Source organism: Phyllobates terribilis, unplaced genomic scaffold (genome assembly GCF_046119375.1).
Source record: "Phyllobates terribilis strain yellow unplaced genomic scaffold, ASM4611937v1 Scaffold_4__5_contigs__length_816908805, whole genome shotgun sequence".
NCBI lineage: Eukaryota > Metazoa > Chordata > Amphibia > Anura > Dendrobatidae > Phyllobates > Phyllobates terribilis.
In genome coordinates this window covers 681,295,996-681,367,539 of record NW_027362764.1, presented here as the reverse complement: position 1 = coordinate 681,367,539, position 71,544 = coordinate 681,295,996, and the positions used below count along the sequence as shown (strand labels likewise).

The following is a 71,544-nucleotide window of genomic DNA, read 5'->3' as shown; positions in this document are numbered from 1 at the left end:
ACTATCATCTAGTCAACTCTGTTTATCTTCTTCCTGCTTTTGTTGTTTCTTTGGTTTCTTGCAATACCTGGCAATGTGATCCTTCCCATTGCAATTGAAACACCTAAAATCCTTCCCTTTTGAGTTGTCATCCTTGTTAGCAGTGCCTGTGGTTTTCAGAGTTCTCTCTGTATCAGATATTTGTAACTGCATTAATCTTTCTTCCTTTTTCTTTTGTGCCCCCTCTAGATTTTTCTCGTGATGATATAAATCAGCTAACACACTATCCATAGTTAAAGTTTTCCAATGAGGCATCTGAGTGGTTAATCTGCTTTTTAACACCTTAGTTAACCCATCAACAAATGTTTGGATAAGAATTATAGCTACTTCAGGAACTTCAAATAGACTTTTTTCACCACTCTGATCTTTCACCAACTGACTGAATCTGTGATAATACTCTCTTACTGATTCAGTTGACCCTTGTTGTATATTGCTTATAGTATTCCAATCAGGGGTTTGCTTAAACATTTCCTTATAATTGTGACAAATTTTATCCCACTGATTTTGTACGTCATCAATTTTGAACTCTGGATTAGGTCCAGTATATTGAGTATTCTTAAGTAATTCTACAACCTCTGCAGGTGTAAATACAGTATGCAAGATTTGTAGAATATCTTGACCATATAGTTGATGTGTATGAAAGATCTTATCTAACATTTCCCAAGATCTTCTGGGATTTTTCCTATATTCACCCACTTGCTTATTTATCTCAAACAAATCAGTGCAAGTGTAAGGTTTTCTCATCTTCCATGACTGGTTACCTGGGCCTGTGATTTCTTGCATGGGGTACATTTGAGCAGGGGGATTGTTTTGTAGGCGCCTTCTACCTTCAGTTATAATGTTATCTGTGCTTACATTGGTATAATTTTTATCTATTATTGGTGTTTTGTCAGAATATTCTTCCAATTCCCTATTTGGGTATAATTCTTCTCTTACTACAGTGGTCCTAGCAAGTGTTCCTTCATGCACCTTCTCATCTATACTAGCACCAGATGATGATGGGCTTGTTTTTATAAAACCAGTATCTGTGATCATGGATAAAGGTGCATCGGGACCTATTGGGGCAGAAGCTTGCAATGGGGAAGGTGTGGTTACGGATGCATAAGGCTGAGCTGCTTGTGCAACTCTGGCAGCCCGGGCTTGGTCTACCAGGCTCTGGGCCATGCAGGCTATCATTTGTTCATCATCACAATCCATCATATTTAATAATTTTGGTTTACTAGAATAATATGATGGTGGGGCACGAGGCATAAGAGGAGTCACGGATACTGGATTAGTGGTAGATACAGCTACGTCTAACCAAGAACAGTACATTTTCTGTTCTTCCTCACTGATACAGCAAGGTGATATAGTCTTTAATAGAGTAATATCTAATGTGCCTTCGATTGGTAGATCAGGCAAAACAGATCTCCATCTAGTCCATATATTGAATGCTGGTTGCCCATATGTATCAATCATATAAATCATCGGACTCCCTTCTGAGTATTGAACACATTTAATTTCCTTCTGTGGGGTTTTGCCGGATTTAGCACAATTGCTATGGACATTCCCCATTTCCTCTTTGGAGTTATTTTATTACAGGAAATAAATGTGGGTCTCGTCAGACCAACTTATGAGTTAACAATATTCAGTGTAAATATATATATATATATGAATGATACTAAGTTTCTTATCACTTTTCAAACTTATTTTTCTAAACTAAGTTATTAGTTCAAACAATTAATGATAATAACCGTATGTCTATTTGTAATTTTTATCTGGTTATTCCAATATGTTTGCTCAGAGTGCTGTGCAATATTAATACCACTGTCCCATCTCATTAGCTTGTGCTTGTGAAACGTTCACTGAACAGAAGAAACTGGCAGTGAGTGTGAGTGATATATTGATTAGGTAAACAATAGTAACAATAGTATATTACACAGCTCTCTCAGGAAACAGACCAGAAATATCAGCAATATTTACATGACAGTAAAACTTTATAACATTGAAATAAACTCTAATACCTTACGTACATTTACTATATACCCTTTGGGAGAGTGGATAAAATAAAGGCTAAAATAAATACCTCAGACGCTACTGGACAGGAACAAGAAGTTACTGACAGGCCAAAGTGGATGACCACCCAAACAACAGGGAATTCTCACCTGCAGCGCGCTTTTGTAGTAGTGATCCACCTGTCCAGCCAGCATACAGCTTGCAATTCTCCCGTCCAAAGTAGCGGCGTGAGGTCCCGGGTTTCGGCACCAACTGATATGGAATAACGTCTCAGTCTCCCAAAGGATGAGTGCACACACTATCTCTGCAGATTAAAGAAAGTTTTATTGTAGCCACAAGAGCTCTGATCAATATTAGAACAGAACTGCCTCCATTGTATTGGGGCACAATTCTTATAGTATAAATTGTGGGTTGTACATAGTAGGTGGGACATAGGAAGATTATAACATAACCAATCATCTTACAATATAAACAACTAGCATCCAATCATTAGTAATCAGGCGATTACATAAAATACTTACCTATGTACTTATATAATTACTTGATGCAATGTACCTGTTTTGTTGGTCAATGTGCTTTCCCTAGATCAACCTGACCTCAAAAGGGCATTTTGACTAAGATAAGCAACCCCTGCAAATTCCACAGTGGCTTGGGTAAACTTTACATCTTTGCTTAGAGATTATTGATTAATCTTATTATAATTTAGTTGTTTAAGCAGCATATTTTACTACATTGGTTTATAGGAGTGTTAAAGGGTTATATTAAAAGGGATTAATTGATATGGTATACTAATTTTCCTATCAGTAGTGAACCAAAAATACACACACAACTAGCGCATGTCAACTAGACACGATGGCTGAGGCATAGAACTCAGAAAAATGATTATCGATTAACATGCCAAATGAATTTCCATAATTAACCATTTAACATTTCCCCCTTTTTTGAGAATAAAAGGACTTTAACTGAAAAATCTCAAAAGAAGATACATTCATCAATCATTTTTTCTTTCCTTCTTCCTTGGCAATATCATTAAATTTCCATAATAATAATAATAGTAATAATAGTATCAATATCGGATTATTGTTATATAATGATGTGAATTCATGTTATGGTAAGCCGCGACTAATATTCATTTAATATGTATAATTATACTTCCCTATATCTAAATTGAAGCAATCGCGGGTTCAATCGTCATCATCTGATGTCATCGGGTCGTCGTCTCGTCTTCTTCTTGGTTCTTTTATAACACAGTCTTTAGAGGAAAACTCCTTTGAAATAAATTACAGCATGTAGATATTGTACAGTCCATAATTGTGTTCATTATTGTTCAGTCCATAAACTGTACTCTTTATTAGAAAGATCATGTGTGTCAGTTGATAAGAAAACAAAGTCCATGGATGAAATGTAGCTTTAATATCTGTGCAGTGTCACCTGGACTTACGTTGGATCGTCTTTGGAATCTTCCGTGTGTCCGCACTGGTCTCGTGTCACTTTTGGAACAGATGTGAAGTCTTTGGTCAGTAAAGCAAGGGTTAACTTGACACTTTCCTGCTTTATATAGCACCATAACCAGTACTCAGTCCTTTATATACAGGACACATATGCCAGGTATTACCTGTTCACCAGCTTTCATTGAAGCGTTGCAGGTGATAAGAAACCAGTGGAACGTGATGAAACTTGAACACAACACAGTACATATAGGATCATCGTCCTCTGCCGTCCTGGTGATCAGTGGTGTGAATTGTATTGTATGTAATGGACACAATCTATTACAACACTCAGCATTCACACCTGTTACCTTCTGAGACGTCCGGATATCAGTTGCTTCTTCTTGTAACTTTTGAGAATCTCTTTGATTTATAAAAATTAAAAGTCTTTATTAAGATAGAATTCATAATTGCGATGTCTTGATTGAAGTCTTCATTCCCTAATCTGATACCAAATCTGGCAGTTTTTCCTAACCTATAATATCACAGCGTACCATAGCAATCAGTAATATCCATCTAATTATTATCAAAATATTAAAATAAATTATGTTTGGAATAATAAACAATAATAGATAATAATTCATTATCAATCAAGTTCTCCATATGATAGAACATTTTTATGTCATAGGTGTAATTACCTTTTCCAACCCATAGGTGTCAGTGTATTTTGAAAAAACAAGTTTTTATATCTTTATTAAACCAATAATATCAAAGAATGTATACTCCTAAACCAAAATGAATAAATATATGAATGTATGAATGAATGAATGAATGAATAAATGAATGAATGAATTGTTGTGTTTACTCAGAAAATGTAAACATTTTTTTCCTTAGCAATATATATTTAATGAAGCAATACTCTTGTATTAGACATTACTTTATTAAATATTAATGTGTTTTCTCAATTGAGATATTGAACTCAAATAAAATCAAATGAGAATTAAAAAATGAAAAAATAGAAAAATAAGAAGTATAAAGTAAGAATAAAATTTTAAAAATGAAAAATAAAATTAAGAGTAAAAATAAGAATAAAAATAAAAATAAGGCCTTTAAATTTTAATGACAAATGCAGAGTAATTATATTCTCCATAAAAAATACCCTTATATCTCCATTATCTGGATGATTTCATATTTGTCATAACCTTGTACCACCAAAAAATATTAAATTATGCAACTTTGCATGTAATACCCTTCTTAATTATACCATAGTACCTTATTATTATTTCTTCTTTATTAAAATGTGTGGAAAATAAGTATTGATCAAAAGTGATTATGTAATCAGGATCAAAAACACATTTTCCCCCTTAATACCAAAAATATTATTTTATAAAATTTATGTATATATCAGAACCAAATTAAAAATAATTATTCTTCTAGAAATATTGTGCATAAATTTCATATCGATGAGTAGCATAGATTTGACTAAAGAGAGGTGTGTACCTATTTAGGTAACCATTAAAAATAATATTATAGTTATTCAAGAATATTATCATGTGGAAAATTATTCTAAATATAAGTTTGCTTTGTAAACCATTTTGATGTGTGGTTGCCCTTATCCACTATTAGTTAAATCAAGAAATAATAATTATTAAAGAAATATAGAAATATACATATGTAGATAATACCTAATTATGTATTATAATTTCCTCAGAATTAAATATATTTTTGTACCTTCACATAAAGAAACATTTTTTTTTTCAAACATACAAACATACGAGGCCTCTGTCACATCAATCACACTTAGCAGCTGCTGATTTACTCATCTGTCACCTTCACTCTGACATTCACAGATCTGTTCAACTCAAACATTCCACATATGAAGTTTTAGATATATATATATATATATATATATTTTACCCAAAATTGTTGTATCCCAATTTATTAATGCGCATTGCCATATCAATTGAATATCTTTATATTTCTTTGAATATTCCCCAAGTACATATTATATAATATGAGAGTAAGTCACTGGAATTTCAGACACTTGAAAAAACTCTTGTCTTAGATTCTTTTTTCACTGGCTGCCCGGTCTTAAGTTACATCAGTTGAAAATAGAATGAATGGGATCCTATACTATTAGCTCAAAGTTCAAAGGCCGCAGCTGTCACACGTCATGCTGTAAAGCTACTTTAATTTGCACGAACACTTCATGCACAGAAAATATTAGCAACACAAAAGAATTAATAAGTATTACATATATATTATAGTTCAACTAGATATATTGTTATTATTTTAAAATGTTATACACATAAAATCATGCAATTTTTTCACTTCCTGTGTGAATAAAGAAATAAATCAATTTTAGAGTTCTTTGATCAAATCCTGCTTTGGAATGAAAACTCTAAGGAAATATAAGAAAATAAAATTAAATATCAAATTCATACAGAAACAGAATTATTTAAATATCTTATACATATATTGGTTGGTTCTAATGTAATTCAAAATATTGCTACTTAAATTTATATATATGAAGTTCTAATTTATTAATTGATATATATATATATATTTTATAAACGTATATATAAATACAATTATACGCAATCTCTACTTAGACAAGTGTATATATATATATATATATATATATGAACTATTAGAAACTATGTAACTACAATTTTACTGTATGAGATTATAAATAAATATTGAGACATTGTATTACATTTTGATACAACATTATAATTACAGTTTTTCCTTAGCCACTCCCTAAACCAAATCTTCTGTCTCTCTCAAATATCTCCAGGAACGCCCTATTTAGGAAAGACATTTTTCTATCCTTCAAAACCTCAGAGAACTGCCTGTTCTTCTGTCCACATTACATTACGTCACAGTGAGTTGGTCGTCTCACCTGTCTCTGTCCATCAGTTTCAGCCATTTTCCTTTCTAGAGAATCACAGTTCTGACTGAGAATTAACTCATTCTGTGGAGAGATGGATCTTTGCACTGGCTGATATGGCTTATAACATATATGAAATCTTCTGCGTATTTGATAGAGTTCACTATAGGGATGACTCAGTCTAGGAGAGTTTGATATTGGCTTTTGGTAAGATTTTACCTTTCCTGGTTTTATAAATTTAGCTTGATTTATTTTCTTTTCACGATTCTCATGTTTTCTAACAGAATCCAGCATCTGCGCACATTCAAATAATGAATTTTTTTGTGATGCCATAACTTGGGAAACTGAATTTAGGAATTTGAATTTTTGTACAAAAGTTGTTATCATATGTTGTACTTTTCCATTTTTGATGAGAGCTTTGTACAACCGTTCAAATATGGACATGCATGTATATGTACATTCCTTCCTACCAATCCTTAGTTTCTGCAGATCTTCTATGTTGGGAAAATCCTTTGTGACACAATAAATCAAATATCTTAATCTGTCCGAATCATTTTCCCATCCATTAGGAGAGTCATTTTCACAGGGCATTAAATGTAAACGTCTGGACAATGTCACAGGAATCCATATTTTAAATAATTGATTCCTCTCCTCATTGGATAAATCAAACTTATCAGAGAAGCTCTCAAATGTCTCTGAACTTCTACAGGCATGGATTTTGACATCATATTTTGGCATGATTTTGTATAATTTCAGCAAATTTTTCCTCATTTTAATTTGGAGTTGAGCCTGGGTAATTCCAGAATTCTCTGATATTTTTAGTGGCTCTTGTACGTCCGTTCCTCCTACGTCACTCACGTCTCCTCCCACATCACCTAGTATGTCGGTTTCTCGTATGTCAGTCATGTCTCCTCCCATGTCAGGTTTCTGTATGTCCGTCTCTTGGTCAGACCCAAGGTCACCTTCAGTTACAGACACGTGTCTTACTTCTTGTTCATTTTCCACATTACAGTCAGAATCAGTATCACCGTCTGACACTTCTACACTATTTTCCTGCTTAGAAATCTCTAACACAAGACTATGAAAAAAATCTACCAAATGTAGAATATTTCTCAATTTCTGTTTGTCTCTATTTACCAATTTAGAAGTTAACTGTAAATTCTGCAATTCACATTCTTTGTATAAACTGAGCCACAAAACTTCTATGTCATCTCCTACATTACCTTTGAAATTAATATTACTTTGTTTAGCAAAAGAAGAAATTATATCCATATTTTGCCTACCTTAAGATTCCTTGGCTTCTCTTTATCAGCACGTCCTGTCTTCAGTTCGTCTGATTCTTTTCCTGTGTGATTCTGTTCCTTGTTAGTACCTCTGCTTCCTGTCTTTCCTCAGTCTGTAGGTCCTTTCTGCTTCTCGTGACAAACTATTGAATTTACTGACACGTGAACAACAGCTGTTCAGCTCGTCAGGACTCCCCACTTGTTCACGGAAGAAATTCACTTACTTAATTTAAAAAACAAAAAAACAGGACTGGCTGGCTCACCATTGTAAAATAATACTCTTCCTGTATTATTTTTTTCTACTGAGGACTTCTCAAAGTATCAATATCACGATATTCTTATAAAAAATGTATGTATTTATTCTTGGATTGTCCATTAAAAAGAATCAGATTGCAGCAGGTACATACAATAATTAGTTATAAAGTAATTGTCCATTTGTCCATAATTAGCTTAATTGTTGAGATTCACCCATCTTTCCTTGGATCCTGGCTAGTAAATCATGTCTTTGTCCAGCATGTGTCCAGGCCTACATGTCATCTGCTTCTCAGCATGAAGATTCTGTGTCTTGTGGGGTGGGCAGAGCAAGAGAGCCCCCCCTTTCTGTACCATGGGCTTTTATAGCCAGTCGTATGGACACCTGTTCTACATATGGTAGTGAACCAAAAATACACACACAAATAGCGCATGTCAACTAGACACGATGGCTGAGGCATAGAACTCAGAAAAATGATTATCGATTAACATTCCAAATGAATTTCCATAATTAACCATTTAACAGAGACCGCCTGGGAATGCCAGGTGCTGTAGGCTTTTGCTTTTTCCTTCCTTCCACCAGCAGGGGGCACTCTCTTCTATGCCTTTTTTCCATTCCCTTTCACAAGTGCACACATTCATTCTCTTTTCTTTTTTTCATTTGCTTTCTCTCTTGCGCTATTTCATCTCTGCAAAATACCAGCATCCTTCTGATCACCGTGGGCCTCCAGCATTGTTGCTTCTTTACTTTTAATACTAGGCTCCTTTTGACCAGGACCGGCGTCTCCCGCGTGGCTGGAGGCAACCACCGGTAACCCCAAGCAGAAGACGTTTGCAGGCAACACGACCCTCCCCCCTGAAGAGCAGCTCAAAGTCACTGGCAACCATCTCACCCTCTTCCTTCATTCACCCTGGACGTCTCGCTCCGCCCCCAAGTTACGGGTCCAGCTTGCTCTTTCTGTCACATTACCGCGATTAAGGGTTTAGCCTGCAGGAGACCCTGCGCCGATCCATTTTTGAAGACACCTGATGTGGCGGGTGAATCACTGCTAAACAAACCACACCTGTAGGGACGGCACAGCCTTTGCATGGACCCTTCGGAGCCCGCCCCGTCACGGCCAGATTGCTCGCCACCAAGCGATCCTGAGAAAGGCTGGCCGGGCGATGGATCAAGCAGCGTCTACTGGCCATACCACCTTGGATACGCCTGATCTCGTCTGATCTCGGAAGCAAAGCAGGGCTGGGCTCGGACAGTACTTGGATGGGATACCTCCTGGGAACACCGGGTGCTGTAGACCATTTTGATGACGTTTTGCCCTACTGCCCAGCTCGGCAAGCATGGAACGGCGCCTTGCCGGACACCGACCTTAAGTAACTTAGATGATGGAAGCCCCAAGGCCTCTGAGACAGTTGGCAGCTAAGTACGCTACCCCGCCGCTCTTCACGCAGGCCTGACACCGAGCTCCTTGCCACGGCTAGGAGTGCTTATTGAGTCCGCAGCTCGCCGTGTGGAAATGATGGCGTTAAAAGCACCCGGGGCCGTGAAGGGGCCAGGCTTTCAGCAGGTGCCCAGGGAAGGTTTTGGATGCCGGCCGTCTAGCGAGGGCCAGCAGAAGTAACATGTTTCTCTGCAAAGAAGCTTGTGTAACCAAGCCAGACGGCTGACAAAGAGCTAACCTCAGTGCAAGGAAGGCAAGGAAGGAATTGGGGGGGGGGGGTGATTCCTGCTAGGGCCCTGAAATCATAAAACAGGCAGGAGAGTCTGACGCATGGTGACGGAGAGGTTGTAGGGGCAGATAGGGGGTGTTGTCACGTGCGAGCATATGTGCATGCTGGCTTGTGTGTGAGAGTGCGCTTCCTAGGTGTGGCGCTCTGCAGACAGTCAAAGGGATTGTTCCATTTCATTAAAAGTTAATCCCCGGCTGCAGGCGATTAGAAAGCAACTAACCGCGCTCTACTCACCCTACCCGGGTCTACCGGTGAGTATCGCCTCTGCTTCCGGCCTGTGGCATTGGCCGTGAAGCTGATGTTCCGTCGACAGCGCTGCAGCCGATCAGTGAGCTCAGCGGCTCTGAGTGGGGCGTTGTGTCTACAAGACCTTTTAAGGAAGCCAGCAAAAAAATTGAAGAGAAGGGAAAGCACAAAAGGACCTGGTCTTGCTGAACACTGGAAAGGGCATCCGGCAGCCAGACTTCAAAGTAGAAAAGAAGCAAATGAGAGGCTTGTCTCTGCCTACGGCCACACCACCCTGAACACGCCTGATCTCGGAAGCTAAGCAGGGTCGGGCCTGGTTAGTATTTGGATAGGAGACCGCCTGGGAATACCTGGTGCTTTAGGCTTTTGCTTTTTCCTTCCTTCCACCAGCAGGGGGCACTCTCTTCTATGCCTTTTTTCCATTCCCTTTCACAAGTGCACACATTCATTCTCTTTTCTTTTTTTCATTTGCTTTCTCTCTTGCGCTATTTCATCTCTGCAAAATACCAGCATCCTTCTGATCACCGTGGGCCTCCAGCATTGTTGCTTCTTTACTTTTAATACTAGGCTCCTTTTCACCAGGGCCAGCGTCTCCCGCGTGGCTGGAGGCAACCACAGGTAACCCCAAGCAGAAGACCTTTGCAGGCAATACGACCCTCCCCCCTGAAGAGCAGCTCAAAGTCACTGGCAACCATCTCACCCTCTTCCTTCATTCACCCCTGGACGTCTCGCTCCGCCCCCAAGTTACGGGTCCAGCTTGCTCTTTCTGTCACATTACCGCGATGAAGGGTTTAGCCTGCAGGAGACCCTGCGCCGAGATATTTTTGAAGACACCTGATGCGGCGGGTGAATCACTGCTAAACAAACCACACCTGTAGGGACGGCACAGCCTTTGCATGGACCCTTCGGAGCCCGCCCCGTCACGGCCAGATTGCTCGCCACCAAGCGATCCTGAGAAAGGCTGGCCGGGCGATAGATCGAGCAGTGTCTACTGGCCATACCACCTTGGATACGTCTGATCTCGGAAGCAAAGCAGAGCTGGGCTCAGACAGTACTTGGATGGGAGACCTCCTGGCAACACCGGGTGGTGTAGACCATTTTGATGACGTTTTCCCCTACTGCCCAGCTCGTCTAGCATGGAACGGCGCATTGCCGGACACCGACCTTAAGTAACTTAGATGATGGAAGCCCCAAGGCCTCTGAGCCAGGTGGCAGCTAAGTACGCTACCCCGCCGCCTTCACGCAGGCCTGACACCGAGCTCCTTGCCACGGCTAGGAGTGCTTATTGACTCCGCAGCTCGCCGTGTGGAAATGATGGCATTAAAAGCACCCGGGGCCGTGAAGGGGCCAGGCTTACAGCAGGTGCCCAGGGAAGCTTTTGGATGCCGGCCGCCTAGCGAGGGCCAGCAGAAGAAACATGTTTCTCTGCAAAGAAGCTTGTGTAACCAAGCCAGACGGCTAACAAAGAGCTAACCTCAGTGCAAGGAAGGCAAGGAAGGCAAGGAAGGCAAGGAAGGCAAGGAAGGCAAGGAAGGAATTGGGGAGGGGGGGGTGATTCCTGCTAGGGGCCTGAAATCATAAAACAGGCAGGAGAGTCTGACGCATGGTGACGGAGAGGTTGTAGGGGCAGATAGGGGGTGTTGTCACGTGCGAGCACGTGTACATGCTGGCTTGTGTGTGAGAGTGCGCTTCCTAGGTGTGGCGCGCTGCAGACAGTCAAAGGGATTGTTCACTTTCATTAAAAGTTAATCCCCGGCTGCAGGGTATTAGAAAGCAACTAACCGCGCTGTACTCACCCTACCCGGGTCTACCGGTGAGTCTATCCTCTGCTCCCGGCCTGTGTTATTGGCCGCGAAGCTGACGTTCCGTCGACAGCTCTGCAGCCGATCAGTGAGCTCAGCGGCTCTGAGTGGGGCCTTCTGTCTACAAGACCTTTTAAGGAAGCCAGCAAGAAAATTGAAGAGAAGGGAAAGCACAAAAGGACCTGGTCTTGCTGAGCACTGGAAAGGGCAGCCGGCAGCCAGACGTCAAAGTAGAAAAGCAGCAAGTGAGAGGTTTGTCTCTGCCTACGGCCACACCACCCTGAACACGCTTGCTCTCATCTGATTTTGGAAGATAAGCAGGGTCAGGCCTGGTTAGTACATGGATGGGAGACCGCTTGGGAATACCAGGTGCTGTAGGCTTTTGCTTTTTCCTTCCTTCCACCAGCAGCGGGCACTCTCTTCTATGCCTTTTTTCCATTCCCTTTCACAAGTCCACACATTCATTCTCTTTTCTTTTTTTCATTTGCTTTCTCTCTTGCACTATTTCATCTCTGCAAAATACCAGCATCCTTCTGATCACCGTGGGCCTCCAGCATTGTTACTTCTTTACTTTTAATACTAGGCTCCTTTTCACCAGGACCAGCGTCTCCCGCGTGGCTGGAGGCAACCACCGGTAACCCCAAGCAGAAGACCTTTGCAGGCAACATGACCCTCCCCCCTGAAGAGCAGCTCAAAGTCACTGGCAACCATTTCACCCTCTTCCTTCATTGACCCATGGACGTCTCGCTCCGCCCCCAAGTTACGGGTCCAGCTTGCTCTTTCTGTCACATTACCGCGATTAAGGGTTTAGCCTGCAGGAGACCCTGCGCCGATCCATTTTTGAAGACACCTGATGTGGCGGGTGAATCACTGCTAAACAAACCACACCTGTAGGGACGGCACAGCCTTTGCATGGACCCTTCGGAGCCCGCCCCGTCACGGCCAGATTGCTCGCTTTTATTCACACGCCCGGACTGACTGGCGTGTGCGGGAGTAGTGGTTCCACTGGACCATGAACCGGAGAGTGCCTGGAGGGGCGTGACTAAGTATCTGGCCGATCCGACCAAGGTGGCACGACGGCATACGACGCCAGTGCACCAAGGAGAAACCGGGCAGAGGGACCAGGTGCTACTCCAGGTCAAACTCCGGACACGGGGGTTGACCCACACAGGGATTACTGGAACAGGCAGGTTAGGCTGGCACAGACTGGTGGATATAAGCGAACACGGCAGGTATGCAGACGGGTGGATACAGGCGAGTATGCAGGCGGGGAGGTACTGGCCGAAAGGACAAGCTGGAGCACAGAGAGGACAAGACCCAGTACAGACTGGGTCACAGAAACAGAACCGCAGATGCGGTAGCCAAACACAGCAGAGAGGGAATGCCCGAAGCGGTGGGCAAGAGCAGAGCAGGACGGGACTGCCGGAGCAGCGAGCGCAAGCAGAGCAGGACAGGACTGCCGGAGCAGCGAGCAGATGCAGAGCAGGACGGGACTGCCGGAGCAGCGAGCAGAAGCAGAGCAGGACAGGACTGCCGGAGCAGCGAGCAGATGCAGAGCAGAAACCGCAGGAGTGGCAAGTAGAGATGAGCGTTGTTCTACTCGAACTGTTCGCCAATCTCAAATTCGAGCTGTTTTGGGCGGTGTTCGAGCCAATCGGCGAACACGAACAATTTGAGAAAAATTCGGCTGTTCGAGGTTATGTTCGATAACTGTTCGTGTACCAAAATCATAACTGGATTTTTTCTCAGTAATGATGAAAATTAATGTTAATACGCAGTTTGAGTGTACAGCGGGGCGGGGGGAGGGGCAGGGGATGGATCTCTGCAGGAACAATGAAGATATCCATTTTTTTTTCTCTTTCCCGCATTTGCAGTGGGGAGGTGCAATCTGTCAGCCTATCAGCAGCGCACACACGGAGCGAAGTGCTTTTTTTCACACAAGCAAGGGCATGTGTGATTGGCAGTGTATGTCACATGTCCTTGCCCTATAAGACCAAGCCATTTTCCCCGTCGCCACCATTTTCTCACTGCTGCAGCTGCGTGTTAGACGGCACCGCTGTTGCTGTGTGCGCTATACCTTGTTAATTTCAAGCCAATTTTCGCACAAATATACAGATAGCTTGGGAGTAGGGAATAGTTGTGATTGCAGTCCTTTTAAGGACTAGGTTACAGCATTTCCTACGACTTTTATCAAGCAGGTCTGTGCTCTTAAATAGATAGATTGTGGTGGTAAAGACTAATTGTAATTGGAGTCCTTTTCAGGACTAGGTTACATCAGTTCCTATCAGTTTTTGCCAGGCAGGTCTGTGCCAGTGCTGTGCAAGTTTTTTTCACAGCATTTGGCTGAATCTAGCAAAGCTAATCCTTTTTGGCCTATTGAGAGTGTGTTAGTCAGTGGAGTAGCCTATCTGTGTTGCAAGATATACCACCTGTGTATAGAATACCAATTTTTTTACTGCACCTAGTGAAGTAAAATCTTTTGGGCATAGCATCATTCTATTAGTCCATCTATACTGACCTCCATCAGGTTGCAAACTGAATATAATTTTTTCTGCATCTAGCTCTGAAAAAATATTTGGGCTTCTAGCAGTGTGTGGGACTTGGTCTATTAGTCCATCTATACTGACCTCCATCAGGTTGCAAATTAAAAATAATTTTTTTCTTCATTTAGCTCTGAAAAAATATTTGGGCTTCTAGCAGTGTGTGGGACTTGTTCTATTAGTCCTTCTATACTGACCTCCAGCAGGTTGCAAATTGAATTTAATTTTTTTCTGCATCTAGCTCTGAAAAAATATTTGGGCTTCTAGCGGTGTGTGGGACTTGGTCTATTAGTCCATCTATACTGACCTCCATCAGGTTGCAAATTAAAAATAATTTTTTTCTGCATCTAGCTCTGAAAAAATATTTGGGCTTCTAGCAGTGTGTGAGACTTGGTCTATTAGTACATCTATACTGACCTCCATCAGGTTGCAAATTAAAAATAATTTTTTTCTTCATTTATCTCTGAAAAAATATTTGGGCTTCTAGCAGCGTGTGGGACTTGTTCTATTAGTCCATCTATACTGACCTCCATCAGGTTGCAAATTAAAAATAATTTTTTTCTGCATCTAGCTCTGAAAAAATATTTGGGCTTCTAGCAGTGTGTGGGACTTGGTCTATTAGTCCATCTATACTGACCTCGATCAGGTTGCAAATTAAAAATAATTTTTTTCTGCATCTAGCTCTGAAAAAATATTTGGGCTTCTAGCAGTGTGTGGGACTTGGTCTATTAGTCCATCTATACTGACCTCCATCAGGTTGCAAATTGAATAAAAAAAATTTCTGCATCTAGCTCTGAAAAAATATTTGGGCTTCTAGCGGTGTGTGGGACTTGGTCTATTAGTCCATCTATACTGACCTCCATCAGGTTGCAAATTAAAAATAATTTTTTTCTGCATCTAGCTCTGAAAAAATATTTGGGCTTCTAGCAGTGTGTGGGACTTGGTCTATTAGTCCATCTATACTGACCTCCATCAGGTTGCAAATTAAAAATAATTTTTTTCTTCATTTAGCACTGAAAAAAATATTTGGGCTTCTAGCAGTGTGTGGGACTTGTTCTATTAGTCCTTCTATACTGACCTCCAGCAGGTTGCAAATTGAATATAATTTTTTTCTGCATCTAGCTCTGAAAAAATATTTGGGCTTCTAGCAGTGTGTGGGACTTGGTCTATTAGTCCATCTATACTGACCTCCATCAGGTTGCAAATTGAATAAAAAAAATTTCTGCATCTAGCTCTGAAAAAATATTTGGGCTTCTAGCGGTGTGTGGGACTTGGTCTATTAGTCCATCTATACTGACCTCCATCAGGTTGCAAATTAAAAATAATTTTTTTCTGCATCTAACCCAGCCAATAGTTTTGGCCTAATACCACAGTTTGGCCACTCAGCTCTGCTCGGTTACCATCCATTGTTTTTTTGTGCAAACAACTCCAGAGTTGTGAATTAGTTAACCACCAAAATGAGTGGAAAAAGGCCTGCTGCTGGTGGAAAGGGGAATAGGCGTGTTGGGAAGGGGAAAAAAGGTTGTGTCCGTGGGGTAGGTGTTAAAGCAACAGTAACATCTGCAGAAGAAAGACCATCTTCCAGCCAAACTAAAATGTCTACTTCTTTTAGCGGACAATGTGATAAGATCCCTTTCTTACGGCCACGCCAATCGCTACAAATTCCAGATGAGGCACAAAAACAGCAGGTGCTTCAACGGATATCAAGTGCTCCTTTAAGTGGGCTCTCCTCCACATCAACTTCAACATCACAAATACTCCAGTCCTCAAAGGTGTCACCCAAATCGCACTTGCTTCCTCACAGCTCCCAAATCTCCAGCTGCCCGTCTGAGTATGAGGTAGAACAGATGGTTGAGTCTGCAGAGCTGTTTACTCATACTATAGCCTGGGAATCAGAGGTCGACTCCAGCGCTTCTGTGAATCCAGACGAGGAAATGATCTGCACTGATGCCCAGAATCTTTATGAGTCGGATCCAGGACCAGACGCAGAAGGTTCTGACCATAATGTAGACCCTCATTCCCAAACTGTAACTCCTGTTGGTGGAGACAATGAGGAAGACGATGATAAGACTCAAATACCTGATTGGAGCGACAACTTTAGTTTTTTGTCAGGGCAGGAACAGGTTGGCTCTGAGGACGACGGGTGTGATAACGCACAGGGTGATGATGATGAGGTCGGAGATCCCACTTACTGTCAACCCACAGTCAGCCAAGAGATGAGGTCAGCAGAGGAGGTGGAGGAAGATGCTAGTGACGACGAGGTCAGGTTGCGCCTTCCTGGACAGAGACGTAGTACTGGAAGCACGTCAACAACTGCATCCTCAAACACAACTCTGCCTCTCACCACAAGTCGTGGTGGCTCTTCAGGTCGCATGGGTGCTAAGCCTTGCATAGCCTGGGCATTTTTTCAGATCGATAAAGATGACCCAACTCGTGTTATCTGTAACATTTGTCAGCAAAAGCTAAGTAGAGGCCAAAAAATACATAGTTTGAGTACTTCATGCATGAACCGGCACATGGACATGAAGCATAAGTTGCAGTGGGAAGCTCAGTGTGCTACAATGCGGCCTAGCCGGCCGGGCCAACCACCGTCTGCCATATCTTGTGCATCCGCGGCCTCTTCATCCTCTGTGACTGGGGAGACAGCAGTCACACCTGTTTTGGGGCGCAGACCTGCCACCTCTTTACCCGCAACAGCCAGCGTGATTGGCAGGTCATCATTTTCTTTGGAGGTGGTAACACCAGCTGGTCTTGAGCGCTGTCCGACATCGATAGCACCACCTTTGGATCAAGGCAACCTAACATGTCCGCCTGCATCTTCCTCACAGACTGGCAGTTTGCCGGGGACACCCTTATCAACCCCGTCTAAGCATAATAGCCAGCCCTCGGTCCCTCAGATGTGGACAAGTAAAAGACCATTTCCTCCTAGCCATGAGAAAGCTAAGAGGTTGAATTTCACCATCTGCAAGCTCTTGGCTACAGAAATGCTGCCTTTCCGCCTGGTGGACACAGAGGATTTTCGAGACCTTATGTCCGTCGCAGTGCCCCAGTACCAGATGCCCAGTCGGCACTACTTCTCAAAGAAAGGTGTGCCTGCACTCCACCAGCATGTCGCACACAACATCACCGCTTCTTTGAGAAACTCTGTGTGTGACAGGGTGCATTTCACCACAGACACTTGGACGAGTAGGCATGGACAGGGGCGTTACATGTCGCTGACTGGGCACTGGGTAACTATGGTGACAGCAGGACAAGGAGCTGCTGTCCAAGTCTTGCCGTCCCCATGAGTTGTGCGTCAATCCTCTTTATGTCAAAGTTCCTCCACTGCTTCTGCCTCCTCAACCTCCTCTCGGTCTTCCACCTGCACCCAAAGCCTGTCTGGTCATGCCACAAGCTTTCTAACTGCGCAGAAGGGATCCTGCACACCTCCTTACTATGCTGGCAGTAGGGCTCAACGTCATCAGGCGGTTTTTACATTGAAATGTCTGGGAAATGTGAGTCACACAGCTGAGGAGTTGTGGTCAGCTCTGGAGAACCAATTTCATGAATGGTTGTCTCCACTGGACCTGAAACCAGGGAAGGCCGTGTGCGACAATGCTGCAAACCTGGGTGTGGCCCTTCGCCGGGGCAATGTCACACACGTGCCTTGTATGGCTCACGTGTTGAACCTGGTTGTCCAGCAATTTTTAGCCCACTATCCCAGACTAGATGGCCTTCTGCAGAGGGCACGGTCGCTGTGTGCTCACTTCCGCCGTTCGCATCCCGCAGCTCAGCGACTTACATCTCTACAGAAGTCGTTGGGCCTGCCACTTCACCGGCTAAAATGCGATGTGCCTACCCGGTGGAATTCAACTCTGCACATGTTGCAGCGACTGTGGCAGCACCGACAAGCCCTGGTGCAATACGTTCTGACGTATAGCCTGGGCCAACGAGATTCAGAGGTGGGGCAAATCACGCTGAAGGAGTGGTCTCAGATCAGGGACCTATGCACCCTTCTGCACAGTTTTGAAATGGCGACGAAGATGTTTAGTGCTGACAATGCCATTATCAGCATGACTATTCCGGTGATTTACATGCTGGAGCACATGTTAAACAGAATTCGGAGTCAGGTGGTGGCACAAGAGGAGGTGGAGGAAGTAGAGGAGGAGGAGTTGTATGCGGAAGGGCTAACATCTGCAAGGTCCAGACGGTCGGCAGCACCAAGGCGGCAGGCATGTGAGGGTGGGGGAGATGGTTTTACCAGGGCGCATGGTAGCAGCCAAACTAGTGAGGAAGGTGCAGGAGCCCAGGAAGAAGTGGAGGACGAACTGATGGAAGACTCATCAGATGAGGGAGACCTTGATCACATTTCTGTTGTGCGAGGTTGGGGGGAGAGGACAGAGGAAGGAAGCATGATTGTTACCTCGCCACCAACACAACAGGGACTTGGTGCTCCTGGATGCGCAACACACATGAGTGCCTTCTTGCTGCACTACCTGCAACATGACCCTCGAATTGTGAGAATTAGAAATAATCCTGACTACTGGGTTGCCACACTGTTAGATTCCCGGTACAAAAGTAAATTTGCAGAAATTATTCCTGCCATAGAAAGGGATGCACGCATGCAGGAGTATCAGCAGAGACTGTTGCAGAATCTTACATGTGCTTTTCCACAAAATACCAGTGGTGCACGTAGTGAATCTCACAGTTCCAACTTGCCAACCGTGGGACCGTCAAGTGTTCAGCACTCAAACCGTAACAGAACCACAGTATCTGCTGGTAACATCAATTTTGCGGAATCATTTCACCACTTTTTTAGCCCATCCTTTGCAAGGCCACAGGAGACAAGAAGTCTGACACATAGTCAACGCCTAGAGACGATGGTACAGGAGTATCTCCAAGTAAACATTGAAGCCACGACTGTGTCACTGGACCCTTGCTCTTTTTGGGCTTCCAATCTGGATAAATGGCCGGAGCTAGCCACTTACGCCTTGGAGATCTTGTCATGCCCCGCAGCCAGCGTTCTGTCTGAACGTGTGTTCAGCGCTGCTGGTGGTGTGCTGACAGATAAGCGCACGCGGCTCTCCACTGATAATGTAGACAGACTCACGTTCATAAAGATGAACAAATCATGGATCCGAAACGACTTTTCTACCCCTGTGTCATCCTGGGGAGAGTAAAAGCTTGATGATTGGTTAAAATCACCCTACCAACCGTTTTAAGCTTTCAAATTACTAATCATGTTTATCTGTATCTTGACTGGAAAATAATTTGGGCTTTGTAGCAGTGTGCAGCACTGATCCTATTAGGCCATCTATAATAAGCTTCACCAGATTTAAAATTAAAAATAATTTTTAGCTGCATCTAGCCCGGAAAATAATTTTGGGGCTCCGAGATGCGCAAGACACATAAGTGCCTTCTTGCTGCACTACCTGCAGCATGACCCTCATATTGTCAGAATTCGAAGTAATCATGACTACTGGGTTGCCACACTCTTAGATCCCCCAAACTTTTCGATCAACCTTTTCATTTTAATAAAGACCAAAAAAATGGTCATTTTTGAAATTATAAGCATTAGCAGGTTGTTAGAAACTGAAATCAAACAGTTTTCAACTCAAAACTTTATTCGAGGTGATGTTACATTTTCACATAGGACCCCTTGTTCGAAAGGAGCTTCTGAACTCTCTCGTCCATTGAATTTGTCAGGTTTTGGATGGTTTCTGCTTCAATTGTTTTGCATGAGGACAGAATACCCTCCCAGAGCTGTTGCTTAGATGTGAACTGCCTCCCGCCATCATAGACACTCCTTTTAATGATGCTCCAAAGGTTCTGAATGGGGTAGAGGTCAGGGGAGCATGGGGGTCACACCATAAGTTTGTCCCCTTTTATGCCCATATCAGCCAGAGATGCAGATGTTTTATGTGCAGCATGAGATGGTGCATTATCATGCAGAAAAATGATCTTGCTGTGAAATACACGGTTCTTCTTCTTGAACCATGGCAGGAAGTGCTGTTTGAGAAAATCCACATACATTATGGAGTTCATCTTTAGCGCCTTCAGGGATCCTAAAGGGGCCGACAATCTCTCTCCCCATGATTCCAGCCCAAAACATTACTCCACCTCCTCCTTGTTGGCGCTGTAGCCGTGTTTGCGTGGGGTGACCATCAACCAGCCATCCTCCACTCCATTCATCTGGACCATCGAGCGCTGCACGGCACTCATCCGTGAACAAAACAGTTTTGAAATCAGTCTTCATGTAATGTTTGGCCCACTGGAGCCGTTTCTGCTTGTGTGAAGTGGATAGAGGAGGTCGACAGGATGGCGTATGCACAGCTGCAAACCTCTGAAGGACCCTGCATCTTGTTGTTCGGGGGACGTTGGAGGCACAAGCAGCTTCAAAAACTTGTCTGCTGCTATGACAAGGCTTTTTTGCCGCTGCTCTTTCAACCTGACGTAATTGCCTGTAGGAAAGAGTCCTCAATTTGCCCTTATCAGCACGCACACGTGTGTACTGTGAATGTTAGAACCTTGCTGTTAGGTTTTTTTTCCTTTGCTGGTCACATGACCTTGTTGGCCTATTTAGTCCTGCTCCGCCCTTCTGGCTTTGCTGGACTTCATTGTATATCTACTTTCTAGCTAGCCTGTGCTCTGTATCCAACTCTGTTAGTTTGCTTGGTCTACGGACCTCTTTGTTCTATCTATTTTGTTTGTTCGTCTGTCTGCTACTATTTCTGTTAGGAGGTGTCCCATATTCCTCCCAGTCCTTAGTACTTGTAGGGATTCCCTCCCCACATCTATAGGTCTTCGTACAGACTAGATTAGGACTTTAGCAGGTCTGATCGCAGGATCAGGTTCCCTGTTACATCGTAGGGATTCAGCTGAGTCTCATAGTAGGGACAGATCTCCTCTCTTTCCTTAGCTTTGGTAGCAGAACATAACAGTAAGTCCAGCCAGCAAATTCTCTAAGGAAAGATTTTTTTGTTCCATCATGGTGTCGGTTCAGGATTTGGCTCATCGCCTGCAGGGACTCTCTCTGGAGGTGGCCGAGCTCCGTCAGCACGTGAGTAACTGTCCTGGAGCACATTTCTTGGAGCCTAAGGTATGTTTGCCGGATTTGTTTTTTGGTGAACACCGAGAATTTTTTTCATTTAAAAATGCTTGCTTATTGTATTTTCGTTTGAGACCTAAGTCCTCTGGGGATGAATCCCAGCGCGTAGGGTTCATAATGTCACTTTTGCGCAAAGAGCCTCAGGAGTGGGCCTTTTCTTTGCAACCTAGTGATTCATGCTTCAGATCAGTGGATAGTTTTTTTTCTGCTTTGGGACTATTATATGATGATCCTGACCGTGTCGCATCAGCTGAGACTGAGTTGAGACGTCTAAAACAAGGATCGGGTAATGTGGAAAAATATTGTACACATTTTCGTCGTTGGTCCACTCAAACAGGGTGGAACGATTCTGCTCTGAAAAGTCTATTTCTTGCTGGGCTCAGTGAAAGGGTTAAAGACCTGCTAATTGCTTATCCTACACCTGAAGATTTGCAACAGGCTATGCAATTAGCTATACGGGTGGATAGAAGACTGCGTGCTAGGGTTAATGAGAGCAAATCCTCTGCTATGTCAGTTTCTGGTTATGATAATGTGTGTACTAACAGTGGTGAACCGATGGAGATTGGATCGGTGGCACCTCGCTCTCAAGAAAAAGACCGTCGTTTTTCGCAAGGCTTGTGTTTCTACTGCGGAAAATCTGGTCATTTGATTAAAGGCTGTGAGCTTCGTATGAAGAAAGAAAAAAAAATGGTCAGTCACGCCCGTTTTGCCTGTTTAAATTCCAAGGGTATATTTTTAGCTGCTTCCACGATTGCTCAGGAAAAATTAATGGAATTTCGGGTGTTTGTTGATTGTGGGTCTACACTGAATGTAATTGATGGGGGATTCGTGGAAAAACTCAATTTAAAACCTGAACCTTTGTCATCCCCCATTGCTGTGGTTTCTGTGGATGGCTCCCCTTTGAAGAATATTACTCTCAAGGTCAGTGAATTTCCTCTCACTATTAATGGTGTTCACCATGAGAAATTGGATTTGGTAGTGTTGAATAACTTGCCTTCTCCAGTAATATTGGGTTTGCCCTGGTTAAAATTTCACAATCCTGTACTGGATTGGTCTACCAGTGAAATTAAATCCTGGAGCCATAAATGTTATGACAAGTGTTGTAACGGGTGTATTGCAGCTTTGGATAGGGGAGAATTGCCTGTTCCTATTCAGGATTTTTGGAGAGTTTTTTCTGAGAAGGAATCGCAGGTTTTGCCTCCCCATAGAGACTATGATTGTTCTATTGAATTTGTCCCTGGAGCGACTCTTCCTAAAAGTCGTTTATTTAACCTTACCATTCCTGAGAGGAAGGCTTTGGAGGAATACATACAGACAAGTTTGGCCGCCGGTCACATTAGGCCCTCTAAGTCTCCTGTGGCGGTTGGATTTTTTTTTGTAAAAAAAAAGGACGGCGGTTTACGTCCTTGTCTGGATTTTCGTGAGATTAACAAAATTACGGTACGCAATCCTTACCCACTGCCATTGATTCCTGATCTGTTTAACCAGTTATTGGGGGCCAAGTGGTTCTCTAAAATTGACCTTAAGGGGGCATACAATCTGTTGCGCATGAAGGAGGGTGATGAATGGAAGACTGCTTTTAACACTCCTGTGGGTCATTTTGAGAATCTGGTTATGCCTTTTGGTCTCACTAATGCTCCTGCATTTTTTCAGAATCTGATTAATGACATCCTTAGACCTTTGATCGGTAAAAATGTGGTTGTGTATTTGGATGACATTTTGATTTATTCGCCAGATCTGGAGTCTCATTGGCGGAGCGTGCGTGAGGTATTACAGTTATTAATGGACAATTCGATTTTTGCTAAGCTGGAGAAATGTGAGTTCGCTGTACAGAGAATTAGTTTTTTGGGCTACATTATCTCCAGCAAAGGTTTTGAGATGGATCCGGTTAAGGTTCAGGCTGTGCAGGAATGGCCTAGGCCTATTGGTTTGAAATCGATACAGAGGTTTTTGGGTTTCGCCAATTACTATAGAAAGTTCATAAAAAATTTTTCTAGTATTGTCAAACCTCTGACTGATCTCACCAGGAAAGGTGCTGATGCGGTTCAGTGGTCTTCTGAGGCCATTGAAGCTTTTGTGTATCTCAAGGAGAGGTTCACCTCTGCTCCCATCCTTATGCAGCCTGATGTTACTAGGCCGTTTTTGGTTGAGGTTGATGCTTCCTCTGTGGGGGTTGGCGCAGTATTGTCTCAGGATAACGGGGATGGATTACATCCCTGTGCCTTTTTTTCAAAAAAATTTTCGGAGACTGAATTGAATTACGATATTGGTAATCGGGAATTATTGGCTATTAAACTCGCATTTGAACACTGGCGCCACTTCTTGGAAGGTGCGGAATTTCCCGTTCAGGTTCTTACGGATCATAAAAATCTGATATATCTTGATGCTGCCAAGCGCCTGAATGCCCGTCAGGCTAGGTGGGCACTGTTTTTCTCGCGGTTTAATTTCTCCGTTACTTACATCCCTGGTACTAAGAATGTAAAGGCGGATGCCTTGTCTCGCAGTTTTTCTCCCATAGTCGGTGCTGAGAAAGAGGAAAGCATTTTACAAGAAGGTGTTGTGATAGCTGCTTTAGACTCCGTTTTGGAAGATGAGATTCTTAAAGCTCAGGAGAATGCCCCATCTAACACTCCTCATGGGAGGTTGTTTGTGCCTGAGACCTTTAGGAGAGATTTGTTTGTTGAGTGTCACGAATCTCGGTTGGCAGGTCATCCCGGAATCTCTGAGACCAAGAGACTGGTGGGTCGCAGTTTTTGTTGGCCTGGATGGCAGAAGGAAGTCATTAAGTGGGTGCGCCAATGTACTATATGTGCTAGATCTAAGTCCTCACATACTCCTGCTGCGGGGTTGCTTTGTCCTTTGGAGGTCTCCAGTGCTCCTTGGACACATTTGGCTATGGACTTTATAACTGACCTTCCCCCCTCTGAGGGTTTTACTGTCATCTGGGTGGTCGTGGACCGCTTTAGCAAGATGTGTCACTTGGTTCCCTTCGTCAAACTGCCCTGCGCTAAAACTCTCGCTAAGGCCTTTGTCAAGGAAATTGTCAGACTTCATGGCGTTCCTACTGACATTGTTTCTGATAGGGGTCCTCAGTTCGTGCCTCGTTTTTGGCGTGCCTTTTGTGACAGGTTGGGAATTCATTTGTCGTTTTCGTCCGGATATCATCCTGAATCTAATGGCCAGACAGAAAGGAAAAACCAGGATGTTGAGCAGTTCTTGCGTTGTTTTGTGGCAGACAATCAAGAGGGGTGGTCTGAGTTTCTGCCACTTGCCGAATTTGCTCTGAACAATCATACATCTTCTTCTGCTGGTTGTTCGCCTTTTTTTTGTTGTTCTGGGAGACATCCGTCGTTTGGGTCGTTCTCCAAGTTGGGATCTGCCGTGCCTGAGGAGGAGAATTTTTCCGGTGATTTGGAAAGAGTTTGGACGGATGTGCGTGGCAATCTTCAGGAGGCCAACAGAAAATCTAAAGACTACTTTGATAGGAAACGACAGGAGGTTTTGTTCGCTGTTGGTGACATGGTTTGGTTGTCCTCTAGGAATCTGCGGTTGAGGATTCCTTCTAAGAAATTGGGTCCCAAGTTTGTAGGGCCCTTTAAGGTGCTTCAGGTTGTCAACCAATCTGCTGTTAGGTTGGAGGTTCCTACCTCCTGGAGAATTCATCCGGTCTTTCATGTCTCTCTGTTTAAAAAAGCTGTTGTGTCGGATGGTGACGCCTCTGCCTCTGTTCCTCCGGTGGTGGAGGACGGGGAATATGAAATTTCTCGCATCCTTGACTCTAGACGGTATAGAGGTAGTTTGCAGTATCTTGTGGCCTGGAAAGGTTTCGGACCCGAGGATAACTCTTGGGTGAGGTCAGATGATGTTTCCGCGTCCAGACTTATCAGAGCGTTTCACAGGAGATTTCCTGATAAGCCTGGTCCTAGGGGATCCGGAGGATCCTCTTAGAAGGGGGGGTACTGTTAGAACCTTGCTGTTAGGTTTTTTTTCCTTTGCTGGTCACATGACCTTGTTGGCCTATTTAGTCCTGCTCCGCCCTTCTGGCTTTGCTGGACTTCATTGTATATCTACTTTCTAGCTAGCCTGTGCTCTGTATCTAACTCTGTTAGTTTGCTTGGTCTACGGACCTCTTTGTTCTATCTATTTTGTTTGTTCGTCTGTCTGCTACTATTTCTGTTAGGAGGTGTCCCATATTCCTCCCAGTCCTTAGTACTTGTAGGGATTCCCTCCCCACATCTATAGGTCTTCGTACAGACTAGATTAGGACTTTAGCAGGTCTGATCGCAGGATAAGGTTCCCTGTTACATCGTAGGGATTCAGCTGAGTCTCATAGTAGGGACAGATCTCCTCTCTTTCCTTAGCTTTGGTAGCAGAACATAACAGTGAATCAGCTACATACTTCTTGATTGCCAAGACACTTCATCCTGATCATTGCACAATGTTGATTGTAGTCATGCCTTGACCTAAACACTCCACAATTTGTTGCTTCTCAGCAGCCGACACATCCTTTTTCTTTCCCATTTTGGCAGAAAATGTAGGCTGCTTAATAATGTGAGAGAGCCTTCTTAAGTAGTCTTGCCTTTCATTGGACACACCTGCCAAACTAATTAGCACAGGTGTCTGCAATTGCTTACAGTGATATAAAGAGCCCTGACACACATCACCATCACTGAGTTTAACTGACAAACAAACAAATTCTTCCCTTATCACTCCTAAACACTTTTTGCATAATAATTTGGAACGCGGTGTACATGTGCTTTTCCACAAAACACCAGTGGTTCACGTAGTGAATCTTACAGTTCTAACTTGCCAACCGTGGTCTGTATGGAATTGTTCAATAAAGGGCCCAAAATTAAGATAACATAGATGGGAGAGGTCTCTATGAATAGGAATTCCTAAGTATTTGATACCCTGTGAGGGCCAGGCAAAGGGAAAGTTGGACTGGATGGAATCCTATATGGATTTAGGGAGGGAGACATCGAGGGCCTCAGACTTCGCTGCATTGATTTTAAAATTTTACCATGTAACAAAGTGATCTATTTCAGCCATAACAGCAGGGATGGATATATGTGATTGAGTGATATATACTAGGACATCATCAGCAAATAGAGAGCACTTGTACTCGGTGCCTCCCACCTCAATCCACCTAATATTGGGGTTATGGCGAATTGATGAGAGCAGGTGCTCCGTCACTAGGATGTATAAGAGAGGGGACAGAGGACATCCCTGCCTTGTCCCATTGGTGATTGTGAAAGGTGATGAAAATGTTCTGACGCACCCCCTGGGCCTTGGGACACCCGGAGCCGGACCCTTTTTGGTGGATGCTGGTGGTTGTAGTCTTCGTGGCGGCGATCCGGTTCCGTGGCTCAGGGCGGTCAAACCAGTGGCGGAACTATTTATGTGGTTTTGATGTTTAAATGTCCGACTACGCCACCCGTGGATTGCGGTCAGAGTGAACCGCCGCTACAGGGCAGACCGCTAAGGCTGGTGTTGTGGGTGCAGCAGAGCGTAGCATAACTCCCCACGGGAGGAGTATAGCCTCAGGGCAGTGTATGCGGAGGATGGGGGTGATAGTGCAGGGCAGCAGCAGTAACGACACGGACTCAGTGATGCAGTTCAGGGCCTTTACTCACAGTTCTTATTATCCAGACCACGTCTGCAGGTAACGGCTGCCCACGTCGTACTGTGCTCACCAGGTGAGGGGCTCAGACAACTCCCAGATAACTTTGGAGCGCTTCACAGGAAGCCCTTTGTGTGTCCTTTGTCTGGCCTTTCTTACCAACACTTCTGTCCGGCTGCCTTGGGCCTCCTCTTGGTAAACTTGGCGCCAGTTTCCCTGACCCTATGTGGTGCCTTCCTAGCGGGTGGAGCAAGGGGCTGCGCTACATAAAATGTCAGAGCCTCCGGTTTCTAGCTGAGGGTCGTTTCCTGCCTCCACTAGTTCGGGGACCGGTCTCCCCCTTTGGCCTGACCCCTCCACGCAGATGGATTCGGGCGTGCGGTGGCGACTCGCCCGTCCGCACCCCTGGGATCCCTTCATTCCTCGTTCCTGGAGCCTTCTCCGCTCCTCTTCCTTCCTTCTCCCTCTTGCAGGCCTGGGCCTCTGTTACTAGGCCCGCCTCCGGAGCAGAGATCATGCAGAGCCCCTGCTCCCTGCCACTTCTGCTCAGACTTCTCTGCACTGAACTAAGATGGTGCCCACCTTTTATACTCCCTTCTCAATGCACCCAGGAACTGCTTCCTCCCTGCTCCTGCACTGCAGGGTTCCCCTTCCTCAGTGTTCCCTCCCCCCACTCCAGCCAGGGACAGGGACTGTCGTGCCCATCTCAGGGGCATATTGGTCGCCCTGCCCCACGGCAATGTGGTGTAATGCATGCAGGTGTCGGGTCCTGATCCACACTCCATCCTTATCTGAGAGTGAGATATCACACCTCTGGGTGAGGTGCAATACGTCTGTAGCAACCGAGCCCTCGGTGCTACAGTTCCATTTATCTTCAGCCTAGGTGACGTATTGTGATATAGGGCCGTGATTTTGGCTATAAAAGGGTCCCCTAGACCCCTACCCCAAGCTTTTTAAGAGAATCATATATGGCGTGCCAGGACACTCTATGGAATGCTTTCTCAGCATCCAACGAGAGTATCTACTTACAAATTTTTAACTGCATCTAGCCCAGGAAATACTTTGTGCCTAGTAGCAGTGTCTGCTAGTCAGCGGATTATCCCGGCTGTTAAGCAAGCTACAGCACCTGTAGTTTGGACACTTAATTTTTTCAAAGGAAATGCTTCGGGACCACGGGATACTCAGTGAAGAGCATCAGGAGGCACCCCAAGGCATAGGGGCTGGGACTGGCACTAGGATGCCTTGCGGTGGACAGCCGAGCTCGATCCTTATAAAAGCTTTTTAACTGCAGCAGCTTTAGTGGACGCTACTGGAGCTGGAATTACGCGGCTGCTGGCATGAGACTTGCCCTCCAATAGATCGTTGTAAATGGATTTAAAGTGTATTCATTCAAATTAGAGGGACAATTTAAATTAAAAAGCTTAGAGCTGCCTCCACCACAGGGGGGCTCTCTCGACCCACCAGCGGACAGGCACCAGTATTGGGAGAGGGGGGCTGGCCGTCAGGGTTCACCGCGGCTCTGGCACAAACCCGGCGACACGGAGGTGGCACGGGCAGGAGCGGACTGGCCGTCTCGGCTTCTCACTTTTTGGATTTTAGAAGGGCATGACATGCCTATATCTGTGTCTCCCCCTCCTTTTACTCCTCCACCTCTTTTCTTTTCGCATGACTATATGTACTTGTCACTTTTCCATGTGTTAGTTGTGTCTTCTGAGCAGTTTGTCAGCTTTTGGACACCTTTGAAGGTGTTTTCTATGTGTTTCTATGTGTTTTTGTTTGCCTGCCATTGGTTTTAACGGTGTTCGAAGGTGTTCGACGAACAGTTCGACGAACAGTTCGGCGAACACACGGGTGTTCGACGAACCGAACCGAACTCGAACACTACGGGGGTGGCTCAACACTAGTGGCAAGCAAGGCAAGAGCAGAGTGGAAACCGCAAGAGCGGCAAGCTAAGCAGGAGCAGAGCGGAAACCGCAGAGCGGTAAACAAGGCAGGAGCAGAGCGGAAACCGCAGAGCGGTAAACAAGGCAGGAGCAGAGAGGAAACCGCAGAGCGGTAAACAAGGCAGGAGCAGAGCGGAAACCGCAGAGCGGCTAAGTAGGCAGGAGCAGAGCGGAAACCGCAGAGCGGCAAACAAGGCAGGAGCAGAGCAGAAACCGCAGAGCGGCAAACAAGGCAGGAGCAGAGCAGAAACCGCAGGAGCGGCAAGCAAGGCAAGAGCAGGGCAGAAACCGCAAGAGAGGCAAGCTAAGCAGGAGCAGAGCGGAAACCGCAGAGCGGTAAAAAAGGCAGGAGCAGAGCGGAAACCGCAGAGCGGTAAACAAGGCAGGAGCAGAGCGGAAACCGCAGAGCGGTAAACAAGGAAGGAGTAGAGCGGAAACCGCAGAGTGGTAAACAAGGCAGGAGCAGAGCGGAAACCGCAGAGCGGCAAACAAAGCAGAGCAGGGGGGACAGGGCTCTGTTCACACGGAACAGACAGGAAGAGAAAGGCAGAGCCAGATACCCACAGGGTACTTGCAGTGAAGTAGCGAGTGGACCACAAACTCACAAACGGGAGTACAGAGACAACAAGCAGGAGTTAGGTACGAGTTCAGACTCTGCAGAAAAAGGAAGGGAACGGACATAGAGGCAAAACAGGTAAAGGATAGGAGAGAGTTCAGACTGGAACTGAGTGTACGGAGGAGACCGACACTGCAGCGGGATACAGGAGCGGGTCTGGGAATACGGCCCCCAGAGAGGCGGGACGAACAGGCAAGGAGCGTGTTCAGACAGGACAGACAAGATACAGGAGCGGGTCTAGGTAATCGGCCCCTAGAAAGCGGGAGGAACAGGCTAGGAGCGTGTTCAGACAGGACTGGAAATACAGCCTCCAGGAGAGGCAGCAGGCAAGAGTACACAGACAGGACTCAGTTCAGACACGGGAACTGATACCGCAAGGCAGGAGACATAGACAGGACTCAGTTCAGACACGGGAACTGATACCGCAAGGCAGGAGACAAAGACAGGACTCAGTTCAGACACGGAAACTGATACCACAAGGCAGGAGACATAGACAGGACTCAGTTCAGACACGGGAACTGATACCGCAAGGCAGGAGACAAAGAACGGGACCTGGCACCTTCAGAGTGCAAGCACACACTGAATGAAACACTATGCTCAGGCAGGGATAGATGGGAGCAGCTGAGCTATATACCAGGTGACAGACAGCAATAGGCTGAGGGCGCACAAGGGGTGTGACCCACAGCAGGTACAAAAAGCAGGAAGTGATCGGGCGCCGCCCTTAAGCAGCAGAAACAGACACAAACAGACAGCATGGAGGGAAGCCAGAGAGACATTCTGGACAGGAGATCAAGTGCGCGCTCTTGCACAGTGGGAGATGGACCACTATGCAAGGACGCCGCCAGGTATGTTACAGTACCCCCCCCTTACTCCCCCTCTTCTTCAGGCCTGCCAGAATCTCCCGCAGGGAATTTGAGGGCCAATTCTTCCCTTTGAAGAGATCACTTCCACTGTCCACCGGAAAAACTGGTCTCCTCTGGGTAGCTAGGATGCTACCTCCCATCCAGCCACCCTTAGCAACAGACGAAATGGGTGGAGTACCAGGAACAGCACACAAGGAAGTCTCACTCCACATACTTTCAGGTGGCATCCCAGAGGGTACAGGAGACAACTGGAAGTCCTCCACCGGGTTGGAGGGGGACAGAGACTTGGGGGTAATCTCTGCTTCGAGGTACATCTTGTCAAGCTCACAGGAAGAAATAGACGGGTTATCAGGTACAGGATGAGGAAAAGTCACTGCCTCTTTGTTATCTGGTGGTACCCCGGAGGATTCAGGAAACAACTGGAGGTCCTCCGCCGGGTCAGAAGAGTGCAGAGGCTCAGAGAAAACATCTGCTTCAGAGTACACAAGGTTGGACTCACTGGACGAAGCAGGCGAGGTATCGGGTACCGAGTATAGGAAAGTCTCTGTCCATTCACCACCAGGTGGCACCCCGAAGGGTTCTGGAGACAACTGGCGGTCCTCCGCCTGGTCAGAGGGGTGTAGAGACTCACGGGTAACCTCTGCTTCAGAGTACACTAGGTCGGACTCACTGGACGAAGCAAGCGAGGTATCAGATCCAGGATATAGGAAAGTCTCTGTCCATTCACCACCAGGTGGCACCCCGAATAGTTCTGGAGACAACTGGAGGTCCTCCGCCTGGTCAGAGGGGTGTAGAGACTCATGGTTAACCTCTGCTTCGGAGTACACTAGGTTGGACTCACTGGACGAAGCGAGCGAGGTATCAGGTACAGAGTATAGGAGAGTCTCTGTCCTTTCGCTACCAGGTAGCACCCCGAAGGGTTCAGGAGACAACTGGAGGTCCTCCGCCTGGTCGGAGGGGTGTAGAGACTCGGGGGTAACTACCACTTTGGGGTACCCATTGTCAGGCTCACAGGACAAAGCGGACAAAGTATCGAGTACCGGGTGTAGAGAAGTCTCTCTCCATTTGTTATCGAGTGGTATCCCGGAGGATTCAGGAGGCAACAGGGGGTCCTCCACCAGGTAGTAGAGGTGCACAGACTCTGAGGTAACCACAGCTTTGGAGCATCCTTGGACATGCACACCGGTTAAAGTGGGTGAAGCATCTGATGCCGGGTGCAGGAAGTTCTCCTGTGTAGGAGTCTGGATGGGCAGAAGTCTCTTCGGGCAGGAGAACTGGTGCATTACCCACGCACATTACCCGTTGGGGCTTCTCCGGGATACAGGGAGATGAAGCTTCAGTAGGGACTTCAAGGTTGGGGTCAGGAGGTCTCAGGGAGGACAGACCCTGGCGTGACGGCTTGCCTCTACGTCTAGCACGTCTGGACTGCCTCTTGAGGTTGGGAGAAGTATTCCGGAAAGCATAGTCACCCTGTGAGGATTCTGGGTGGGCAGTAGTCTCATTGGGCTGGAGGACTATTGCGCTACCCACACACATTACCCATCGGGGCTGCTCCGGGATATTGGGAAGTGAAGCTTCAGCAGGGGCTTCAGGGTTAGGGTCCTCGAAGACCACACGAAAGGCCACCAGGAAGGCCTGCAGGTCAAAGACGACAGGATCCCATGCTTCCCATAGTGGGGTGACCCATTTCAAGGCATCACCCGCTAGGTAGTCAATCATAAAGGCCACTTTAGCCCAATCGGAAGGAAAATAGAGAGGGTAGGCCTTAAAGTGTAGCATGCATTGCTCCACAAATGCACGACACTGTCTTGGATCCCCATAGTAACGTGGCGGATCCGCAGGAACGAGAGCTGATAGATCCATCTGGACGGTGCGTAATTCGCCTGGAACTCAGCTAAGGGAAAAAAAAAATTATCTATTTATTTTTAATGCATGTATTCACTAGAAAACGTCTCAGAGAGCGAAGGCCGTGGGGCTCAACGGGAACCATGGCCTGAGCATGCTGCTATGCACACGCCCGGACTGACTGGCGTGTGCGGGAGTAGTGGTTCCACTGGACCATGAACCGGAGAGTGCCTAGAGGGGCGTGACTAAGTATCTGGCCGATCCAACCAAGGTGGCACGACGGCATACGACGCCAGTGCACCAAGGAGAAACCGGGCAGAGGGACCAGGTGCTACTCCAGGTCAAACTCCGGACACGGGGATTGACCCACACAGGGATTACTGGAACAGGCAGGTTAGGCTGGCACAGACTGGTGGATATAAGCGAACACGGCAGGTAAGCAGACGGGTGGATACAGGCGAGTATGCAGGCGGGGAGGTACTGGCCGAAAGGATGGGCTGGAGCACAGAGAGGACAAGACCCAGTACAGACTGGGTCACAGAAACAGAACCGCAGATACAGTAGCCAAACACAGCAGAGAGGGAATGCCCGAAGCGGTGGGCAAGAGCAGAGCAGGACGGGACTGCCGGAGCAGCGAGCGCAAGCAGAGCAGGACAGGACTGCCGGAGCAGCGAGCAGAAGCAGAGCAGGACAGGACTGCCGGAGCAGCGAGCAGATGCAGAGCAGAAACCGCAGGAGCGGCAAGCAAGGCAAGAGCAGAGTGGAAACCGCAAGAGCGGCAAGCTAAGCAGGAGCAGAGCGGAAACCGCAGAGCGGTAAACAAGGCAGGAGCAGAGCGGAAACCGGAGAGCGGTAAACAAGGCAGGAGCAGAGCGGAAACCGCAGAGCGGTAAACAAGGCAGGAGCAGAGCGGAAACCGCAGAGCGGCTAAGTAGGCAGGAGCAGAGCGGAAACCGCAGAGCGGCAAACAAGGCAGGAGCAGAGCGGAAACCGCAGAGCGGTAAACAAGGCAGGAGCAGAGCGGAAACCGCAGAGCGGCTAAGTAGGCAGGAGCAGAGCGGAAACCGCAGAGCGGCTAAGTAGGCAGGAGCAGAGCGGAAACCGCAGAGCGGCAAACAAGGCAGGAGCAGAGCAGAAACCGCTGGAGCGGCAAGCAAGGCAAGAGCAGGGCAGAAACCGCAAGAGCGGCAAGCTAAGCAGGAGCAGAGCGGAAACCGCAGAGCGGTAAACAAGGCAGGAGCAGAGCGGAAACCGCAGAGCGGTAAACAAGGAAGGAGCAGAGCGGAAACCGCAGAGCGGTAAACAAGGCAGGAGCAGGGCGGAAACCGCAGAGCGGCAAACAAAGCAGAGCAGGGGGGACAGGGCTCTGTTCACACGGAACAGACAGGAAGAGAAAGGCAGAGCCAGATACCCACAGGGTACTTGCAGTTAAGTAGCGAGTGGACCACAAACTCACAAACGGGAGTACAGAGACAACAAGCAGGAGTTAGGTACGAGTTCAGACTCTGCAGAAAAAGGAAGGGAACAGACATAGAGGCAAAACAGGTAAAGGATAGGAGAGAGTTCAGACTGGAACTGAGTGTACGGAGGAGACCGACACTGCAGCAGGATACAGGAGCGGGTCTGGGAATACGGCCCCCAGAGAGGCGGAACGAACAGGCAAGGAGCGTGTTCAGACAGGACAGACAAGATACAGGAGCGGGTCTAGGTAATCGGCCCCTAGAAGGCGGGAGGAACAGGTTAGGAGCGTGTTCAGACAGGACTGGAAATACAGCCTCCAGGAGAGGCAGCAGGCAAGAGTACACAGACAGGACTCAGTTCAGACACGGCAACTGATACCGCAAGGCAGGAGACATAGACAGGACTCAGTTCAGACACGGTAACTGATACCGCAAGGCAGGAGACAAAGACAGGACTCAGTTCAGACACGGGAACTGATACCGCAAGGCAGGAGACATAGACAGGACTCAGTTCAGACACGGGAACTGATACCACAAGGCAGGAGACAAAGAACGGGACCTGGCACCTTCAGAGTGCAAGCACACACTGAATGAAACACTATGCTCAGGCAGGGATAGATGGGAGCAGCTGAGCTATATACCAGGTGACAGACAGCAATAGGCTGAGGACGCACAAGGGGTGTGACCCACAGCAGGTACAAAAAGCAGGAAGTGATTGGGCGCCGCCATTAAGCAGCAGAAACAGACACAAACAGACAGCATGGAGGGAAGCCAGAGAGACATTCTGGACAGGAGATCAAGTGCGCGCTCTTGCACATTGGGAGATGGACCACTATGCAAGGACGCCGCCAGGTATGTTACACTCGCCACCAAGCGATCCTGAGAAAGGCTGGCCGGGCGATGGATCAAGCAGCGTCTACTGGCAATACCACCTTGGATACGCCAATTCTCGTCTGATCTCGGAAGCAAAGCAGGGCTGGGCTCAGACAGTACTTTGATGGGAGACCTCCTGGGAACACCGGGTGCCGTAGACCATTTTGATAACGTTTTGCCCTACTGCCCAGCTCGGCTAGCATGGAACGGCGCCTTGCCGTACACCGACCTTAAGTAACTTAGATGATGGAAGCCCCAAGGCCTCTGAGCCAGTTGGCAGCTAAGTACGCTACCCCGCCGCCTTCACGCAGGCCTGACACCGAGCTCCTTGTCACGGCTAGGAGTGCTTATTGACTCCGCAGCTCGCCGTCTGGAAATGATGGCATTAAAAGCACCCGGGGCCGTGAAGGGGCCAGGCTTTCAGCAGGTGCCCAGGGAAGGTTTTGGATGCCGGCCGCCTAGCGAGGGCCAGCAGAAGTAACATGTATCTCTGCAAAGAAGCTTGTGTAACCAAGCCAGACGGCTGACAAAGAGCTAACCTCAGTGCAAGGAAGGTGCGGAAGGAATTGGGGAGGGGGGGGGTGATTCCTGATAGGGCCCTGAAATCATAAAACAGGCAGGAGAGTCTGACGCATGGTGACGGAGAGGTTGTAGGGGCAGATAGGGGGTGTTGTCACGTGCGAGCACGTGTGCATGCTGGCTTGTGTGTGAGAGTGCGCTTCCTAGGTGTGGCGCGCTGCATACAGTCAAAGGGATTGTTCCCTTTCATTAAAAGTTAATCCCCGGCTGCAGGCTATTAGAAAGCAACTAACCGCGCTCTACTCACCCTACCCGGGTCTACCAGTGAGTCTCGCCTCTGCTCCCGGCCTGTGGCATTGGCCGTGAAGCTGACGTTCCGTCGACAGCGCTGCAGCCAATCAGTGAGCTCAGCGGCTCTGAGTGGGGCGTTGTGTCTACAAGACCTTTTAAGGAAGCTAGCAAAAAAATTGAAGAGAAGGGAAAGCACAAAAGGACCTGGTCTTGCTGAGCACTGGAAAGGGCAGCCGGCAGCCAGACGTCAAAGTAGAAAAGGAGCAAGTGAGAGGCTTGTCTCTGTCTACGGCCACACCATACTGAACACGCCTGATCTCGGAAGCTAAGCAGGGTTGGGCCTGGTTAGTACTTGGATAGGAGACCGCCTGGGAATACCAGGTGCTGTAGGCTTTTACTTTTTCCTTCTTTCCACCAGCAGGGGGCACTCTCTTCTATGGCTTTTTTCCATTCCCTTTCACAAGTGCACACATTCATTCTCTTTTCTTTTTTCATTTGCTTTCTCTCTTGCGCTATTTCATCTCTGCAAAATACCAGCATCCTTCTGATCACCGTGGGCCTCCAGCATTGTTGCTTCTTTACTTTTAATACTAGGACCAGCGTCTCCCGCGTGGCTGGAGGCAACCACAGGTAACCCCAAGCAGAAGACCTTTGCAGGCAACACGACCCTCCCCCCTGAAGAGCAGCTCAAAGTCACTGGCAACCATCTCACCCTCTTCCTTCATTCACCCCTGGACGTCTCGCTCCGCCCCCAAGTTACGGGTCCAGCTTGCTCTTTCTGTCACATTACCGCGATGAAGGGTTTAGCCTGCAGGAGACCCTGCGCCGAGACATTTTTGAAGACACCTGATGCGGCGGGTGAATCACTGCTAAACAAACCACACCTGTAGGGACGGCACAGCCTTTGCATGGACCCTTCGGAGCCCGCCCCGTCACGGCCAGATTGCTTGCCACCAAGCGATCCTGAGAAAGGCTGGCCGGGCGATAGATCAAGCAGCGTCTACTGGTCTTATCACCTTGGATACGCACGATCTCGTCTGATCTTGGAAGCAAAGCAGGGCTGGGCTTGGACAGTACTTGAATTGGAGACCTTCTGGGAACACCGGGTGCTGTAGACCATTTTGATGACGTTTTGCCCTACTGACCAGCTCGGCTAGCATGGAACGGCGCCTTGCCGGACACCGACCTTAAGTAACTTAGATGATGGAAGCCCAAAGGCCTCTGAGCCAGTTGGCAGCTAAGTACGCTACCCCGCCGCCCTTCACGTTGGTCTGACACCGAGCTCCTTGTCACGGCTAGGAGTGTTTATTGTCTCCACAGCTCGCCGTGTGGAAATGATGGCGTTAAAAGCACCCGGGGCCGTGAAGGGGCCAGGCTTTCAGCAGGTGCCCAGGGAAGGTTTTGGATGCCGGCCGCCTAGCGAGGGCCAGCAGAAGTAACATGTTTCTCTGCAAAGAAGCTTGCGTAACCAAGCCAGACGGCTGACAAAGAGCTAACCTCAGTGCAAGGAAGGCAAGGAAGGAATTGGGGAGGGGGGGGGGGTGATTCCTGCTAGGTCCCTGAAATCATAAAACAGGCAGGAGAGTCTGACGCATGGTGACGGAGAGGTTGTAGGGGCAGATAGGGGGTGTTGTCACGTGCGAGCAGGTGTGCATGCTGGCTTGTGTGTGAGAGTGCGCTTCCTAGGTGTGGCGCGCTGCAGACAGTTAAAGGGATTGTTCCCTTTCATTAAAAGTTAATCCCCGGCTGCAGGCTATTAGAAAGCAACTAACCGCGCTCTACTCACCCTACCCGGGTCTACCGGTGAGTCTCGCCTCTGCTCCCGGCCTGTGGCATTGGCCGTGAAGCTGACGTTCCTTAGACAGCGCTGCAGCCGATCAGTGAGCTCAGCGGCTCTGAGTGGGGCGTTGTGTCTACAAGACCTTTTAAGGAAGCCAGCAAAAAAATTGAAGAGAAGGGAAAGCACAAAAGGACCTGGTCTTGCTGAGCACTGGAAAGGGCAGCCGGCAGCCAGACGTCAAAGTAGAAAAGCAGCAAGTGAGAGGCTTGTCTCTGTCTACGGACACACCATACTGAACACGCCTGATCTCGGAATCTAAGCAGGGTTGGGACTAGTTAGTACTTGGATAGGAGACCGCCTGGGAATACCAGGTGCTCTAGGCTTTTGCTTTTTCCTTCTTTCCACCAGCAGGGGGCACTCTCTCCTATGGCTTTTTTCCATTCCCTTTCACAAGTGCACACATTCATTCTCTTTTCTTTTTTCATTTGCTTTCTCTCTTGCGCTATTTCATCTCTGCAAAATACCAGCATCTTTCTGATCACCGTGGGCCTCCAGCATTGTTGCTTCTTTACTTTTAATACTAGGACCAGCGTCTCCCGCGTGGCTGGAGGCAACCACAGGTAACCCCAAGCAGAAGACCTTTGCAGGCAACACGACCCTCCCCCCTGAAGTGCAGCTCAAAGTCACTGGCAACCATCTCACCCTCTTCCTTCATTCACCCCTGGACGTCTCGCTCCGCCCCCAAGTAACGGGTCCAGCTTGCTCTTTCTGTCACATTACCGCGATGAAGGGTTTAGCCTGCAGGAGACCCTGCGCCGAGACATTTTTGAAGACACCTGATGCGGCGGGTGAATCACTGCTAAACAAACCACACCTTTAGGGATGGCACAGCCTTTGCATGGACCCTTCGGAGCCCTCCCCGTCACGACCAGATTGCTCGCCACCAAGCGATCCTGAGAAAGGCTGGCCGGGCGATGGATCGAGCAGCGTCTACTGGCCATACCACCTTGGATATGCCCGATCTCATCTGATCTCGGAAGCAAAGCAGGGCTGGGCTCAGACAGTACTTGGATGGGAGAACTCCTGGGAACACCGGGTGCTGTAGACCATTTTGATGACGTTTTGCCCTACTGCCCAGCTCGGCTAGCAAGGAACGGCGCCTTGCCGGACACCGACCTTAAGTAACTTAGATGATGGAAGCCCCAAGGCCTCTGAGCCAGTTGGCAGCTAAGTACGCTACCACGCAGGTCTGACACCGAGCTCCTTGCCACGGCTAGGAGTGCTTATTGACTCCGCAGCTCGCTGTGTGGAAATGATGGTGTTAAAAGCACCCGGGGCCGTGAAGGGGCCAGGCTTTCAGCAGGTGCCCAGGGAAGGTTTTGGATGCCGGCCGCCTAGCGAGGGCCAGCAGAAGTAACATGTTTCTCTGCAAAGAAGCTTGTGTAACCAAGCCAGACGGCTGACAAAGAGCTAACCTCAGTGCAAGGAAGGTGCGGAAGGAATTGGGGAGGGGGGGGGGATTCCTGCTAGCGCCCTGAAATCATAAAACAGGCAGGAGAGTCTGACGCATGGTGACGGAGAGGTTGTAGGTGCAGATAGGGGGTGTTGTCACGTGCGAGCACGTGTGCATGCTGGCTTGTGTGTGAGAGTGCGCTTCCTAGGTGTGGCGTGCTGCAGACAGTCAAAGGGATTGTTCCCTTTCATTAAAAGTTAATCCCCGGCTGCAGGCTATTAGAAAGCAACTAACAGTGCTCTACTCACCCTACCCGGGTCTGCCGATGAGTCTCGCCTCTGCTCCCGGCCTGTGGCATTGGCCACGAAGCTGACGTTCCGTCGACAGTGCTGCAGCCGATCAGTGAGCTCAGTGGCTCTGAGTGGGGCGTTCTGTCTACAAGACCTTTTAAGGAAGCCAGCAAAAAAATTGAAGAGAAGGGAAAGCACAAAAGGACCTGGTCTTGCTGAACACTGGAAAGGGCATCTGGTAGCCAGACTTCAAAGTAGAAAAGCAGCAAGTGAGAGGCTTATCTCTGCCTACGGCCACACCACCCTGAACACGCCCAATCTCATCTGAACTTGGAAGCTAAGCAGGGTCTGGCCTGGTTATTACTTGGATGGGAGACCACCTGGGAATACCAGGTGCTGTAGGCTTTTGCTTTTTCCTTCTTTCCACCAACAGGGGGCACTCTCTTCTATGCCTTTTTTCCATTCCCTTTCACAAGTGCACACATTCATTCTCTTTTCTTTTTTTCATTTGCTTTCTCTCTTGCGTTATTTCATCTCTGCAAAATACCAGCATCCTTCTGATCACCGTGGGCCTCCAGCATTGTTGCTTCTTTACTTTTAATACTAGGCTCCTTTTCACCAGGACCAGCGTCTCCCGCGTGGCTGGAGGCAACCACCGGTAACCCCAAGCAGAAGACCTTTGCAGGCAACACGACCCTCCCCTCTGAAGAGCAGCTCAAAGTCACTGGCAACCATCTCACCCTCTTCCTTCATTCACCCCTGGATGTCTCGCTCCGCCCTCAAATTACGGGTCCAGCTTGCTCTTTCTGTCACATTACCGCGATGAAGGGTTTAGCCTGCAGGAGACCCTGCGCCGAGACATTTTTGAAGACACCTGATGCGGCTGGTGAATCACTGCTAAACAACCACACCTGTAGGGACGGCACAGCCTTTGCATGGACCCTTCGGAGCCCGCCCCGTCACGGCCAGATTGCTCGCCATCGAGCGATCCTGAGAAAGGCTGGCCGGGCGATAGATCGAGCAAAGTCTACTGGCCATGCCACTTTGGATACGCCCAATCTCTTCTGATTTCGGAAGCAAAGCAGGGCTGGGCTCGGACAGTACTTGCATGGGAGACCTCCTGGGAACACCTGGTGCTGTAGACCATTTTGATGACGTTTTGCCCTACTGCCCAGCTTGGCTAGCATGGAAAGTTGCCTTGCCGGACACCGACCTTAAGTAACTTAGATGATGGAAGCCCCAAGGACTCTGAGCCAGTTGGCAGATAAGTACGCTACCGTGCCGCCTTCACGCAGACCTGACACCGAACTCCTTTCCACGGCTAGGAGTGCTTATTGACTCCGCAGCTCGCCGTGTGGAAATGATGGCGTTAAAAGCACCCGGGGCCGTGAAGGGGCCAGGCTTTCAGCAGGTGCCCAGGGAAGGTTTTGGATGCCGGCCTCTTAGCGAGGGCCAGCAGAAGTAACATGGTTCTCTGCAAAGAAGCTTGTGTAACCAAGCCAGACGGCTGACAAAGAGCTAACCTCAGTGCAAGGAAGGCAAGGAAGGAATTGGGGAGGGGGGGGTATTCCTGCTAGGGCCCTGAAATCATAAAACAGGCAGGAGAGTCTGACGCATGGTGACGGAGAGGTTGTAGGGGCAGATAGGGGGTGTTGTCACGTGCGAGCATGTGTGCTTGCTGGCTTGTGTGTGAGAGTGCGCTTCCTAGGTGTGGCGCGCTGCAGACAGTCAAAGGGATTGTTCCCTTTGATTAAAAGTTAATCCCCGGCTGCAGGCTATTAGAAAGCAACTAACCGCGCTCTACTCACACTACCCGGGTCTATCGGTGAGTCTCGCCTCTGCTCCCGGCCTGTGGCATTGGCCGTGAAGCTGACGTTCCGTCGACAGCGCTGCAGCCGATCAGTGAGCTCAGCGGCTCTGAGTGGGGCGTTGTGTCTACAAGACCTTTTAAGGAAGCCAGCAAAAAAATTGAAGAAAAGGGAAAGCACAAAAGGACCTGGTCTTGCTGAACACTGGAAAGGGCATCTGGCAGCCAGACTTCAAAGTAGAAAAGCAGCAAGTGAGAGGCTTCTCTCTGCCTATGGCCACACCACCCTGAACATGCCCGATCTTGTCTGATCTTGGAAGCTAAGCAGGGTCAGGCCTGGTTAGTACTTGGATAGGAGACCTCCTGGGAACACCGGGGGCTGTAGACCGTTTTGATGGCGTTTTGCCCCACTGCCCAGCTCAGCTAGCATGGAACGGCGCCTTAACGGACACCGACCTTAAGTATCTTAGATGATGGAAGCCCCAAGGCCTCTGAGCCAGTTGGCAGCTAAGTACGCTACCACTCAGGCCTGACACCGAGCTCCTTGCCACGGCTAGGAGTGCTTATTGACTCCGCAGCTCGCTGTGTGGAAATGATGGCGTTAAAAGCACCCGGGGCCATGAAGGGGCCAGGCTTAAAGCAGGTGCCCAGGTAAGGTTTTGGATGCCGGCCGCCTAGCGAGGGCCAGCAGAAGTAACATGTTTCTCTGCAAAGAAGCTTGTGTAACCAAGCCAGACGGCTGACAAAGAGCTAACCTCAGTGCAAGGAAGGTGCGGAAGGAATTGGGGAGGGGGGGGTGATTCCTGCTAGGGCCCTGAAATCATAAAACAGGCAGGAGAGTCTGCCGCATGTTGACGGAGAGGTTGTAGGGGCAGATAGGGGGTGTTGCCACGTGCGAGCACGTGTGCATGCTGGCTTGTGTGTGAGAGTGCGCTTCCTAGGTGTGGCGCACTGCAGACAGTCAAAGGGATTGTTCCCTTTCATTAAAAGTTAATCCCCGGCTGCAGGCTATTAGAAAGCAACTAACCGCGCTCTACTCACCGTACCCGGGTCTACCGGTGAGTCTCGCCTCTGCTCCCGGCCTGTGGCATTGGCCGTGAAGCCGACGTTCCGTCGACAGCGCTGCAGCCAATCAGTGAGCTCAGCGGCTCTGAGTGGGGCGTTGTGTCTACAAGACCTTTTAAGGAAGCCAGCAAAAAAATTGAAGAGAAGGGAAAGCACAAAAGGACCTGGTCTTGCTGAGCACTGGAAAGGGCAGCCGGCAGCCAGACATCAAAGTAGAAAAGCAGCAAGTGAGAGGCTTGTCATCTTTCCTTGGATCCTGGCTGGTAAATCATGTTTTTGTCCAGCATGTGTCCAGGCCTACATGTCATCTGCTTCTCAGCATGAAGATTCTGTGTCTTGTGGGGTGGGCAGAGCAAGAGAGCCCCCCCCTTTCTGTACCATGGGCTTTTATAGCCAGTCGTATGGACACCTGTTCTACATATGGTAGTGAACCAAAAATACACACACAAATAGCGCATGTCAACTAGACACGATGGCTGAGGCATAGAACTCAGAAAAATGATTATCGATTAACATTCCAAATGAATTTCCATAATTAACCATTTTACATTTCCCCCTTTTTGAGAATAAAAGGACTTTAACTGAAATTTCTCAAAAGAAGATACATTCATCAATCATTTTTTCTTTCCTTCTTCCTTGGCAATATCATTAAATTTCCATAATAATAATAATAGTAATAATAGTATCAATATCGGATTATTGTTATATAATGATGTGAATTCATGTTATGGTAAGCCGTGACTAATATTCATTTAATATGTAGAATTATACTTCCCTATATCGAAATTGAAGCAATCGCGGGTTCAATCGTCATCATCTGATGTCATCGGATCGTCGTCTCGTCTTCTTCTTGGTTCTTTTATAACACAGTCTTTAGATGAAAACTCCTTTGAAATAAATTACAGCATGTAGATATTGTACAGTCCATAATTGTGTTCATTATTGTTCAGTCCATAAACTGTACTCTTTATTAGAAAGATCATGTGTGTCAGTTGATAAGAAAACAAAGTCCATGGATGAAATGTAGCTTTAATATCTGTGCAGTGTCACCTGGACTTACGTTGGATCGTCTTTGGAATCTTCCGTGTATCCGCACTGGTCTCGTGTCACTTTTGGAACAGATGTGACGTCTTTGGTCAGTAAAGCAAGGGTTAACTTGACACTTTCCTGCTTTATATAGCACCATAACCAGTACTCAGTCCTTTATATACAGGACACATATGCCAGGTATTACCTGTTCACCAGCTTTCATTGAAGCATTGAAGGTGATAAGAAACCACTGGAACGTGATGAAACTTGAACATAACACAGTACATATAGGATCATCGTCCTCTGCCGTCCTGGTGATCAGTGGTGTGAATTGTATTGTATGTAATGGACACAGTCTATTATAACACTCAGCATTCACACCTGTTACCTTCTGAGACGTCCGGATATCAGTTGCTTCTTCTTGTAACTTTTGAGAATCTCTTTGATTTATAAAAATTAAAAGTCTTTATTAAGATAGAATTCATAATTGCGATGTCTTGATTGAAGTCTTCATTCCCTAATCTGATACCAAATCTGGCAGTTTTTCCTAACCTATAATATCACAGCGTACCATAGCAAACAGTAACATCCATCTAATTATTATCAAAATATTAAAATAAATTATGTTTGGAATAATAAACAATAATAGATAATAATTCATTATCAATCAAGTTCTCCATATGATAGAACATTTTTATGTCATAGGTGTAATTACCTTTTCCAACCCATAGGTGTCAGTGTATTTTGAAAAAACAAGTTTTTATATCTTTATTAAACCAATAATATCAAAGAATGTATACTCCTGAACCAAAATGAATAAATATATGAATGTATGAATGAATGAATGAATGAATAAATGAATGAATGAATTGTTGTGTTTACTCAGAAAATGTAAACATTTTTTTCCTTAGCAATATATATTTAATGAAGCAATACTCTTGTATTAGACATTACTTTATTAAATATTAATGTGTTTTCTCAATTGAGATATTGAACTGAAATAAAATCAAATGAGAATTAAAAAATGAAAAAATAGAAAAATAAGAAGTATAAAGTAAGAATAAAATTTTAAAAATGAAAAATAAAATTAAGAGTAAAAATAAGAATAAAAATAAAAATAAGGCCTTTAAATTTTAATGACAAATGCAGAGTAATTATATTCTCCATAAAAAATACCCTTATATCTCCATTATCTGGATGATTTCATATTTGTCATAACCTTGTACCACCAAAAAATATTAAATTATGCAACTTTGCATGTAATACCCTTCTTAATTATACCATAGTACCTTATTATTATTTCTTCTTTATTAAAATGTGTGGAAAATAAGTATTGATCAAAAGTGATTATGTAATCAGGATCAAAAACACATTTTCCCCCTTAATACCAAAAATATTATTTTATAAAATTTATGTATATATCAGAACCAAATTAAAAATAATTATTCTTCTAGAAATATTGTGCATAAATTTCATATCGATGAGTATCATAGATTTGACTAAAGAGAGGTGTGTACCTATTTAGGTAACCATTAAAAATAATATTATAGTTATTCAAGAATATTATCATGTGGAAAATTATTCTAAATATAAATTTGCTTTGTAAACCATTTTGATGTGTGGTTGCCCTTATCCACTATTAGTTAAATCAAGAAATAATAATTATTAAAAAAATATAGAAATATACATATGTAGATAATACCTAATTATGTATTATAATTTCCTCAGAATTAAATATATTTTTGTACCTTCACATAAAGAAACATTTTTTTTTTTCAAACATACAAACATACGAGGCCTCTGTCACATCAATCACACTTAGCAGCTGCTGATTTACTCATCTGTCACCTTCACTCTGACATTCACAGATCTGTTCAACTCAAACATTCCACATATGAAGTTTTAGATAAATATATATATATATTTAACCCAAAATTGTTGTATCCAAATTTATTAATGCGCATTGCCATATCAATTGAATATCTTTATATTTCTTTGAATATTCCCCAAGTACATATTATATAATATGGGAGTAAGTCACTGGAATTTCAGACACTTGAAAAAACTCTTGTCTTAGATTCTTTTTTCACTGGCTGCCCGGTCTTAAGTTACATCAGTTGAAAATAGAATGAATGGGATCCTATACTATTAGCTCAAAGTTCAAAGGCCGCAGCTGTCACACGTCATGCTGTAAAGCTACTTTAATTTGCACGAACACTTCATGCACAGAAAATATTAGCAACACAAAAGAATTAATAAGTATTACATATATATTATAGTTCAACTAGATATATTGTTATTATTTTAAAATGTTATACACATAAAATCATGCAATTTTTTCACTTCCTGTGTGAATAAAGAAATAAATCCATTTTAGAGTTCTTTGATCAAATCCTGCTTTGGAATGAAAACTCTAAGGAAATATAAGAAAATAAAATTAAATATCAAATTCATACAGAAACAGAATTATTTAAATATCTTATACATATATTGGTTGGTTCTAATGTAATTCAAAATATTGCTACTTAAATTTATATATATGAAGTTTTAATTTATTAATTAATATATATATATATATATTTTATAAACGTATATATAAATACAATTATACGCAATCTCTACTTAGACAAGTGTATATATATATATATATATATATATATATATATATGAACTATTAGAAACTATGTAACTACAATTTTACTGTATAAGATTATAAATAAATATTGAGACATTGTATTACATTTTGATACAACATTATAATTACAGTTTTTCCTTAGCCACTCCCTAAACCAAATCTTCTGTCTCTCTCAAATATCTCCAGGAACGCCCTATTTAGGAAAGACATTTTTCTATCCTTCAAAACCTCAGAGAACTGCCTGTTCTTCTGTCCACATTCCATGACGTCACTGTGAGTTGGTCGTCTCACCTGTCTCTGTCCATCAGTTTCAGCCATTTTCCTTTTTAGAGAATCACAGTTCTGACTGAGAATTAACTCATTCTGTGGAAAGATGGATCTTTGCACTGGCTGATATGGCTTATAACATATATGAAATCTTCTGCGTATTTGATAGAGTTCACTATGGGGATGACTCAGTCTAGAAGAGTTTGATATTGGCTTTTGGTAAGATTTTACCTTTCCTGGTTTTATAAATTTAGCTTGATTTATTTTCTTTTCACGATTCTCATGTTTTCTAACAAAATCCAGCATCTGCGCACATTCAAATAATGAATTTTTTTGTGATGCCATAACTTGGGAAACTGAATTTAGGAATTTGAATTTTTGTACAAAAGTTGTTATCATATGTTGTACTTTTCCATTTTTGATGAGAGCTTTGTACAACCGTTCAAATATGGACATGAATGTATATGTACATTCGTTCCTACCAATCCTTAGTTTCTGCAGATCTTCTATGTTGGGAAAATCCTTTGTGACACAATAAATCAAATATCTTAATCTGTCCAAATCATTTTCCCATCCATTAGGAGAGTCATTTTCACAGGGCATTAAATGTAAACGTCTGGACAATGTCACAGGAATCCATATTTTAAATAATTGATTCCTCTCCTCATTGGATAAATCAAACTTATCAGAGAAGCTCTCAAATGTCTCTGAATTTCTACAGGCATGGATTTTGACATCAGATTTTGGCATGATTTTGTATAATTTCAGCAAATTTTTCCTCATTTTAATTTGGAGTTGAGCCTGGGTAATTCCAGAATTCTCTGATATTTTTAGTGGCTCTTGTACGTCTGTTCCTCCTACGTCACTCACGTCTCCTCCCACATCACCTAGTATGTCGGTTTCTCGTATGTCAGTCATGTCTCCTCCCATGTCAGGTTTCTGTATGTCCGTCTCTTGGTCAGACCCAAGGTCACCTTCAGTTACAGACACGTGTCTTACTTCTTGTTCATTTTCCACATTACAGTCAGAATCAGTATCACCGTCTGACACTTCTACACTATTTTCCTGCTTAGAAATCTCTAACACAAGACTATGAAAAAAATCTACCAAATGTAGAATATTTCTCAATTTCTGTTTGTCTCTATTTACCAATTTAGAAGTTAACTGTAAATTCTGCAATTCACATTCTTTGTATAAACTGAGCCACAAAACTTCTATGTCATCTCCTACATTAACTTTGAAATTAATATTACTTTGTTTAGCAAAAGAAGAAATTATATCCATATTTTGCTTACCTTAAGATTTCTTGGCTTCTCTTTATCAGCAAGTCCTGTCTTCAGTTCGTCTGATTCTTTTCCTGTGTGATTCTGTTCCTTGTTAGTACCTCTGCTTCCTGTCTTTCCTCAGTCTGTAGGTCCTTTCTGCTTCTCGTGACAAAATAGTGAATTTACTGACACGTGAACAACAGCTGTTCAGCTCGTCAGGACTCCCCCCTTGTTCACGGAAGAAATTCACTTACTTAATTTAAAAAACAAAAAAACAGGACTGGCTGGCTCACCATTGTAAAATAATACTCTTCCTGTATTATTTTTTTCTACTGAGGACTTCTCAAAGTATCAATATCACGATATTCTTATAAAAAAATGTATCTATTTATTCTTGCATTGTCCATTAAAAAGAATCAGATTGCAGCAGGTACATACAATAATTAGTTATAAAGTAATTGTCCATTTGTCCATAATTAGCTTAATTGTTGAGATTCACCCATCTTTCCTTGGATCCTGGCTGGTAAATCATGTCTTTGTCCAGCATGTGTCCAGGCCTACATGTCATCTGCTTCTCAGCATGAAGATTCTGTGTCTTGTGGGGTGGGCAGAGCAAGAGAGCCCCCCCTTTCTGTACCATAGGCTTTTATAGCCAGTCGTATGGACACCTGTTCTACATATGGTAGTGAACGAAAAATACACACGCAAATAGCGCATGTCAACTAGACACGATGGCTGAGGCATAGAACTCAGAAAAATGATTATCGATTAACATTCCAAATGAATTTCCATAATTAACCATTTAACAGAGACCGCCTGGGAATGCCAGGTGCTGTAGGCTTTTGCTTTTTCCTTCCTTCCACCAGCAGGGGCCACTCTCTTCTATGCCTTTTTTCCATTCCCTTTCACAAGTGCACACATTCATTCTCTTTTATTTTTTTCATTTTCTTTCTCTCTTGCGCTACTTCATCTCTGCAAAATACCAGCATCCTTCTGATCACCGTGGGCCTCCAGCATTGTTGCTTCTTTAATTTTAATACTAGGCTCCTTTTCACCAGGACCAGCGTCTCCCGCGTGGCTGGAGGCAACCACCGGTAACCCCAAGCAGAAGACCTTTGCAGGCAACACGACCCTCCCCCCTGAAGAGCAGCTGAAAGTCACTGGCAACCATCTCACCCTCTTCCTTCATTCACCCCTGGACGTCTCGCTCCGCCTCCAAGTTACGGGTCCAGCTTGCTCTTTCTGTCACATTACCGCGATGAAGGGTTTAGCCTGCAGGAGACCCTGCGCTGAGACATTTTTGAAGACACCTGATGCGGCGGGTGAATCACTGCTAAACAAACCACACCGGTAGGGACGGCACAGCCTTTGCATTGACCCTTTGGAGCCCGCCCCGTCACGGCCAGATTGCTCGCCACAAAGCGATCCTGAGAAAGGCTGGCCGGGCGATGGATCGAGCAGCGTCTACTAGCCATACCACCTTGGATACGCCCTATCTCGCCTGATCTCAGAAGCAAAGCAGGGCTGGGCTCGGACAGTACTTGGATGGGAGACCTCCTGGGAGCACCGGGTGCTGTAGAACATTTTGATGACGTTTTGCCCTACTGCCCATCTCGGCTAGCATGGAACGGCGCCTTACCGGACACCGACCTTAAGTAACTTAGATGATGGAAGCCCAAGGCCTCTGAGCCAGTTTGCAGCTAAGTACGCTACCCCGCCGCCTTCACGCAGGCCTGACACCGAGCTCCTTGCCACGGCTAGGAGTGCTTATTGACTCCGCAGCTCGCCGTGTGGAAATGATGGCTTTAAAAGCACCCGGGGCCGTGAAGGGGCCAGGCTTTCAGCAGTTGCCCAGGGAAGGTTTTGGATGCCGGCCGCCTAGCGAGGGCCAGCAGAAGTAACATGTTTCTCTGCAAAGAAGCTTGTGTAACCAAGCCAGACGGCTGACAAAGAGCTAACCTCAGGGCAAGGAAGGAATTGGGGAGGGGGGGTATTCCTGCTAGGGCCCTGAAATCATAAAACAGGCAGGAGAGTCTGACGCATGGTGACGGAGAGGTTGTAGGGGCAGATAGGGGGTGTTGTCACGTGCGAGCACGTGTGCATCCTGGCTTGTGTGTGACAGTGCGCTTCCTAGGTGTGGCGCGCTGCAGACAGTCAAAGGGATTGTTCCCTTTCATTAAAAGTTAATCCCCGGCTGCAGCCTATTAGAAAGCAACTAACTGCGCTCTACTCACCCTACCCGGGTCTACCGGTGACTCTCGCCTCTGCTCCCGGCTTGTGGCATTGGCCGTGAAGCTGACGTACCGTCGACAGCGCTGCAGCCGATCAGTGAGCTCGGCGGCTCTGAGTGGGGCGTTGTGTCTACACGACCTTTTAAATAAGCCAGAAAAAAAATTGAAGAGAAGGGAAAGCACAAAAGGACCTGGTCTTGCTGAGCACTGGAAAGGGCAGCCGGCAGCCAGACGTCAAAGTAGAAAAGCAGCAAGTGAGAGGCATGTCTCTGCCTACTGCCACACCACCCTGAACATGCCCGAACCCATCTGATCTTGGAAGCTAAGCAGGGTCGGGCCTGGTTAGTAGTGTTGAGCCACCCCCGTAGTGTTCGAGTTCGGTTCGGTTCGTTGAACACCCGTGTGTTCGCCGAACTGTTCGTCGAACTGTTCGTCGAACACCTTCGAACACCGTTAAAACCAATGGCAGGCAAACAAAAACACATAGAAACACATAGGAAACACCTTCAAAGGTGTCCAAAAGCTGACAAACTGCTCAGAAGACATAACTAACACATGGAAAAGTGACAAGTACATATAGTCATGCGAAAATAAAAGAGGTGGAGGAGTAAAATGAGGGGGAGACACAGATATAGGCATGTCATGCCCTTCTAAAATCCAAAAAGTGAGAAGCCGAGACGGCCAGTCCGCTCCTGCCCGTGCCACCTCCGTGTCGCCGGCTTTGTGCCAGAGCCGCGGTGAACCTGATGGCCAGCCCCCCTCTCCCAATACTGGTGCCTGTCCGCTGGTGGGTCGAGCGAGCCCCCCTGTGGTGGAGGCAGCTCTAAGCTTTTTAATTTAAATTGTCTCTCTAATTTGAATGAATACACTTTAAATCCATTTACAAGGATCTATTGGAGGCCAAGTCTCATGCCAGCAGCCGCGTAATTCCAGCTCCAGTAGCGTCCACTAAAGCTGCTGCAGTTAAAAAGCTTTTATAAGGATCGAGCTCGGCTGTCATCCGCAAGGCATCCTACTGCCAGTCCGAGACCCTATGCCTTGGGGTGCCTCCTGATGCTCTTCACTGAGTATCCCGTGGTCCCGAAGCAGTTCCTTTGAAAAAATGAAGTGTCCAAACTACAGGTGGTGTAGCTTGCTTAACAGCCGGGATAATCCGCTGATTAGTAGACCCTGCTACTAGGCACAAAGTATTTCCTGGGCTAGATGCAGTTAAAAATTTGTAATTAGATACTCTCGTTGGATGCTGAGAAAGCATTCCATAGAGTCTCCTGGCACGCCATATATGATTCTCTTGAAAAGCTTGGGGTAGGGGTCTAGGGGACCCTTTTATAGCCAAAATCACGGCCCTGTATCACAATACGTCACCTAGGCTGAAGATAAATGGAACTGTAGCACCCTGAGGGCTCGGTTGCTACAGAGGTATTGCACCTCACCCAGAGGTGTGATATCTCACTCTCAGGTAAGGATGGAGTGTGGATCAGGACCCGACACCTGCATGCATTACACCACATTGCCGTGGGGCAGGGCGACCAATATGCCTCTGAGATGGGCACGACAGTCCCTGTCCCTGGCTGGAGTGGGGGGAGGGAACACTGAGGAAGGGGAACCCTGTAGTGCAGGAGCAGGGAGGAAGCAGTTCCTGGGTGCATTGAGAAGGGAGTATAAAAGGTGGGCACCATCTTAGTTCAGTGCAGAGAAGTCTGAGCAGAAGTGGCAGGGAGCAGGGGCTCTGCATGAGCTCTGCTCCGGAGGTGGGCCTAGTAACAGAGGCCCAGGCTTGGAAGAGGGAGAAGGAAGGAAGAGGAGCGGAGAAGGCTCCAGGAACGAGGAATGAAGGGATCCCAGGGGTGCGGACGGGCGAGTCGCCACCGCACGCCCGAATCCACCTGCGTGGAGGGGTCAGGCCAAAGGGGGAGACCGGTCCCTGAAACTAGTGGAGGCAGGAAACGACCCTCTGCTAGAAACCGGAGACTGTGACATTTTATGTGGCGCAGCCCCTCGCTACACCCGCTAGGAAGGCACCACATAGGGTCAGGGAAACTGGCGCCAAGTTTACCAAGAGGAGGCCCGAGGCAGCCGGACAGAAGGGTTGGTAAGAAAGGCCAGACAAAGGACACACAAAGGGGGTCCTGTGAAGCGCTCCAAAGTTATCTGGGAGTTGTCTGAGCCCCTCACCTGGTGAGCACAGTACGACGTGGGCAGCCGTTACCTGCAGACGTGGTCTGGATAATAAGAACTGTGAGTAAAGGCCCTGGACTGCATCACTGACTCTGTGTCGTTACTGCTGCTGCCCTGCACCATCACCCCCATCCTCCGCACACACTGCCCTGAGGCTATACTCCTCCCGTGGGGAGTTATGCTACGCTCTGCTGCACCCACAACACCAGCCTCAGCGGTCTGCCCTGCAGCGGCGGTTCACTCTGACCGCAATCCACGGGTGGCGTAGTCGGACATTTAAACATCAAAACCACATAAATAGTTCCGCCACTGGTTTGACCACCCTGAGCCACAGACCGGGTCGCCGCCACGAAGACTACAACCACCAGCATCCACCAAAAAGGGTCCGGCTTCGGGTGTCCCAAGGCCCAGGGGGTGCATCAGAACATTTTCATCACCTTTCACAATCACCAATGGGACAAGGCAGGGATGTCCTCTGTCCCCTCTCTTATACATCCTAGTGACGGAGCACCTGCTCTCATCAATTCGCCATAACCCCAATATTAGGTGGATTGAGGTGGGAGGCACCGAGTACAAGTGCTCTCTATTTGCTGATGATGTCCTAGTATATATCACTCAATCACATATATCCATCCATGCTGTTATGGCTGAAATAGATCACTTTGTTACATGGTCAAATTTTAAAATCAATGCAGCGAAGTCTGACGCCCTCGATGTCTCCCTCCCCAAATCCATATAGGATTCCATCCAGTCCAACTTTCCCTTTGCCTGGCCCTCACAGGGTATCAAATACTTAGGAATTCCTATTCATAGAGACCTCTCCCATCTATGTTATCTTAATTTTGGGCCCTTTATTGAACAATTCCATACAGACCACGGTTGGCAAGTTAGAACTGTAAGATTCACTACGTGAACCACTGGTGTTTTGTGGAAAAGCACATGTACACTGCGTTCCAAATTATTATGCAAAAAGTGTTTAGGAGTGATAAGGGAAGAATTTGTTTGTTTGTCAGTTAAACTCATTGATGGTGATGTGTGTCAGGGCTCTTTATATCACTGTAAGCAATTGCAGACACCTGTGCTAATTAGTTTGGCAGGTGTGTCCAATGAAAGGCAAGACTACTTAAGAAGGCTGTCTCACATTATTAAGCAGCCTACATTTTCTGCCAAAATGGGAAAGAAAAAGGATGTGTCGGCTGCTGAGAAGCAACAAATTGTGGAGTGTTTAGGTCAAGGCATGACTACAATCAACATTGTGCGATGATCAGGATGAAGTGTCTTGGCAATCAAGAAGTATGTAGCTGATTCACAGTACACACGTGTGCGTGCTGATAAGGGCAAATTGAGGAGTCTTTCCTACAGGCAATTACGTCAGGTTGAAAGAGCAGCGGCAAAAAAGCCTTGTCATAGCAGCAGACAAGTTTTTGAAGCTGCTTGTGCCTCCAACGTCCCCCGAACAACAAGATGCAGGGTCCTTCAGAGGTTTGCAGCTGTGCATACGCCATCCTGTCGACCTCCTCTATCCACTTCACACAAGCAGAAACGGCTCCAGTGGGCCAAACATTACATGAAGACTGATTTCAAAACTGTTTTGTTCACGGATTAGTGCCGTGCAGCGCTCGATGGTCCAGATGGATGGAGTGGAGGATGGCTGGTTGATGGACACCCCACGCAAACACGGCTACAGCGCCAACAAGGAGGAGGTGGAGTAATGTTTTGGGCTGGAATCATGGGGAGAGAGATTGTCGGCACCTTTAGGATCCCTGAAGGCGCTAAAGATGAACTCCATAATGTATGTGGATTTTCTCAAACAGCACTTCCTGCCATGGTTCAAGAAGAAGAACCGTGTATTTCACAGCAAGATCATTTTTCTGCATGATAATGCACCATCTCATGCTGCACATAAAACATCTGCATCTCTGGCTGATATGGGCATAAAAGGGGACAAACTTATGGTGTGACCCCCATGCTCCCCTGACCTGTACCCCATTCAGAACCTTTGGAGCATCATTAAAAGGAGTGTCTATGATGGCGGGAGGCAGTTCACATCTAAGCAACAGCTCTGGGAGGGTATTCTGTCCTCATGCAAAACAATTGAAGCAGAAACCATCCAAAACCTGACAAATTCAATGGACGAGAGAGTTCAGAAGCTCCTTTCGAACAAGGGGTCCTATGTGAAAATGTAACATCACCTAGAATAAAGTTTTGAGTTGAAAACTGTTTGATTTCAGTTTCTAACAACCTGCTAATGCTTATAATTTCAAAAATGGCCATTTTTTTGGTCTTTATTAAAATGAAAAGGTTGATTGAAAAGTTTGGGGGATCTAAGAGTGTGGCAACCCAGTAGTCATGACTACTTCGAATTCTGACAATATGAGGGTCATGCTGCAGGTAGTGCAGCAAGAAGGCACTTATGTGTCTTGCGCATCTCGGAGCCCCAAAATTATTTTCCGGGCTAGATGCAGCTAAAAATTATTATTAATTTTAAATCTGGTGAAGCTTTAGTATAGATGGCCTAATAGGATCAGTGCTGCACACTGCTACAAAGCCCAAATTATTTTCCAGCCAAGATACAGATAAACATGATTAGTAATTTGAAAGCTTAAAACGGTTGGTAGGGTGATTTTAACCAATCATCAAGCTTTTACTCTCCCCAGGATGACACAGGGGTAGAAAAGTCGTTTCGGATCCATGATTTGTTCATCTTTATGAACGTGAGTCTGTCTACATTATCAGTGGAGAGCCGCGTGCGCTTATCTGTCAGCACACCAACAGCAGCGCTGAACACACGTTCAGACAGAACGCTGGCTGCGGGGCATGACAAGATCTCCAAGGCGTAAGTGGCTAGCTCCGGCCATTTATCCAGATTGGAAGCCCAAAAAGAGCAAGGGTCCAGTGACACAGTCGTGGCTTCAATGTTTACTTGGAGATACTCCTGTACCATCGTCTCTAGGCGTTGACTATGTGTCAGACTTCTTGTCTCCTGTGGCCTTGCAAAGGATGGGCTAAAAAAGTGGTGAAATCATTCCGCAAAATTGATGTTACCAGCAGATACTGTGGTTCTGTTACGGTTTGAGTGCTGAACACTTGACGGTCCCACGGTTGGCAAGTTGGAACTGTGAGATTCACTACGTGCACCACTGGTATTTTGTGGAAAAGCACATGTAAGATTCTGCAACAGTCTCTGCTGATACTCCTGCATGCGTGCATCCCTTTCTATGGCAGGAATAATTTCTGCAAATTTACTTTTGTACCGGGGATCTAACAGTGTGGCAACCCAGTAGTCAGGATTATTTCTAATTCTCACAATTCGAAGGTCATGTTGCAGGTAGTGCAGCAAGAAGGCACTCATGTGTGTTGCGCATCCAGGAGCACCAAGTCCCTGTTGTGTTGGTGGCGAGGTAACAATCATGCTTCCTTCCTCTGTCCTCTCCCCCCAACCTCGCACAACAGAAATGTGATCAAGGTCTCCCTCATCTGATGAGTCTTCCATCAGTTCGTCCTCCACTTCTTCCTGGGCTCCTGCACCTTCCTCACTAGTTTGGCTGCTACCATGCGCCCTGGTAAAACCATCTCCCCCACCCTCACATGCCTGCCGCCTTGGTGCTGCCGACCGTCTGGACCTTGCAGATGTTAGCCCTTCCGCATACAACTCCTCCTCCTCTACTTCCTCCACCTCCTCTTGTGCCACCACCTGACTCCGAATTCTGTTTAACATGTGCTCCAACATGTAGATCACCGGAATAGTCATGCTGATAATGGCATCGTCAGCACTAAACATCTTCGTCGCCATTTCAAAACTGTGCAGAAGGGTGCATAGGTCCCTGATCTGAGACCACTCCTCCAGCGTGATTTGCCCCACCTCTGAATCTCGTTGGCCCAGGCTATACGTCAGAACGTATTGCACCAGGGCTTGTCGGTGCTGCCACAGTCGCTGCAACATGTGCAGAGTTGAATTCCACCGGGTAGGCACATCGCATTTTAGCCGGTGAAGTGGCAGGCCCAACGACTTCTGTAGAGATGTAAGTCGCTGAGCTGCGGGATGCGAACGGCGGAAGTGAGCACACAGCGACCGTGCCCTCTGCAGAAGGCCATCTAGTCTGGGATAGTGGGCTAAAAATTGCTGGACAACCAGGTTCAACACGTGAGCCATACAAGGCACGTGTGTGACATTGCCCCGGCGAAGGGCCGCACCCCGGTTTGCAGCATTGTTGCACACGGCCTTCCCTGGTTTCAGGTCCAGTGGAGACAACCATTCATGAAATTGTTTCTCCAGAGCTGACCACAACTCCTCAGTTGTGTGACTCACATTTCCCAGACATTTCAATGTAAAAACCGCCTGATGACGTTGAGCCCTACTGCCAGCATAGTAAGGAGGTGTGCAGGATCCCTTCTGCGCAGTTAGAAAGCTTGTGGCATGACCAGACAGGCTTTGGGTGCAGGTGGAAGACCGAGAGGAGGTTGAGGAGGCAGAAGCAGTGGAGGAACTTTGACATAAAGAGGATTGACGCACAACTCGTGGGGACGGCAAGACTTGGACAGCAGCCCCTTGTCCTGCTGTCACCATAGTTACCCAGTGCCCAGTCAGCGACATGTAACGCCCCTGTCCATGCCTACTCGTCCAAGTGTCTGTGGTGAAATGCACCCTGTCACACACAGAGTTTCTCAAAGAAGCGGTGATGTTGTGTGCGACATGCTGTTGGAGCGCAGGCACACCTTTCTTTGAGAAGTAGTGCCGACTGGGCATCTGGTACTGGGGCACTGCGACGGACATAAGGTCTCGAAAATCCTCTGTGTCCACCAGGCGGAAAGGCAGCATTTCTGTAGCCAAGAGCTTGCAGATGGTGAAATTCAACCTGTTAGCTTTTTCATGGCTAGGAGGAAATGGTCTTTTACTTGTCCACATCTGAGGGACTGAGGGCTGGCTATTGTGCTTAGACGGGGTTGATAAGGGTGTCCCCGGCAAACTGCCGGTCTGTGAGGAAGATGCAGGCGGACATGTTAGGTTGCCTTGATCCAAAGGTGGTGCTATCGATGTCGGACAGCGCTCAACACCAGCTGGTGTTACCACCTCCAAAGAAAATGATGACCTGCCAATCACGCTGGCTGTTGCGGGTAAAGAGGTGGCAGGTCTGCGCCCCAAAACAGGTGTGACTGCTGTCCCCCCAGTCACAGAGGATGAAGAGGCCGCGGATGCACAAGATATGGCAGACGGTGGTTGGCCCGGCCGGCTAGGCCGCATTGTAGCACACTGAGCTTCCCACTGCAACTTATGCTTCATGTCCATGTGCCGGTTCATGCATGAAGTACTCAAACTATGTATTTTTTGGCCTCTACTTAGCTTTTGCTGACAAATGTTACAGATAACACGAGTTGGGTCATCTTTATCGATCTGAAAAAATGCCCAGGCTATGCAAGGCTTAGCACCCATGCGACCTGAAGAGCCACCACGACTTGTGGTGAGAGGCAAAGTTGTGTTTGAGGATGCAGTTGTTGACGTGCTTCCAGTACTACGTCTCTGTCCAGGAAGGCGCAACCTGACCTCGTCGTCACTAGCATCTTCCTCCACCTCCTCTGCTGACCTCATCTCTTGGCTGACTGTGGGTTGACAGTAAGTGGGATCTCCAACCTCATCATCATCACCCTGTGCGTTATCACACCCGTCGTCCTCAGAGCCAACCTGTTCCTGCCCTGACAAAAAACTAAAGTTGTCGCTCCAATCAGGTATTTGAGTCTTATCATCGTCTTCCTCATTGTCTCCACCAACAGGAGTTACAGTTTGGGAATGAGGGTCTACATTATGGTCAGAACCTTCTGCGTCTGGTCCTGGATCCGACTCATAAAGATTCTGGGCATCAGTGCAGATCATTTCCTCGTCTGGATTCACAGAAGCGCTGGAGTCAACCTCTGATTCCCAGGCTATAGTATGAGTAAACAGCTCTGCAGACTCAACCATCTGTTCTACCTCATACTCAGACGGGCAGCTGGAGATTTTGGAGCTGTGAGGAAGCAAGTGCGATTGGGGTGACACCTTTGAGGACTGGAGTATTTGTGATGTTGAAGTTGATGTGGAGGAGAGCCCACTTAAAGGAGCACTTGATATCCGTTGAAGCACCTGCTGTTTTTGTGCCTCATCTGGAATTTGTAGCGATTGGCGTGGCCATAAGAAAGGGATCTTATCACATTGTCCGCTAAAAGAAGTAGACATTTTAGTTTGGCTGGAAGATGGTCTTTCTTCTGCAGATGTTACTGTTGCTTTAACACCTACCCCACGGACACAACCTTTTTTCCCCTTCCCAATACGCCTATTCCCCTTTCCACCAGCAGCAGGCCTTTTTCCACTCATTTTGGTGGTTAACTAATTCACAACTCTGGAGTTGTTTGCACAAAAAAACAATGGATGGGAACCGAGCAGAGCTGAGTGGCCAAACTGTGGTATTAGGCCAAAACTATTGGCTGGGTTAGATGCAGAAAAAAATTATATTCAATTTGCAACCTGATGGAGGTCTGTATAGATGGATTAATAGAACAAGTCCCACACACAGCTAGAAGCCCAATATTTTTTCAGAGGTAGATGCAGAAAAAAATATATTCAGTTTGCAACCTGATGGAGGTCAGTATAGATGGACTAATACAACAAGTCCCACACACAGCTAGAAGCCCAATATTTTTTCAGAGGTAGAGCAGAAAAAAATATATTCAGTTTGCAACCTGATGGAGGTCAGTATAGATGGACTAATACAACAAGTCCCACACACAGCTAGAAGCCCAATATTTTTTCAGAGGTAGATGCAGAAAAAAATATATTCAGTTTGCAACCTGATGGAGATCTGTATAGATGGATTAATAGAACAAGTCCCACACACAGCTAGAAGCCCAATATTTTTTCAGAAGTAGATGCAGAAAAAAATATATTCAGTTTGCAACTTGATGGAGGTCAGTATAGATGGACTAATACAACAAGTCCCACACACAGCTAGAAGCCCAATATTTTTTCAGAGGTAGATGCAGAAAAAAATATATTCAGTTTGCAACCTGATGGAGGTCAGTATAGATGGACTAATACAACAAGTCCCACACACAGCTAGAAGCCCAATATTTTTTCAGAGGTAGATGCAGAAAAAAATATATTCAGTTTGCAACCTGATGGAGGTCTGTATAGATGGATTAATAGAACAAGTCCCACACACAGCTAGAAGCCCAATATTTTTCAGAGGTAGATGCAGAAAAAAATATATTCAGTTTGCAACCTGATGCAGGTCTGTATAGATGGATTAATAGAACAAGTCCCACACACAGCTAGAAGCCCAATATTTTTTCAGAGGTAGATGCAGAAAAAAATATATTCAGTTTGCAACCTGATGGAGGTCTGTATAGATGGATTAATAGAACAAGTCCCACACACAGTTAGAAGCCCAATATTTTTTCAGAGCTAGATGCAGAAAAAAATATATTCAGTTTGCAACCTGATGCAGGTCTGTATAGATGGATTAATAGAACAAGTCCCACACACAGCTAGAAGCCCAATATTTTTTCAGAGGTAGATGCAGAAAAAAATATATTCAGTTTGCAACCTGATGGAGGTCAGTATAGATGGACTAATACAACAAGTCCCACACACAGCTAGAAGCCCAATATTTTTTCAGAGGTAGATGCAGAAAAAAATATATTCAGTTTGCAACCTGATGGAGGTCAGTATAGATGGACTAATACAACAAGTCCCACACACAGCTAGAAGCCCAATATTTTTTCAGAGGTAGATGCAGAAAAAAATATATTCAGTTTGCAACCTGATGGAGATCTGTATAGATGGATTAATAGAACAAGTCCCACACACAGCTAGAAGCCCAATATTTTTTCAGAAGTAGATGCAGAAAAAAATATATTCAGTTTGCAACCTGATGGAGGTCAGTATAGATGGACTAATACAACAAGTCCCACACACAGCTAGAAGCCCAATATTTTTTCAGAGGTAGATGCAGAAAAAAATATATTCAGTTTGCAACCTGATGGAGGTCAGTATAGATGGACTAATACAACAAGTCCCACACACAGCTAGAAGCCCAATATTTTTTCAGAGGTAGATGCAGAAAAAAATATATTCAGTTTGCAACCTGATGCAGGTCTGTATAGATGGATTAATAGAACAAGTCCCACACACAGCTAGAAGCCCAATATTTTTCAGAGGTAGATGCAGAAAAAAATATATTCAGTTTGCAACCTGATGCAGGTCTGTATAGATGGATTAATAGAACAAGTCCCACACACAGCTAGAAGCCCAATATTTTTTCAGAGGTAGATGCAGAAAAAAATATATTCAGTTTGCAACCTGATGGAGGTCTGTATAGATGGATTAATAGAACAAGTCCCACACACAGCTAGAAGCCCAATATTTTTTCAGAGGTAGATGCAGAAAAAAATATATTCAGTTTGCAACCTGATGGAGGTCAGTATAGATGGACTAATACAACAAGTCCCACACACAGCTAGAAGCCCAATATTTTTTCAGAGGTAGATGCAGAAAAAAATATATTCAGTTTGCAACCTGATGGAGGTCAGTATAGATGGACTAATACAACGAGTCCCACACACAGCTAGAAGCCCAATATTTTTTCAGAGGTAGATGCAGAAAAAAATATATTCAGTTTGCAACCTGATGGAGGTCAGTATAGATGGACTAATACAACAAGTCCCACACACAGCCAGAAGCCCAATATTTTTTCAGAGGTAGATGCAGAAAAAAATATATTCAGTTTGCAACCTGATGGAGGTCTGTATAGATGGATTAATAGAACAAGTCCCACACACAGCTGGAAGCCCAATATTTTTTCATAGGTAGTTGCAGAAAAAAATATATTCAGTTTGCAACCTGATGGAGGTCTGTATAGATGGATTAATAGAACAAGTCCCACACACAGCTAGAAGCCCAATATTTTTTCAGAGGTAGATGCAGAAAAAAATATATTCAGTTTGCAACCTGATGGAGGTCTGTATAGATGGATTAATAGAACAAGTCCCACACACAGCTAGAAGCCCAATATTTTTTCAGAGGTAGATGCAGAAAAAAATATATTCAGTTTGCAACCTGATGGAGGTCTGTATAGATGGATTAATAGAACAAGTCCCACACACAGCTAGAAGCCCAATATTTTTTCAGAGGTAGATGCAGAAAAAAATATATTCAGTTTGCAACCTGATGGAGGTCTGTATAGATGGATTAATAGAACAAGTCCCACACACAGCTAGAAGCCCAATATTTTTTCAGAGCTAGATGCAGAAAAAAATTATATTCAATTTGCAACCTGATGGAGGTCAGTATAGATGGACTAATAGAATGATGCTATGCCCAAAAGATTTTACTTCACTAGGTGCAGTAAAAAAATTGGTATTCTATACACAGGTGGTATATCTTGCAACACAGATAGGCTACTCCACTGACTAACACACTCTGCAATAGGCCAAAAAGGATTAGCTTTGCTAGATTCAGCCAAATGCTGTGAAAAAAACTTGCACAGCACTGGCACAGACCTGCCTGGCAAAAACTGATAGGAACTGATGTAACCTAGTCCTGAAAAGGACTCCAATTACAATTAGTCTTTACTCTCACAATCTATCTATTTAAGAGCACAGACCTGCCTGATAAAAGTCGTAGGAAATGCTGTAACCTAGTCCTTAAAAGGACTGCAATCACAATTATTCCCTACTCCCAAGCTATCTGTAGATTTGTGCGAAAATTGGCTTGAAATTAACAAGCAACAGCGGTGCCGTCTAACACGCAGCTGCAGCAGTGAGAAAATGGTGGCGACGGGGAAAATGGCTTGGTCTTATAGGGCAAGGACATGTGACATACACTGCCAATGACACATGCCCTTGCTTGTGTGAAAAAAAGCACTTCGCTCCGTGTGTGCGCTGCTGATAGGCTGACAGATTGCACCTCCGCACTGCAAATGCGGGAAAGAGAAAAAAAAATGGAGATCTTCATTGTTCCTGCAGAGATCCATCCCCTGCCCCTCCCCCCACCCCGCTGTACACTCAAACTGCGTATTAACATTAATTTTCATCATTACTGAGAAAAAATCCAGTTATGATTTTGGTGCACGAACAGTTATTGAACATAACCTCGAACAGCCGAATTTTTCTCAAATTGTTTGTGTTCGCCGAACGGCTCGAACACCGCCCAAAACAGCTCGAATTTGAGATTGGCGAACAGTTCGAGTAGAACAACGCTCATCTCTACTGGTTAGTACTTGGATGGGAGACCGCCTGGGAATACCAGGTGCTGTAGGCTTTTGCTTTTTCCTTCCTTCCACCAGCAGGGAGCACTCTCTTCTATGCCTTTTTTCCATTCCCTTTCACAAGTGCACACATTCATTCTCTTTTCTTTTTTTCATTTGCTTTCTCTCTTGCGCTATTTCATCTCTGCAAAATACCAGCATCCTTCTGATCACCGTGGGCCTCCAGCATTGTTGCTTCTTTACTTTTAATACTAGGCTCCTTTTCACCAGGAACAGCGTCTCCCGCGTGGCTGGAGGCAACCACCGGTAACCCCAAGCAGAAGACCTATGCAGGCAGCACGACCCTCCCCCCTGAAGAACAGCTCAAAGTCACTGGCAACCATCTCACCCTCTTCCTTCATTCACCCCTGAACGTCTCGCTCCGCCCCCAAGTTACGGGTCCAGCTTGCTCTTTCTGTCACATTACCGCGATGAAGGGTTTAGCCTGCAGGAGACCATGCGCCGAGACATTTTTGAAGACACCTGATGCGGCGGGTGAATCACTGCTAAACAAACCACACCTGTAGGGACGGCACAGCCTTTGCATGGACCCTTCGGAGCCCGCCCCGTCACGGCCAGATTGCTCGCCACCAAGCGATCCTGAGAAAGGCTGGCCGGACGATGGATCGAGCATCGGCTACTGGCCATACCACCTTGGATACGCCCGATCTCGACTGATCTCGGAAGCAAGGCAGGGCTTGGCTCGGACAGTTCTTGTATGGGAGACCTCCTGGGAACACCGGGTGCTGTAGACCATTTTGATGACGTTTTGCCCTACTGCCCAGCTCGGCTAGCATGGAACGGCGCCTTGCCGGACACTGACCTTAAGTAACTTAGATGATGGAAGCCCCAAGGCCTCTGAGCCAGTTGGCAGCTAAGTACGCTACCACGCAGGCCTGACACCGAGCTCCTTGCCACGGCTAGAAGTGCTTATTGACTCCGCAGCTCGCCGTGTGGAAATGATGGCGTTAAAAGCACCCGGGGCCGTGAAGGGGCCAAGCTTTCAGCAGGTGCCCAGGGAAGGTTTTGGATGCCGGCCGTCTAGCGAGGTCCAGCAGAAGTAACATGTTTCTCTGCAAAGAAGCTTGTGTAACCAAGCCAGACGGCTGAAAAAGAGCTAACCTCAGGGCAAGGAAGGTGCGGAAGGAATTGGGGAGGGGGGGCTGATTCCTGCTAGGGCCCTGAAATCATAAAACAGGCAGGAGAGTCTGACGCATGGTGACGGAGAGGTTGTAGGGGCAGATAGGGGGTGTTGTCACGTGCGAGCACGTGTGCATGCTGGCTTGTGTGTGAGAGTGCGCTTCCTAGGTGTGGCGCGCTGCAGACAGTTAAAGGGATTGTTCCCTTTCATTAAAAGTTAATCCCCGGCTGCAGGCTATTAGAAAGCAACTAACCGCGCTCTACTCACCCTACCCGGGTCTACCGGTGAGTCTCGCCTCTGCTCCCGGCCTGTGGCATTGGCCGTGAAGCTGACGTTCCGTCGACAGCGCTGCAGCCGATCAGTGAGCTCAGCGGCTCTGAGTGGGGCCTTCTGTCTACAAGACCTTTTAAGGAAGCCAGCAAAAAAATTGAAGAGAAGGGAAAGCACAAAAGGACCTGGTCTTGCTGAGCACTGGAAAGGGCAGCTGGCAGCCAGACTTCAAAGTAGAAAAGCAGCAAGTGAGAGGCTTGTCACCGCCTACGGCCACACCACCCTGAACACACCTGATCTCGAAAGCTAAGCAGAGTTGGGCCTGGATAGTACTTGGATAGGAGACCGCCTGGGAATACCAGGTGCTGTAGGCTTTTGCTTTTTCCTTCCTTCCACCAGCAGGGGGCACTCTCTTCTATGCCTTTTTTCCATTCCGTTTCACAAGTGCACACATTCATTCTCTTTTCTTTTCTTCATTTGCTTTCGTTCTTGCGCTATTTCATCTCTGCAAAATACCAGCATCCTTCTGATCACCGTGGGCCTCCAGCATTGTTGCTTCTTTACTTTTAATACTAGGACCAGCGTCTCCCGCGTGGCTGGAGGCAACCACCGGTAACCCCAAGCAGAAGACCTTTGCAGGCAACACGACCCTCCCCCCTGAAGAGCAGCTCAAAGTCACTGGCAACCATCTCAACCTCTTCCTTCATTCACCCCTGGACGTCTCGCTCCGCCCCCAAGTTACGGGTCCAGCTTGCTCTTTCTGTCACATTACCGCGATGAAGGGTTTAGCCTGCAGGAGACCCTGTGCCGAGACATTTTTGAAGACACCTGATGCGGCGGGTGAATCACTGCTAAACAAACCACACCTGTAGGGACGGCACAGCCTTTGCATGGACCCTTCGGAGCCCACCCCGTCACGGCCAGATTGCTCACCACCAAGCGATCCTGAGAAAGGCTGGCCGGGCGATGGATCGAGCAGCGTTTACTGGCCATACCACCTTGGATACGCCCGATCTCGTCTGATCCCGGAAGCAAAGCAGGGCTGGGCTTAGACAGTACTTGGATGGGAGACCTCCTGGGAACACCGGGTGCTGTAGATCATTTTGATGAAGTTTTGCCCTACTGCCCAGCTCGGCTAGCATGGAACGGCGCCTTGCCGTACACCGACCTTAAGTAACTTAGATGATGGAAGCCCCAAGGCCTCTGAGCCAGTTGGCAGCTAAGTACGCTACCCCGCCGACTTCACGCAGGCCTGACACAGAGCTCCTTGCCACGGCTAGGAGTGCTTATTGACTCCGCAGCTCGCCGTGTGGAAATGATGGCGTTAAAAGCACCCGGGGCCGTGAAGGGGCCAGGCTTTCAGCAGGTGCCCAGGGAAGGTTTTGGATGCCAGCCGCCTAGCGAGGGCCAGCAGAAGTAACATGTTTCTCTTTAAAGAAGCTTGTGTAAGCTTCTGCTGTGATACCGCAATTTCCTCCGGGATAAAATAAAGTATATCTTATCTTATCTTAACCAAGCCAGACGGCTGACAAAAGCTAACCTCAGTGCAAGGAAGGCAAGGAAGGTGCGGAAGGAATTGGGGAGGGGGGGTGATTCCTGCTAGGGCCCTGAAATCATAAAACAGGCAGGAGAGTCTGACGCATGGTGACGGAGAGGTTGTAGAGGCAGATAGGGGGTGTTGTCACGTGCGAGCATGTGTGCATGCTGGCTTGTGTGTGAGAGTGCGCTTCCTAGGTGTGGCGCGCTGCAGACAGTCAAAGGGATTGTTCCCTTTCATTAAAAGTTAATCCCCGGCTGCAGTCTATTAGAAAGCAACTAAACGCGCTCTACTCACCCTACCTGGGTCTACCGGTGAGTCTCGCCTCTGCTCCCGGCCTGTGGCATTGGCCGTGAAGCTGACGTTCCGTCGACAGCGCTGCAGCCGATCAGTGAGCTCAGCGGCTCTGAGTGGGGCCTTCTGTCTACAAGACCTTTTAAGGAAGCCAGCAAAAAAATTGAAGAGAAGGGAAAGCACAAAACCAGGGGAGGAGTCCTGAGGAGATAATTTGCATATTCCCACTGCATTTTGGGGTAAGTGAAGAGTCTCCGCGAGCTCAAAGAACACTGGATTTTGGCTGTTGGAGCTGAAAAGAGGACATCGGTAAACCAGGGGAGGAGTCCTGAGGAGATAATTTGCATATTCCCACTGCATTTTGGGGTAAGTGAAGAGTCTCCGCAAGCTCAAAGAACACTGGATTTTGGCTGTTGGAGCTGAAAAGAGGAAACGGTAAACCAGGGGAGGAGTCCTGAGGAGATAATTTGCATATTCCCACTGCATTTTGGGGTAAGTGAAGAGTCTCCGTGAGATCAAAGAACACTGGATTTTGGCTGTTGGAGCTGAAAAGAGGACATCGGTAAACCAGGGGAGGAGTCCTGAGGAGATAATTTGCATATTCCCACTGCTTTTCTACTTTGAAGTCTGGTTGCCGGCTGCCCTTTCCAGTGCTCAGCAAGACCAGGTCCTTTTGTGCTTTCCCTTCTCTTCAATTGTTTTGCTGGCTTCCTTAAAAGGTCTTGTAGACAGAAGGCCCCACTCAGAGCCGCTGAGCTCACTGATCGGCTGCAGCGCTGTCGACGGAACGTCAGCTTCGCGGCCAATGCCACAGGCCGGGAGTAGAGGCGAGACTCACCGGTAGACCCGGGTAGGGTGAGTAGAGCGCAGTTAGTTGCTTTCTAATAGCCTGCAGCCGGGGATTAACTTTTAATGAAAGGGAACAATCCCTTTGACTGTCTGCAGCGCGCCACACCTAGGAAGCGCACTCTCACACACAAGCCAGCATGCACACATGCTCGCACGTGACAACACCCCCTATCTGCCCCTACAACCTCTCCGTCACCATGCGTCAGACTCTCCTGCCTGTTTTATGATTTCAGGGCCCTAGCAGGAATTACCCCCCCCTCCCAAATTCCTTCCTCACCTTCCTTGCCTTCCTTGCACTGAGGTTAGCTCTTTGGCAGCCGTCTTGCTTGGTTACACAAGCTTCTTTGCAGAGAAACATGTTACTTCTGCTGGCCATCGCTAGGCGGCCGGCATCCAAAACCTTCCCTGGGCACCTGCTGAAAGCCTGGCCCCTTCACGGCCCCGGGTGCTTTTAACGCCATCATTTCCACACGGCGAGCTGCGGAGTCAATAAGCACTCCTAGCCGTGGCAAAGAGCTCGGTGTCAGGCCTGCGTGAAGGCGGCGGGGTAGCGTACTTAGCTGCCAACTGGCTCAGAGGCCTTGGGGCTTCCATCATCTAAGTTACTTAAGGTCGGTGTCCGGCAATGCGCCGTTCCATGCTAGCCGAGCTGGGCAGTAGGGCAAAACGTCATCAAAATGGTCTACAGCACCCAGTGTTCCCAGGAGGTCTCCAATTCAAGTACTGTCCGAGCCCAGCCCTGCTTTGCTTCCGAGATCAGACGAGATCGGGCATATCCAAGGTGGTATGGCCAGTAGACGCTGCTCGATCCATCGCCCGGCCAGCCTTTCTCAGGATCGCTTGATGGCGAGCAATCTGGCCGTGACGGGGCGGGCTCCAAAGGGTCCATGCAAAGGCTGTGCCGTCCCTACAGGTGTGGTTTGTTTAGCAGTGATTCACCCGCCGCATCAGGTGTCTTCAAAATGGCTCAGCGCAGGGTCTCCTGCAGGCTAAACCCTTCATCGCGGTAATGTGACAGAAAGAGCAAGCTGGACCCGTAACTTGGGGGTGGAGCGAGACATCCAGGGGTGAATGAAGGAAGAGGGTGAGATGGTTGCCAGTGACTTTGAGCTGCTCTTCAGGGGGGAGGGTCGTGTTGCCTGCAAAGGTCTTCTGCTTGGGGTTACCGGTGGTTGCCTCCAGCCAACCGGGAGATGCTGGTCCTGGTGAAAAGGAGCCTAGTATTAAAATTAAATAAGCAACAATGCTGGAGGCCCACGGTGATCAGAAGGATGCTGGTATTTTGCAGAGATGAAATAGCGCAAGAGAGAAAGCAAATGAAAAAAAGAAAAGAGAATGAAAGTGTGCACTTGTGAAAGGGAATGGAAAAAAGGCATAGAAGAGAGTGCCCCCTGCTGGTGGAAGGAAGGAAAAAGCAAAAGTCTACAGCACCTGGCATTCCCAGGCGGTCTCTGTTAAATGGTTAGTTATGGAAATTCATTTGGAATGTTAATCGATAATCATTTTTCTGAGTTCTATGCCTCAGCCATCGTGTCTAGTTGACATGCGCTATTTGTGTGTGTATTTTTGGTTCACTACCATATGTAGAACAGGTGTCCATACGACTGGCTATAAAAGCCCATGGTACAGAATGGGGGGGCTCTCTTGCTCTGCCCACCCCACAAGACACGGAATCTTCATACTGAGAAGCAGATGACATGTAGGCCTGGACACATGCTGGACAAAGACATGATTTACCAGCCAGGATCCAAGGAAAGATTGGTGAATCTCAACAATTTAGCTAATTATGGACAAATGGACAATTACTTTATTACTAATTATTGTATGTACCTGCTGCAATCTGATTCTTTTTAATGGACAATCCAAGAATAAATAGATACATTTTTTATAAGAATATCGTGATATTGATACTTTGAGAAGTCCTCAGTAGAAAAAAATAATATAGGAAGAGTATTATTTTACAATTGTGAGCCAGCCAGTCCTGTTTTTTTGCTTTTTAAATTAAGTAAGTGAATTTCTTCCGTGAACAAGGGGGGAGTCCTGACGAGCTGAACAGCTGTTGTTCACTTGTCAGTAAATTCACTAGTTTTTCACGAGAAGAAGAAAGGACCTACAGACTGAGGAAAGACAGGAAGCAGAGGTACTAACAAGGAACAGAATCACACAGGAAAAGAATCAGACGAACTGAAGACAGGACGTGCTGATAAAGAGAAGCCAAGGAATCTTAAGGTAAGCAAAATATGGATATAATTTTTTCTTTTGCTAAACAAAGTAATATTAATTTCAAAGTTAATGTAGGAGATGACATAGAAGTTTTGTGGCTCAGTTTATACAAAGAATGTGAATTGCAGAATTTACAGTTAACTTCTAAATTGGTAAATAGAGACAAACAGAAATTGAGAAATATTCTACATTTGGTAGATTTTTTTCATAGTCTTGTGTTAGAGATTTCTAAGCAGGAAAATAGTGTAGAAGTGTCAGACGGTGATACTGATTCTGACTGTAATGTGGAAAATGAACAATAAGTAAGACACGTGTCTATAACTGAAGGTGACCTTGGGTCTGACCAAGAGACGGACATACAGAAACCTGACATGGGAGGAGACATGACTGACATACGAGAAACCGACATACTAGGTGATGTGGGAGGAGACGTGAGTGACGTAGGAGGAACGGACGTACAAGAGCCACTAAAAATATCAGAGAATTCTGGAATTACCCAGGCTCAACTCCAAATTAAAATGAGGAAAAATTTGCTGAAATTATACAAAATCATGCCAAAATATGATGTCAAAATCCATGCCTGTAGAAATTCAGAGACATTTGATAAATTCTCTGATAAGTTTGATTTATCCAATGAGGAGAGGAATCAATTATTTTAAATATGGATTCCTGTGACATTGTCCAGACGTTTACATTTAATGCCCTGTGAAAATGACTCTCCTAATGGATGGGAAAATGATTCGGACAGATTAAGATATTTGATTTATTGTGTCACAAAGGATTTTCCCAACATAGGAGATCTGCAGAAACTAAGGATTGGTAGGAAGGAATGTACATATACATTCATGTCCATATTTGAACGGTTGTACAAAGCTCTCATCAAAAATGGAAAAGTACAACATATGATAACAACTTTTGTACAAAAATTCAAATTCCTAAATTCAGTTTCCCAAGTTATGGCATCACTAAAAAAATTAATTATTTGAATGTGCGCAGATGCTGGATTCTGTTAGAAAACATGAGAATCGTGAAAAGAAAATAAATCAAGCTAAATTTATAAAACCAGGAAAGGTAAAATCTTACCAAAAGCCAATATCAAACTCTCCTAGACTGAGTCATCCCCATAGTGAACTCTATCAAATACGCAGAAGATTTCATATATGTTATAAGTCATATCAGCCAGTGCAAAGATCCATCTCTCCACAGAATGAGTTAATTCTCAGTCAGAACTGTGATTCTCTAAAAAGGAAAATGGCTGAAACTGATGGACAGAGACAGGTGAGACGACCAACTCACAGTGACGTCATGGAATGTGGACAGAAGAACAGGCAGTTCTCTGAGGTTTTGAAGGATAGAAAAATGTATTTCCTAAATAGGGCGTTCCTGGAGATATTTGAGAGAGACAGAAGATTTGGTTTAGGGAGTGGCTAAGGAAAAACTGTAATTATAATGTTGTATCAAAATGTAATACAATGTCTCAATATTTATTTATAATCTTATACAGTAAATTGTAGTTACATAGTTTCTAATAGTTCATATATATATATATATATATACACTTGTCTAAGTAGAGATTGCGTATAATTGTATTTATATATACATTTATAAAATATATATATATATATTAATTAATAAATTAGAACTTCATATATATAAATTTAAGTAGCAATATTTTGAATTACATTAGAACCAACCAATATATGTATAAGATATTTAAATAATTCTGTTTCTGTATGAATTTGATATTTAATTTTATTTTCTTATATTTCCTTAGAGTTTTCATTCCAAAGCAGGATTTGATCAGAGAACTCTAAAATGGATTTATTTCTTTATTCACACAGGAAGTGAAAAAATTGCATGATTTTATGTGTATAACATTTTAAAATAATAACAATATATCTAGTTGAACTATAATATATATGTAATACTTATTAATTCTTTTGTGTTGCTAATATTTTCTGTGCATGAAGTGTTCGTGCAAATTAAAGTAGCTTTACAGCATGACGTGTGACAGCTGCGGCCTTTGAACTTTGAGCTAATAGTATAGGATCCCATTCATTCTATTTTCAACTGATGTAACTTAAGACCGGGCAGCCAGTGAAAAAAGAATCTATGACAAGAGTTTTTTCAAGTGTCTGAAATTCCAGTGACTTACTCTCATATTATATAATATGTACTTGGGGAATATTCAAAGAAATATAAAGATATTCAATTGATATGGCAATGCGCGTTAATAAATTGGGATACAACAATTTTGGGTTAAATATATATATATATATCTAAAACTTCATATGTGGAATGTTTGAGTTGAACAGATCTGTGAATGTCAGAGTGAAGGTGACAGATGAGTAAATCAGCAGCTGCTAAGTGTGATTGATGTGACAGAGGCCTCGTATGTTTGTATGTTTGAAAAAAAAAATGTTTCTTTATGTGAAGGTACAAAAATATATTTATTCTGAGGAAATTATAATACATAATTAGGTATTACAGTGCCTACAAGTAGTATTCAACCCCCTGCAGATTTAGGTGGTTGACACATGCGGAATTAACTTGGCATTGTGACATTTGTACTGTAGATCAGCCTGGAAGTGGGAAATGCACTGCAGCAACTTTTTTTTTGTTTTTTTGGTTTTTTAAAACGTTAAAAGTTAATTCAGAGTGTCATTTATTATTCAACCCCTCAAACCACAAGAATTCTGTTTGGTCCCCCTAAAGTATTAAGAAGTAGTTCAGGCACCAAGAATAATGAGCTTCACATGTGTGGATTAAAGATCTCTTTTGCCAGCCTTTTCTGACTATTTAAGACCCTCCCCAAACTTGTGAACAGCACTCAGACATGGTCAACATGGGAAAGACAAAAGAGCATTCCAAGGCCATCAGAGACAAGATCGTGGAGGGTCACAAGGCTGGCAAGGGGTGCAAAACCCTTTCCAAGGAGTTGGGCCTACCTGTCTCCACTGTTGGGAGCATCATCCGTAAGTGGAAGGCTTATGGAACTACTGTTAGTCTTCCACGGCCTGGACAGCCTTTGAAAGTGTCCTCCCGTGCCGAGGCCAGGCTTGTCCGAAGAGTCAAGGCTGTAGCGCCGGCGTCCCTGCCCTCTGCTAGGCAGGGACGCTGTTCCCCTCACCTCTCTGCTCCGTGCCCGGCGTCCTCCTCCCGCTCTGCTGGCAGCGCGCGCTCCTTCCCGGCCACTGTGCTTAGGGCGCGCGCGCTCTCCCTCCCTCTTAACGGGGCCGCGCGCGCCGTCCTAAGGAGTCCCCGGCCAATGGCCGGAGGACTTCACCATATATAAGGCACCTCCTCCAAAATGGAGGTGCCCGAGCAATGTTGTTGCACTGTTCACTACTCTGCTTCAGCCCTCAGGTCCCGTTGCCAGTTACCTGCCAGATACCTGCCAGATTCCTGCCAGCTTGCTGTCTTATTCCTCCCTGATATTCTGCTACCTGCCTGCTAGCCTGAGGTCCGACGGTCTGCCTTACTACTCCTGTCAGGCTGTCTAAGGACCAGCTTGCCCGCTCACCTGGGCGCACACATCAACTACCTGCCTGCTTGCCTGAGGTCCGACGGTCTGCCTTCCAACTCTTGTCAGTCTGTCTATGGACCAGCTTGCCCGCTCACCTGGGAGCGCACATCT

General features: G+C 46.1%; 1 non-coding gene and 14 pseudogenes across 1 annotated transcript; 14 read left to right on the top strand and 1 right to left on the bottom strand.

The window, feature by feature from the left end:
• Positions 1-9,064: 9,064 nt before the first annotated feature.
• On the top strand, positions 9,065-9,184 carry LOC141267428 (5S ribosomal RNA; annotated as a pseudogene).
• Positions 9,185-10,116: 932 nt separating this feature from the next.
• LOC141269669 (5S ribosomal RNA) lies at positions 10,117-10,225 on the top strand (annotated as a pseudogene).
• Positions 10,226-11,924: 1,699 nt separating this feature from the next.
• Positions 11,925-12,043, top strand: LOC141268806 (5S ribosomal RNA; annotated as a pseudogene).
• A 22,507-nt stretch (positions 12,044-34,550) lies between these two features.
• On the top strand, positions 34,551-34,670 carry LOC141270003 (5S ribosomal RNA; annotated as a pseudogene).
• Positions 34,671-35,603: 933 nt separating this feature from the next.
• LOC141269343 (5S ribosomal RNA) lies at positions 35,604-35,712 on the top strand (annotated as a pseudogene).
• Positions 35,713-36,317: 605 nt separating this feature from the next.
• On the top strand, positions 36,318-36,437 carry LOC141270186 (5S ribosomal RNA; annotated as a pseudogene).
• Positions 36,438-38,087: 1,650 nt separating this feature from the next.
• On the top strand, positions 38,088-38,207 carry LOC141268436 (5S ribosomal RNA; annotated as a pseudogene).
• A 921-nt stretch (positions 38,208-39,128) lies between these two features.
• On the top strand, positions 39,129-39,247 carry LOC141266367 (5S ribosomal RNA). Its single transcript, XR_012320406.1, has one exon. It is a non-coding gene; the product is annotated as a 5S ribosomal RNA (ribosomal RNA).
• A 620-nt stretch (positions 39,248-39,867) lies between these two features.
• LOC141269500 (5S ribosomal RNA) lies at positions 39,868-39,987 on the top strand (annotated as a pseudogene).
• Positions 39,988-40,918: 931 nt separating this feature from the next.
• On the top strand, positions 40,919-41,037 carry LOC141268811 (5S ribosomal RNA; annotated as a pseudogene).
• Positions 41,038-48,372: 7,335 nt separating this feature from the next.
• On the top strand, positions 48,373-48,492 carry LOC141269963 (5S ribosomal RNA; annotated as a pseudogene).
• A 13,736-nt stretch (positions 48,493-62,228) lies between these two features.
• On the top strand, positions 62,229-62,348 carry LOC141270266 (5S ribosomal RNA; annotated as a pseudogene).
• Positions 62,349-63,269: 921 nt separating this feature from the next.
• Positions 63,270-63,378, top strand: LOC141268978 (5S ribosomal RNA; annotated as a pseudogene).
• A 606-nt stretch (positions 63,379-63,984) lies between these two features.
• Positions 63,985-64,104, top strand: LOC141268685 (5S ribosomal RNA; annotated as a pseudogene).
• A 2,259-nt stretch (positions 64,105-66,363) lies between these two features.
• On the bottom strand, positions 66,364-66,483 carry LOC141268818 (5S ribosomal RNA; annotated as a pseudogene).
• Between the last annotated feature and the right edge of the window lie 5,061 nt (positions 66,484-71,544).